The sequence below is a fragment of the Pseudophryne corroboree genome, chromosome 7, assembly GCF_028390025.1.
Source record: "Pseudophryne corroboree isolate aPseCor3 chromosome 7, aPseCor3.hap2, whole genome shotgun sequence".
Classification (NCBI taxonomy): domain Eukaryota; kingdom Metazoa; phylum Chordata; class Amphibia; order Anura; family Myobatrachidae; genus Pseudophryne; species Pseudophryne corroboree.
This window is the reverse complement of record NC_086450.1, coordinates 279397758-279469846: the sequence shown is the minus strand read 5'-3', so window position 1 is coordinate 279469846 and position 72089 is coordinate 279397758.

Sequence of the window (72089 nt, the reverse complement as noted above, 5' to 3'; positions counted from 1 at the left end):
ACCTCTTTTGCCCCATTTGGTGTGTATACTGGGTACTTGGGTTACTCCCTTCTCGGTATCCACTGTCCTCTCTCTAAAAAAGAACGGTTGGATTTTGGAGTGGAAACATGGCCTGATCTTACCCTCCCCATATCTCTGTCTCTTTGCATGTATCCGGAGCCAATATGTGAGTCATAGCCTCTCTGGGGAATGGTTTCAAACCTATTAGGATGGTTCCTTCCATTTTCCCAAGATGAGGCTTCAGGTCTGTCTCCATATCTTGTCTTTGGGGTCTTCCCATATTGCTCTATTTTGCCCCGTTTTGATCTTTCTATATTCTCTCTATCCTGGAACTTGGGTTGGTTCCCAGTTCTTTCCTGGGTATGTCTCCTTTCTTCATATCTACCCCTCCCCATTTGCCCCAAATGGGGTTTAATTGGTCTTTTTCGCCATGTGGGAGTGGATTTACCTCCTCCCCCGTTTTTAGATGGGCCAAACTTTTTAACATTGTAGGCTGGGGGTTGGGGTTCTGGTATTTCTAGGGGTTCTTCCGAATCTCTCACTAATTTTCTTCTCTTTCTTAATTTAAGTTCCTTAGTTTCCCTTTCAAGTTTTTGTACTATTGATTTTTCCTTTTCCTTGACCTCTTCTGAATCCAAAACTGGATCCACTAAAGTTTTTAGGGATTCAATATCCTTATTTACTTCTACCAAATTATTCTTCCTTTCTTTTATTATCAGTTCCATCAAAGAGAAACTGCAATGGGCCAAAATTTTCTCCCATTCTGAAATGAACACCTCATTTTCATTAGTAAAAGAGGATTTTTTGATGATTTTCAGGCCTTTAGGAATTAAGTGGCGTGTCAGGTAATGTTCTAACGTGGTTACCTCCCACCAGATCCTATTTTCCTTAATCATCAGTTTCTCCAATTTATTCAATATAGTAGTAAGATCCTCATCCTCTATATTGGAATCTGTAGTAGGTTCATCGAAGAACCCTTTAGATATATTCCTCCTTATTTCCCTAAAAGAAAACATCCCTGCTGCAGACTGATGTGTATAGGTGTTTAAAGTGCAATTGATCAAATGGGGAAGAGATATACAGACTCAGAATTGCGCAGTAAAACAGATACAGCTGCCCAGATACTAGGTTCAAATTGGGGGAAAAAACACCAATTCCCAACAAATGTAAACAAAAGAAAAAATGGTGAACCAGGTACCACTGGCGCTTAATCCGTAAAGATGTATATATAATGGACCCTGGCATGGGCTACCACAAGCACAATAGTAGGGGATACTACCCCTTGCTGGGGGTTAGTACCCTGGATAGATGTGCAAACCAACAGAATAAAAACTGGGTATAAAATCACAAATAAACATTTATTGATAAAAACATACAATACATTTGGGCTGCCAGTGCAATGGGACTCCAAAGGTGACTAGTGCAATTATGATGTCGACAAAGAAGCTCTCACCCTCTTTCTGTATTGCGGTGGGCTAGCTCAAACAAGAGCTGGTGTGGTCCTGGGCTGATATAGCCAAGCACCACCGCAAAAAACTTATCAGCAATAGGTCACCTCCAGTCCAAAAGTGTAGATCCTCAATCCAAAGCAACGCGTTTCGGTTCTCAGGGAACCTTTCTCAAGAAATGGATGAGGGTTCTTGTTCTGAAGTCGCCTTTTATACCCAGTAAATGAGACTCAATTGATTGATCATGTTGTCACTTCCGGTTTCTGAGACCGGAAGTGACATGAATGCATTCTAATCTTAAAACGTTCACTCTTGCTCAGAGCTTATAAAAATCCATCTTATTTATTGCCCACTCTCTTTTCCTGATGTGCAACCTTTGTGCCTATCGCGTCCTGGATCCAAAAGTACCTTATCCTCCGCTATCCGCCGGCCGGAAGTTGCGTGTGCGGAATCCCGTGTCTACTTCCGGTAGTGTGTATGTTTGCGTTCCACCTGTTCATCCGCCCGGAAGTGACAACGCTGTGTTCCACATGCTTTGCATTCCATACATATCGTAGGACTTCCATACTGCTGACGCTTTATTCATGGAGTGTGGTCTCTTCAGCCATTTTTCTTCAGGGCAAAAGTGCTAAAGTGCCATAAAAGGAGACAGCCGGGAATACCCACTGGTTACCTACCTTTGTGGTACTTCGTATTCCCAGCCAGTCCATCCCTATTACCCCAGTGGGATCCCACACTGTCTCCATATATTCCATAGACGTGGAAATACATGTAAAAGAAATAAAAATGAAGGGGATGGTTAAAACTTTTTAAGTGCATGGTTAGGAATATACAATTAAAACAGAAGCATGGTAATACGTGAAGAAAGCAAGAATAAAACAAATATAAAATATAAAATAGGGGACTCCAGGGAATATAAATATCTGGATTGATTTAAGATGTTTTTTAATCTAAAAACCATTTAAGTTCAAAGTCTACGTTATGCCCCTTAGGTTTTAAAGTGTCTAGATTAATATGGGAAGACCCCAAAGACAAGATATGGAGACAGACCTGAAGCCTCATCTTGGGAAAATGGAAGGAACCATCCTAATAGGTTTGAAACCATTCCCCAGAGAGGCTATGACTCACATATTGGCTCCGGATACATGCAAAGAGACAGAGATATGGGGAGGGTAAGATCAGGCCATGTTTCCACTCCAAAATCCAACCGTTCTTTTTTAGAGAGAGGACAGTGGATACCGAGAAGGGAGTAACCAAAGTACCCAGTATACACACCAAACGGGGCAAAAGAGGTGGGAAGAAAAAACCCAAACCCAAACACACCAAACCAATCCAAGGGGTTTCTGAGTCTGACCCCACGGAGAATAGTGGTACATCAAGTTGTGATAATATGAAGAGTAAAATATTCAACCTGAGTACCCATGTCCTTACCTTGGAGGAACAGAGTATTTTACTTAAGGGATTAAAGTTTGCTCCGTCAAGTGATCCTAACCCTTTTGAGTTATTTGTAGATCTGCAGAAATACATCCGCAAAATCTCCCTAAAGAAATTTTTCTTGGGTAAAGGAACCAATAATGATGATGATTCCATAGAACGTCCAAAGTTTAGGAAAAAGTCACATTTTTACCCCAAGCATGTAAAAGGAGGAAGCATTGATTGTTTTAATTCGATTGTAATGAAAGAACTAAGAAAAATACCCCGGACCAAGAAGAAAAATCTATCTAGAAAAGAATACCTTGCAGTACAAAATCTGCAGAAAAATAAGGACATTGTAGTAAAACCTGCAGATAAGGGGGGGGAGTAGTAATTATGAATAAAGAAAACTACGTGAATGAAATAGAGAGACAACTGAGGGACAGCAACACGTATAAGAAGTTGAAATCAGATCCCCTTCCTGAAATCACCAAGAAATTGGAGGTCTTACTGCAAAGGGCAATTAATCAGGGGAGTATTACTGAGGATGAAAAGAACTTCATAACTATTGATGAGTCATCCACGCCCACGATTTACGTGTTGCCCAAGGTCCACAAGGATATCTCTAACCCCCCCGGACGCCCGATCATTACGGGAACAAATAGTGTCACATCCAATTTGTCTGCTGTGGTGGATTCCTTTCTACAGCCCTTGGTCGGTAACACGCTGGCGTTCCTGAAGGACACAGGAGATGTGCTCAGGAAGCTAGAACAAGTTGAATGGGGAACAGATTGAACTTTAATGAGTGCGGATGTGAGCTCATTATATACAATTATTGATTGGGATAAAGGAAAAAGAGCAGTTGAATTCTTTCTAGAAAAAAGTTCCTATAATAATTCCACTAAGGAATTCATATTGGAGTCAATTGACTTCATTTTGAAAAATAACTATTTCTACTTTCAGGGAGCCTACTACCTGCAGATCAGGGGAACCGCCATGGGCACCAGGTTCGCCCCTAGTTACGCCAACCTCTACATGGCCTACTGGGAAGCCTCCACGGTGGACCCTCTGAGAGGGCAGGGGGCGGGCCTGGTGTGCTGGTGGCGGTTCATAGATGACATCTTCGTGGTCTGGAAAGGTGGTGAGGCATCCCTTCAGGAATTCCAAACTAGGTTAAACTGCAACCAATTCAATATCAACCTCACCTATACTGTGAGCAATGAAGAACTGTCCTTTTTGGATTTGAGTATCTACATAGAGAACAACCACATCTGCACGAAAACCCACCGTAAACCAACCGATTCGAATGCCTACTTACATATCAACAGTGAGCATCATTACAGATGGCTGGAAAACATACCAGTAGGCCAGTACAAAAGATTAAAAAGAAACTGCACGGACAAGGCCACTTTAGATACACAGATGGATGAAATGACCAATCGATTTCGGGAGAAAGGTTATAAAGATGTACTTTTGGAAAAAGCTAAAGAGAAGGTGAATCAAATAGACAGAAAGGACCTCCTGAAAGAAAAAGAAAAAGAAAAAATCCAACAGGGAGAGAATCCATATCAATGGGCCTTCATCACGAGATATGGAGGATATCATAAGAGGATTGAAAGTGTATTCAAGGATAATTGGCGTATACTGAAAGATGACCCGGTGCTTGGGGAACACCTACCCCCCAAACCGGTGTTCATCTACAAAAAGGCCAAATCTTTGAAGGATCATTTGGTCCAGAGTAGTCTTAATGAAAACACGGTGATCAGAAGTTGTAACAAGGGATTTCATAGGTGTGGGGCATGTTTAATGTGCCGTACCACATACAAGAAAGACACACCACGTAAGATCACTGAATTTGAAGTTAATGGTGTCAAACATAGAATCAATGATTTCATAACCTGTCACTCTAGGAATATTGTATACCTATTAGAGTGCCAATGTGGACTAATCTATATAGGGAAAACATCTCGCCCTCTGAAGACGAGGGCTTCTGAGCATATATACAATATTCGAAAGGGTTTGGAGACCCACCCTCTATCTGATCATTTCAGGACCATACACAACAAATGTGAAGGACATCTTAAAAGGTTCATAGGATTACAACAAATCAAAGCCAATTGGAAAAACAAAAACCTGGAAAAACGACTTGCACAATGCGAAATGAAGTGGATTTTTAATCTAGACACTTTAAAACCTAAGGGGCATAACGTAGACTTTGAACTTAAATGGTTTTTAGATTAAAAAACATCTTAAGTCAAGCTAGTATTACTGAGCAGCAGGATGCAGCACAAGACAATGAGCAGTGATACTGAGCACTGATACCGAGAACCGACACTGAGAGAACGTAGCCACGTCCTCTCTGTACTCTCTACAATGCCCGAGTGAAAATGGCAGCGACGCGCGGCACTTTCTATGGAATCCGAATCTCGCGAGAATCCGACAGCGGGATGATGACGTTTTGCCCCGTTCGGGTTTGCCAAGTCAGGCGGGAATAACCGAGCCGGGCTTGGAACCGTGTTTGACACGTGGAGTTCGGGGTGGTTCGGTTCTCGGCGAACCGAATCCGCTCATCTCTAGCAGACCCAACTGAAACTGAACTCACAGTGCCTGAAGGCGGGGTAATAGAGGAGGCCCCAATGCACCCTGGGACAGCCTAAAGCTTTAGCCTGTTGGTGCCTTTGGATCAAGATCCACTCTACACCCCGATGTTTCCCTGTGGAAACCAATCTAACATGCTGCAGAAAATCAGTTGAGAGAGGTCAAGCAATGTGGAGTGACAGATGATTTAAGGTAGCAGAGTTCAAGAGCTCATCAATTGGAATAATGACTGACCCGGCGGATCAGACCGGTATATCGGGCATATCATCTAGTGTGTATCCAATAAGTCACTGACAATACTTGCTCCTGTCAGAGATATCTTCCATTGGCCCTACATGAAGGGCTGACCGAAGACATCGCTAGGGCCATGCTGCCGTATGTAGTGTGGCCGCCGCAGTAGCTCCATTGCCGCATCAGCAAGTGTGTATGTAACTTGCCAATACCAGCTCCCTGCTGAGTCACGTTGTGCACAATGTCACTGGGTACACACATTGAGTAGTGTGTACTCAGCTTAATGATGAAAGGTAAATTACCTACTTTAATCATTTTTGCTGAATATCTCAATAAGAAACATTTGACATAATGTTGCTGTGGAATAACATGAATACTCAGCACTGTGATTCATGAAAGTTTGGGAAACACTGATCTTTTATAAAAAATGTGACCATTTCAGAATTCCCCCATGATTCCATGGTAGAAGTTGTTCTCAGCACATACCGTTCACCTGACTCCTTTACTTTCCTGGCTACCTTCTCCAGGGTTTATTCTCCCTCCCACCAGCCAGAGCTCACTACAGCTCTGCCTCCCTATCACGGGTTTTTCAAAAGAGTGTGCCACCCCCCTGTAAAATGTACAGTTAAAATAGGATGGATGGAGTGCCAATTGCCAGGGCCTGGGCGCTCAGCAAAAAAAAGTATTGTCAAAGAAGCTGCACCATGCTGCAAATAGGGGTATTTGACCTCTTAAGCTGCTAATTTGGTACCCCTCTAAGCCCCTCCAAGAGGTCTGGGCCTGAGTAATCAGTGTCCCCCTCCCCCATCTCTCAGCATGCCTAACAATGCTACTGTTAGGGTAATAGGCTTACACCTCAACTATCAACGCCTTAGTAGCCCTTCTGTCTTGGAGATTCAAAGTACTGGATACAGCCGGCCGGAGAGCAAGAAGTCACACTACACAATTGTATGTATAACACTGCTCTGTCCTGTGACAGAGAGAGCTTTTATTTATACCAAAAGAGAAGTGGGCTTTTACATGCCCTCCAATCACAGTGAAGTATAAAGTTAGCTAATCATATATATATTACAAGTTTCAGTGACATAGAAGGTAATATTCAGAAGACACAGTCCCAAACTATTCCTGGAGACTGTCTTATCAAAGAATGAGGCGATTGCTGAAGATCTCTATTTCTGTCATTCTCTGTCTCCTGGCTTCGCATTCTTATCTTGTAAAGTATTTTAAGGAAACCACCTGTTGTCTCACACATACAATACAAGCAACGATGACCTTATAATATATGTAAAGGGACATATATACAGTCTTTAAAATATAGTGAAACATTAATACAGCAAAAGCATTTTAATCAATATTACTCTTACAAACCCCTCTTTTGATTAAAATCTTACTCTGATCCTGCCTTACACATATTGTTATAGTAATAACCTGAGCACTTCTGATACCTTATATCACCTCATATGTTATCATAAGAACCACATATGGATGGATGTCAACCCATACTCCGATTAAACTATGACAATACTATTCCTTCTTAAACCATTAGGGGATGTGAGCAATACATACATGTACTTCTATTTTCCATGTTAGGTCTTTTGCATTTGCTACATGTTTTCTTCCTTTATGCTCACAACAAGCGCAGTTTTTACTGGGGTCATACTTCTAGTAATCATTTTTCTGAAACTATAGGATAGATAACAGTTCCAAAGGATAAGCAGAATCAATAGTATTATTATCCCTATCACTGGATGTATCAGAATGTTTTATGCTTTAGAGAATGATGGAAATTTACCTGTAAATATATCCCACCAATGATGCTGTACGTTTCCCTTTAATTCGGCTGCTTTTTCTACTAATTTTTCTGGTTCTATAATTGTTTACATCTGAACGTGACGAGCTGAATAGTTTACTTTCTCTAGATGTAGTACATGTTTTATCATCTTGTTAATGGCATTGCTAATACCTTGAACCTCTTTTGAGAACATAATTTGCCCCCCTGGTGTCACCTGTTCTGTAATATCTCTAAACTAATTATTGTTATTAACACGTAAAAAGGATTCATGGTGACTCGATCTTCACAGCCAGCTTTACAAGGCGTGTATTCAGGTCTCTTTTAGCTCAAGCTTGACTGCTGTAGGGGTTGTTAGCAGACCATGGAATGGACCATCAAAGCGTGGTTCTAGTGCTTTCTTGACATGCCGCTTAGTATAGATCCTGTTTGTAATGAACATCCTCCTACAATGGAGACAAGATCTGGAAGAGATGGAAACACTGTATTGTGTACATTAGTCATTTGTTTGCTTAACAAGGTAACATAAGTAGTCATATCTCCATGATTACAGCACATCTGCTGGGGAAAACAACATCTTGTCTTAGGTGCTGTCTGGAATAACACTTCATATGGTGTCAGTTTGTGTTTCTTATTGGGTGTCGTTCTGAGTATAGAACTATAGGTAGACACTCTAACCATATTTTCTTTGTTTCTGCCATTATTTCCTGTATCTTTTTTAATTTAAGGCTGCTATTCAGGTGTTCTACCCTGCCACTCGCCTCTGACCTGTGGAGGGTGTGTGTGAAATGCCTAACTGATACCCAAGGCCTACATTATGTGTTGTATTATTTCTCCTATAAAATGAGTTCCTCTGTCTGATCAATTGTTTCTGGAACCCCATATCTGCAGACCACATCTTCCATCAGTTTCTTAGTTGTTTGGTTTTCCACTATTATACATGCTGTTTAAAGTGCACTTAGTTCAGCTTCTTGCGCAGAAAAGTGTGGTTGGAGTTCTTGGACCAGGACTTCATCCATTGGTGTTACTGCATAAACTGTACATGGTGACCATTCATGATAATACCTGGATCCATCCATAAACAGGGTAAGGTCTGCATTGTCCAATACCAGTTCAATAACATTATCAAGAGGAGACATCTCTGATTTCTTAAGTTCAAAACAAACATGATGAAAATTTTTTTTTAGTTGTTGTTGTGTATTTCCAGAGTTTGCTGTATCTTCTTCTGTCATCATATAGTTCATCAGATAATGTGTACTTTCTCCCCTCTTTTGAATCCTCTACTGTTAATAATGTAGCAGGATTCAATACCGTACAACGTGAAATGGTGACATTCGTAGGACTCAACAGCACTACTTCGTATTTGGTTAATCTAGCTGCTGAGAGATGTTTGGTTCTTGCTTGATTCAGAATTTCTGTAACTGCATGCGGTACCTGTATTGTTAAGGGGTGGTTAAGCATAATATCTGAAGTCTTCACTCTAAGTTTCAGGTGGACAGGTTGTACTGTCAATAATCCAACATCTGTCTTTCCTTCGGACCAGAGTTTATGGTACCTGGTCTAGCCATTCTGGAAATTGATCACCTTGTGGCTTCTGTTCTTCCATCAACATTATAGCAGCTAGTACAGCTTGTTGAAGCTTATCGCTTGTTCTTGTGGATAATGTTATTTCTTCATTTGTATGCTGTACTGTGGCTTGAATGGCTGATAACACATTGGTTCCAAATAAATTGACTTGACAGTCTTCAGAGATGAGGAACTGCACAGGTACTAAAATTACTTCTTGTCCCACACTGATTTTGCAGGATTGCTTTTTTTTAGAGGGACTGTTGTACTTGCCATTCCTGTTCCCAATATAGTTTATTTTGCTTGCAGTTTTGTTGGTACCTCCTGTTATCTTAATATAGTTCATCTTGCTCTGGTATCTATAATACAGTCCAATTGTTCCCCTCCCGGTAGGGTAAGTGTGGTTGTTACTTTGGGTCCAGGAGAGACAATTACTTGGACCGAAAGGTACAGTTCTGGAGCACCTGTTTCCTATGGGCTGGCTTCAGAGGCCGCCCTGTTCTGAGCCCATGTCTTGTATTTGGAACATTCCTTCCTCATATGTCCTTGTTCATTGCTGAATAAACACAAACCCTTCATCTTAGATTCTTTTAAAGAGACTTTCCTTTGGGGCTTCTTTCCTGTGTTTCTGGACATCTGTTACTTGGATCTTGTTCCTGTTTCTTGCATTACATGGACAGTTATTCTGGGTACAGAGCTCTTTTCTTTCTGTTTTCTTTTCTTCTCTTCTTGTCTTTCTTCTATGGCCTCTAAGACTTGTAGGAGTGATTCCATGGTTAAGGTAGAGGCTTCTGGTCTAACCTGGAACAATTCTCCTCTCAGGGCTTCTGTGAGACCATTTAAGAAATGTGTTTCCAAAAGCCTTTCATGTTGGGCATTGGCCACATCAAATCCTCCATCTATATGTCCTTGATGCACCATATCATGGTACTGTCTGACAGTCTGACCACTCTTCTGTTTAACATCTGGAAATGCAGGCACTCTGTCTCTTTGCTGGTTACACCAGTGTTCTAATCTGTGCATGTACTGTTCCCCGCTTATCTTTGTCCTTTGTGCATCTTCTGCTAGTGGAGTTACTATGTTTGCAGCTGCTCCTGCTGGATATCCTCTTACTTCAGCTTCAGCTGATGAACCCAATAACACTGAGTTTAGTTCTTGAAGATCTATCCAAGATCCTGTCCAAACAAGATTATTCTCTTCATATAATTCAAATATGCAATTGGATGCTTGCGTGGGTCTGGAGCTTTGGAAATAATGTCATTCATATCTGATGCAGACCATGGTCTGTATTGTTCCTGTTGTCTAACAAAATTTCCTGCTAGTCGCGCGGCATTAAGGTCTCTAGTGATTTGTACAGATACTGGGTATGCCGTGATAGTCTTTTCAGGATATGGTGGTGGCTGCATCTGATAAAACATCTGGACATGTGGTGCACAGGTATTACATGAACATGGTGTACTAAGGTCCCCTGATTACATTTTCTTACACTGGTCTCTATGTATTATCCTTGTCCCAATGGTCTGGGGACCATTTGCCAGAAACGGGTTGTTTTTAGAGATTATGGGTGTGTTCTGGCTATTGTCACAGTGTGGTTCGTTGGGGGGTACCCAATTGTCACAAAAGGGGCAATGTTCATATCCTTCAGGTATACATTGGTGACATTGTGGACACTTTCTCTGTCTCAATTCCTTTTGCAGATCTGGATATATTGGATTGTATGGTTCTGAAGAAACTGTATACCACTTGCCATCTCTTTTCTTCAGTACCACATTAGGTTCTCGTGAGTGAAAGGGTGCTTCAGCTGTAGTCAGGGTTGGTGCTGTGTTAGGTACAAATGGTGGTGGTACCTGAATCAATGGTGTCACTTGTGGTGGTGGGTTTACTACTGGTGTTGGTACTGGTATCTGTATGTCCCATGCTATGTCTTCTAAAATTCTTGTTCTTTTTTGGGCAGATATTCTGCAGCTACTTTCTGCCACATTTCTATTTGATGTTTCTTTTCTTTCTTTTCTATCCAAACATTCTGTTCCCTTAAAAATATTTCCCATCTCTTGAAATCTAGAGTTCTCTGAGAGGGAAATCCTGCCCTTTTGAATACTTTTTGTATTCCCTTAATGGCTTCAGGACCTTCCTTTTGTCTGACTATATGGGGAAGAGATATACAGACTCAGAATTGCGCAGTAAAACAGATACAGCTGCCCAGATACTAGGTTCAAATTGGGGGAAAAAACACCAATTCCCAACAAATGTAAACAAAAGAAAAAATGGTGAACCAGGTACCACTGGCGCTTAATCCGTAAAGATGTATATATAATGGACCCTGGCATGGGCTACCACAAGCACAATAGTAGGGGATACTACCCCTTGCTGGGGGTTAGTACCCTGGATAGATGTGCAAACCAACAGAATAAAAACTGGGTATAAAATCACAAATAAACATTTATTGATAAAAACATACAATACATTTGGGCTGCCAGTGCAATGGGACTCCAAAGGTGACTAGTGCAATTATGATGTCGACAAAGAAGCTCTCACCCTCTTTCTGTATTGCGGTGGGCTAGCTCAAACAAGAGCTGGTGTGGTCCTGGGCTGATATAGCCAAGCACCACCGCAAAAAACTTATCAGCAATAGGTCACCTCCAGTCCAAAAGTGTAGATCCTCAATCCAAAGCAACGCGTTTCGGTTCTCAGGGAACCTTTCTCAAGAAATGGATGAGGGTTCTTGTTCTGAAGTCGCCTTTTATACCCAGTAAATGAGACTCAATTGATTGATCATGTTGTCACTTCCGGTTTCTGAGACCGGAAGTGACATGAATGCATTCTAATCTTAGAACGTTCACTCTTGCTCAGAGCTTATAAAAATCCATCTTATTTATTGCCCACTCTCTTTTCCTGATGTGCAACCTTTGTGCCTATCGCGTCCTGGATCCAAAAGTACCTTATCCTCCGCTATCCGCCGGCCGGAAGTTGCGTGTGCGGAATCCCGTGTCTACTTCCGGTAGTGTGTATGTTTGCGTTCCACCTGTTCATCCGCCCGGAAGTGACAACGCTGTGTTCCACATGCTTTGCATTCCATACATATCGTAGGACTTCCATACTGCAGACGCTTTATTCATGGAGTGTGGTCTCTTCAGCCATTTTTCTTCAGGGCAAAAGTGCTAAAGTGCCATAACAGGAGACAGCCGGGAATACCCACTGGTTACCTTCCTTTGTGGTACTTCGTATTCCCAGCCAGTCCATCCCTATTACCCCAGTGGGATCCCACACTGTCTCCATATATTCCATAGACGTGGAAATACATGTAAAAGAAATAAAAATGAAGGGGATGGTTAAAACTTTTTAAGTGCATGGTTAGGAATATACAATTAAAACAGAAGCATGGTAATACGTGAAGAAAGCAAGAATAAAACAAATATAAAATATAAAATAGGGGACTCCAGGGAATATAAATATCTGGATTGACTTAAGATGTTTTTTAATCTAAAAACCATTTAAGTTCAAAGTCTACGTTATGCCCCTTAGGTTTTAAAGTGTCTAGATTAAAAATCCACTTCATTTCGCATTGTGCAAGTCGTTTTTCCAGGTTTTTGTTTTTCCAATTGGCTTTGATTTGTTGTAATCCTATGAACCTTTTAAGATGTCCTTCACATTTGTTGTGTATGGTCCTGAAATGATCATATAGAGGGTGGGTCTCCAAACCCTTTCGAATATTGTATATATGCTCAGAAGCCCTCGTCTTCAGAGGGCGAGATGTTTTCCCTATATAGATTAGTCCACATTGGCACTCTAATAGGTATACAATATTCCTAGAGTGACAGGTTATGAAATCATTGATTCTATGTTTGACACCATTAACTTCAAATTCAGTGATCTTACGTGGTGTGTCTTTCTTGTATGTGGTACGGCACATTAAACATGCCCCACACCTATGAAATCCCTTGTTACAACTTCTGATCACCGTGTTTTCATTAAGACTACTCTGGACCAAATGATCCTTCAAAGATTTGGCCTTTTTGTAGATGAACACCGGTTTGGGGGGTAGGTGTTCCCCAAGCACCGGGTCATCTTTCAGTATACGCCAATTATCCTTGAATACATTTTCAATCCTCTTATGATATCCTCCATATCTCGTGATGAAGGCCCATTGATATGGATTCTCTCCCTGTTGGATTTTTTCTTTTTCTTTTTCTTTCAGGAGGTCCTTTCTGTCTATTTGATTCACCTTCTCTTTAGCTTTTTCCAAAAGTACATCTTTATAACCTTTCTCCCGAAATCGATTGGTCATTTCATCCATCTGTGTATCTAAAGTGGCCTTGTCCGTGCAGTTTCTTTTTAATCTTTTGTACTGGCCTACTGGTATGTTTTCCAGCCATCTGTAATGATGCTCACTGTTGATATGTAAGTAGGCATTCGAATCGGTTGGTTTACGGTGGGTTTTCGTGCAGATGTGGTTGTTCTCTATGTAGATACTCAAATCCAAAAAGGACAGTTCTTCATTGCTCACAGTATAGGTGAGGTTGATATTGAATTGGTTGCAGTTTAACCTAGTTTGGAATTCCTGAAGGGATGCCTCACCACCTTTCCAGACCACGAAGATGTCATCTATGAACCGCCACCAGCACACCAGGCCCGCCCCCTGCCCTCTCAGAGGGTCCACCGTGGAGGCTTCCCAGTAGGCCATGTAGAGGTTGGCGTAACTAGGGGCGAACCTGGTGCCCATGGCGGTTCCCCTGATCTGCAGGTAGTAGGCTCCCTGAAAGTAGAAATAGTAATTTTTCAAAATGAAGTCAATTGACTCCAATATGAATTCCTTAGTGGAATTATTATAGGAACTTTTTTCTAGAAAGAATTCAACTGCTCTTTTTCCTTTATCCCAATCAATAATTGTATATAATGAGCTCACATCCGCACTCATTAAAGTTCAATCTGTTCCCCATTCAACTTGTTCTAGCTTCCTGAGCACATCTCCTGTGTCCTTCAGGAACGCCAGCGTGTTACCGACCAAGGGCTGTAGAAAGGAATCCACCACAGCAGACAAATTGGATGTGACACTATTTGTTCCCGTAATGATCGGGCGTCCGGGGGGGTTAGAGATATCCTTGTGGACCTTGGGCAACACGTAAATCGTGGGCGTGGATGACTCATCAATAGTGATGAAGTTCTTTTCATCCTCAGTAATACTCCCCTGATTAATTGCCCTTTGCAGTAAGACCTCCAATTTCTTGGTGATTTCAGGAAGGGGATCTGATTTCAACTTCTTATACGTGTTGCTGTCCCTCAGTTGTCTCTCTATTTCATTCACGTAGTTTTCTTTATTCATAATTACTACTCCCCCCCCCTTATCTGCAGGTTTTACTACAATGTCCTTATTTTTCTGCAGATTTTGTAATGCAAGGTATTCTTTTCTAGATAGATTTTTCTTCTTGGTCCGGGGTATTTTTCTTAGTTCTTTCGTTACAATCGAATTAAAACAATCAATGCTTCCTCCTTTTACATGCTTGGGGTAAAAATGTGACTTTTTCCTAAACTTTGGACGTTCTATGGAATCATCATCATTATTGGTTCCTTTACCCAAGAAAAATTTCTTTAGGGAGATTTTGCGGATGTATTTCTGCAGATCTACAAATAACTCAAAAGGGTTAGGATCACTTGACGGAGCAAACTTTAATCCCTTAAGTAAAACACTCTGTTCCTCCAAGGTAAGGACATGGGTACTCAGGTTGAATATTTTACTCTTCATATTATCACAACTTGATGTACCACTATTCTCCGTGGGGTCAGACTCAGAAACCCCTTGGATTGGTTTGGTGTGTTTGGGTTTTTTCTTCCCACCTCTTTTGCCCCATTTGGTGTGTATACTGGGTACTTGGGTTACTCCCTTCTCGGTATCCACTGTCCTCTCTCTAAAAAAGAACGGTTGGATTTTGGAGTGGAAACATGGCCTGATCTTACCCTCCCCATATCTCTGTCTCTTTGCATGTATCCGGAGCCAATATGTGAGTCATAGCCTCTCTGGGGAATGGTTTCAAACCTATTAGGATGGTTCCTTCCATTTTCCCAAGATGAGGCTTCAGGTCTGTCTCCATATCTTGTCTTTGGGGTCTTCCCATATTGCTCTATTTTGCCCCGTTTTGATCTTTCTATATTCTCTCTATCCTGGAACTTGGGTTGGTTCCCAGTTCTTTCCTGGGTATGTCTCCTTTCTTCATATCTACCCCTCCCCATTTGCCCCAAATGGGGTTTAATTGGTCTTTTTCGCCATGTGGGAGTGGATTTACCTCCTCCCCCGTTTTTAGATGGGCCAAACTTTTTAACATTGTAGGCTGGGGGTTGGGGTTCTGGTATTTCTAGGGGTTCTTCCGAATCTCTCACTAATTTTCTTCTCTTTCTTAATTTAAGTTCCTTAGTTTCCCTTTCAAGTTTTTGTACTATTGATTTTTCCTTTTCCTTGACCTCTTCTGAATCCAAAACTGGATCCACTAAAGTTTTTAGGGATTCAATATCCTTATTTACTTCTACCAAATTATTCTTCCTTTCTTTTATTATCAGTTCCATCAAAGAGAAACTGCAATGGGCCAAAATTTTCTCCCATTCTGAAATGAACACCTCATTTTCATTAGTAAAAGAGGATTTTTTGATGATTTTCAGGCCTTTAGGAATTAAGTGGCGTGTCAGGTAATGTTCTAACGTGGTTACCTCCCACCAGATCCTATTTTCCTTAATCATCAGTTTCTCCAATTTATTCAATATAGTAGTAAGATCCTCATCCTCTATATTGGAATCTGTAGTAGGTTCATCGAAGAACCCTTTAGATATATTCCTCCTTGTTTCCCTAAAAGAAAACATCCCTGCTGCAGACTGATGTGTATAGGTGTTTAAAGTGCAATTGATCAAATGGGGAAGAGATATACAGACTCAGAATTGCGCAGTAAAACAGATACAGCTGCCCAGATACTAGGTTCAAATTGGGGGAAAAAACACCAATTCCCAACAAATGTAAACAAAAGAAAAAATGGTGAACCAGGTACCACTGGCGCTTAATCCGTAAAGATGTATATATAATGGACCCTGGCATGGGCTACCACAAGCACAATAGTAGGGGATACTACCCCTTGCTGGGGGTTAGTACCCTGGATAGATGTGCAAACCAACAGAATAAAAACTGGGTATAAAATCACAAATAAACATTTATTGATAAAAACATACAATACATTTGGGCTGCCAGTGCAATGGGACTCCAAAGGTGACCAGTGCAATTATGATGTCGACAAAGAAGCTCTCACCCTCTTTCTGTATTGCGGTGGGCTAGCTCAAACAAGAGCTGGTGTGGTCCTGGGCTGATATAGCCAAGCACCACCGCAAAAAACTTATCAGCAATAGGTCACCTCCAGTCCAAAAGTGTAGATCCTCAATCCAAAGCAACGCGTTTCGGTTCTCAGGGAACCTTTCTCAAGAAATGGATGAGGGTTCTTGTTCTGAAGTCGCCTTTTATACCCAGTAAATGAGACTCAATTGATTGATCATGTTGTCACTTCCGGTTTCTGAGACCGGAAGTGACATGAATGCATTCTAATCTTAAAACGTTCACTCTTGCTCAGAGCTTATAAAAATCCATCTTATTTATTGCCCACTCTCTTTTCCTGATGTGCAACCTTTGTGCCTATCGCGTCCTGGATCCAAAAGTACCTTATCCTCCGCTATCCGCCGGCCGGAAGTTGCGTGTGCGGAATCCCGTGTCTACTTCCGGTAGTGTGTATGTTTGCGTTCCACCTGTTCATCCGCCCGGAAGTGACAACGCTGTGTTCCACATGCTTTGCATTCCATACATATCGTAGGACTTCCATACTGCAGACGCTTTATTCATGGAGTGTGGTCTCTTCAGCCATTTTTCTTCAGGGCAAAAGTGCTAAAGTGCCATAACAGGAGACAGCCGGGAATACCCACTGGTTACCTTCCTTTGTGGTACTTCGTATTCCCAGCCAGTCCATCCCTATTACCCCAGTGGGATCCCACACTGTCTCCATATATTCCATAGACGTGGAAATACATGTAAAAGAAATAAAAATGAAGGGGATGGTTAAAACTTTTTAAGTGCATGGTTAGGAATATACAATTAAAACAGAAGCATGGTAATACGTGAAGAAAGCAAGAATAAAACAAATATAAAATATAAAATAGGGGACTCCAGGGAATATAAATATCTGGATTGATTTAAGATGTTTTTTAATCTAAAAACCATTTAAGTTCAAAGTCTACGTTATGCCCCTTAGGTTTTAAAGTGTCTAGATTAATATTGGAAGACCCCAAAGACAAGATATGGAGACAGACCTGAAGCCTCATCTTGGGAAAATGGAAGGAACCATCCTAATAGGTTTGAAACCATTCCCCAGAGAGGCTATGACTCACATATTGGCTCCGGATACATGCAAAGAGACAGAGATATGGGGAGGGTAAGATCAGGCCATGTTTCCACTCCAAAATCCAACCGTTCTTTTTTAGAGAGAGGACAGTGGATACCGAGAAGGGAGTAACCCAAGTACCCAGTATACACACCAAACGGGGCAAAAGAGGTGGGAAGAAAAAACCCAAACCCAAACACACCAAACCAATCCAAGGGGTTTCTGAGTCTGACCCCACGGAGAATAGTGGTACATCAAGTTGTGATAATATGAAGAGTAAAATATTCAACCTGAGTACCCATGTCCTTACCTTGGAGGAACAGAGTGTTTTACTTAAGGGATTAAAGTTTGCTCCGTCAAGTGATCCTAACCCTTTTGAGTTATTTGTAGATCTGCAGAAATACATCCGCAAAATCTCCCTAAAGAAATTTTTCTTGGGTAAAGGAACCAATAATGATGATGATTCCATAGAACGTCCAAAGTTTAGGAAAAAGTCACATTTTTACCCCAAGCATGTAAAAGGAGGAAGCATTGATTGTTTTAATTCGATTGTAACGAAAGAACTAAGAAAAATACCCCGGACCAAGAAGAAAAATCTATCTAGAAAAGAATACCTTGCAGTACAAAATCTGCAGAAAAATAAGGACATTGTAGTAAAACCTGCAGATAAGGGGGGGGAGTAGTAATTATGAATAAAGAAAACTACGTGAATGAAATAGAGAGACAACTGAGGGACAGCAACACGTATAAGAAGTTGAAATCAGATCCCCTTCCTGAAATCACCAAGAAATTGGAGGTCTTACTGCAAAGGGCAATTAATCAGGGGAGTATTACTGAGGATGAAAAGAACTTCATCACTATTGATGAGTCATCCACGCCCACGATTTACGTGTTGCCCAAGGTCCACAAGGATATCTCTAACCCCCCCGGACGCCCGATCATTACGGGAACAAATAGTGTCACATCCAATTTGTCTGCTGTGGTGGATTCCTTTCTACAGCCCTTGGTCGGTAACACGCTGGCGTTCCTGAAGGACACAGGAGATGTGCTCAGGAAGCTAGAACAAGTTGAATGGGGAACAGATTGCACTTTAATGAGTGCGGATGTGAGCTCATTATATACAATTATTGATTGGGATAAAGGAAAAAGAGCAGTTGAATTCTTTCTAGAAAAAAGTTCCTATAATAATTCCACTAAGGAATTCATATTGGAGTCAATTGACTTCATTTTGAAAAATAACTATTTCTACTTTCAGGGAGCCTACTACCTGCAGATCAGGGGAACCGCCATGGGCACCAGGTTCGCCCCTAGTTACGCCAACCTCTACATGGCCTACTGGGAAGCCTCCACGGTGGACCCTCTGAGAGGGCAGGGGGCGGGCCTGGTGTGCTGGTGGCGGTTCATAGATGACATCTTCGTGGTCTGGAAAGGTGGTGAGGCATCCCTTCAGGAATTCCAAACTAGGTTAAACTGCAACCAATTCAATATCAACCTCACCTATACTGTGAGCAATGAAGAACTGTCCTTTTTGGATTTGAGTATCTACATAGAGAACAACCACATCTGCACGAAAACCCACCGTAAACCAACCGATTCGAATGCCTACTTACATATCAACAGTGAGCATCATTACAGATGGCTGGAAAACATACCAGTAGGCCAGTACAAAAGATTAAAAAGAAACTGCACGGACAAGGCCACTTTAGATACACAGATGGATGAAATGACCAATCGATTTCGGGAGAAAGGTTATAAAGATGTACTTTTGGAAAAAGCTAAAGAGAAGGTGAATCAAATAGACAGAAAGGACCTCCTGAAAGAAAAAGAAAAAGAAAAAATCCAACAGGGAGAGAATCCATATCAATGGGCCTTCATCACGAGATATGGAGGATATCATAAGAGGATTGAAAGTGTATTCAAGGATAATTGGCGTATACTGAAAGATGACCCGGTGCTTGGGGAACACCTACCCCCCAAACCGGTGTTCATCTACAAAAAGGCCAAATCTTTGAAGGATCATTTGGTCCAGAGTAGTCTTAATGAAAACACGGTGATCAGAAGTTGTAACAAGGGATTTCATAGGTGTGGGGCATGTTTAATGTGCCGTACCACATACAAGAAAGACACACCACGTAAGATCACTGAATTTGAAGTTAATGGTGTCAAACATAGAATCAATGATTTCATAACCTGTCACTCTAGGAATATTGTATACCTATTAGAGTGCCAATGTGGACTAATCTATATAGGGAAAACATCTCGCCCTCTGAAGACGAGGGCTTCTGAGCATATATACAATATTCGAAAGGGTTTGGAGACCCACCCTCTATCTGATCATTTCAGGACCATACACAACAAATGTGAAGGACATCTTAAAAGGTTCATAGGATTACAACAAATCAAAGCCAATTGGAAAAACAAAAACCTGGAAAAACGACTTGCACAATGCGAAATGAAGTGGATTTTTAATCTAGACACTTTAAAACCTAAGGGGCATAACGTAGACTTTGAACTTAAATGGTTTTTAGATTAAAAAACATCTTAAGTCAATCCAGATATTTATATTCCCTGGAGTCCCCTATTTTATATTTTATATTTGTTTTATTCTTGCTTTCTTCACGTATTACCATGCTTCTGTTTTAATTGTATATTCCTAACCATGCACTTAAAAAGTTTTAACCATCCCCTTCATTTTTATTTCTTTTACATGTATTTCCACGTCTATGGAATATATGGAGACAGTGTGGGATCCCACTGGGGTAATAGGGATGGACTGGCTGGGAATACGAAGTACCACAAAGGAAGGTAACCAGTGGGTATTCCCGGCTGTCTCCTGTTATGGCACTTTAGCACTTTTGCCCTGAAGAAAAATGGCTGAAGAGACCACACTCCATGAATAAAGCGTCTGCAGTATGGAAGTCCTACGATATGTATGGAATGCAAAGCATGTGGAACACAGCGTTGTCACTTCCGGGCGGATGAACAGGTGGAACGCAAACATACACACTACCGGAAGTAGACACGGGATTCCGCACACGCAACTTCCGGCCGGCGGATAGCGGAGGATAAGGTACTTTTGGATCCAGGACGCGATAGGCACAAAGGTTGCACATCAGGAAAAGAGAGTGGGCAATAAATAAGATGGATTTTTATAAGCTCTGAGCAAGAGTGAACGTTTTAAGATTAGAATGCATTCATGTCACTTCCGGTCTCAGAAACCAGAAGTGACAACATGATCAATCAATTGAGTCTCATTTACTGGGTATAAAAGGCGACTTCAGAACAAGAACCCTCATCCATTTCTTGAGAAAGGTTCCCTGAGAACCGAAACGCGTTGCTTTGGATTGAGGATCTACACTTTTGGACTGGAGGTGACCTATTGCTGATAAGTTTTTTGCGGTGGTGCTTGGCTATATCAGCCCAGGACCACACCAGCTCTTGTTTGAGCTAGCCCACCGCAATACAGAAAGAGGGTGAGAGCTTCTTTGTCGACATCATAATTGCACTAGTCACCTTTGGAGTCCCATTGCACTGGCAGCCCAAATGTATTGTATGTTTTTATCAATAAATGTTTATTTGTGATTTTATACCCAGTTTTTATTCTGTTGGTTTGCACATCTATCCAGGGTACTAACCCCCAGCAAGGGGTAGTATCCTCTACTATTGTGCTTGTGGTAGCCCATGCCAGGGTCCATTATATATACATCTTTACGGATTAAGCGCCAGTGGTACCTGGTTCACCATTTTGTCTGACTATCTCAATGGGAGTCTTGGGCGCTAGGTCCGCCATACCCTTGCTCCCCTGTGCCCCCATATGGGTTACTGGTCACAGTTACCTTATTGCCCCAGTATGAGTTCCCGGTCACAGATACTTTATGTATAGTCTGACCCTTTCAAGGTCCTTATATTCCCCTCTCTCTAGATTCAATTATCTTATATATAATGCAACTCCTATTACCTTCTGTATTATTTTGTAAAGACAAAAATATTTGCCCTGCTTTTGCTCCTGTACCTCTTTTATTTATGGGCAAATTTAACGCCAGTGATACCCAAATAATGCCTTGTTATTTCTTTAGATAATTGTGGTCTGATGCGTGTGTTCCCTGACTAATATGGTCAGTGCGTGTTGTGCCTTTATGTGATTCTCTAATGTACACCCCTGGAGTTGTTCCTAGAAGCAGGATCCCCCGTAAGTGTGGGTATGGGATCTCCCTCTACACACAACTAAGATCACTAGACCCTTATTCCACCATTCAGTATTTTTCTAACACCTTGTACCCCCTGCCTAAGTTATCAAAGACAGTATAATATGACTAACAGCGCTTAAAGACACACTAAATTAATTATCCCAATTTCTGTACCCTCATCCATCTAGAATCATAAAAAGAATGGGGAAAATGGAAACACTCTGCACCAGCTAACAATTCCTTTTATCATATCTATGAAAAGACCCTGACTAATATCCGTCAATAAGTTATGAATCTACTACTGGATATTCAGAGACAAAATGAGTTGATCAGTAGAAGAGAAAAGAATGTCTCTTTGTTGGTGCACGTATAATAATTAAAAATTAACTTTTAATATATTCATTAAAAAATGTCCGATAACGAAATAAAAATAATATAACAAGAATATATTTATCATACATACTTTTCAGTGAATAAAGTGCTTAATAAAGTGAAATTTAAAAAAATCAAGGCTCGCTACCTGTATCATGTATTTATTTATCAAATAGTTTGAATATATTACTGTAGATCAGAGTCCAAATATCAATCTCTGATTGAACCGTTATGTGTGGAGAAAGAGGGTATTAACAACCATCACCTAAGTGTTCCATAATCACACCAAGAATAATTATTCAATGTTCACATATAATGTGTCAATATATATTGTAGTCTGCCTGGTGATTATTTACCTCCATTATGCTGAGCATATTATACATACATACATACATTTATACATACATACATACATACATACATACATATAGATTGTTCATACTATATAGATCACATTCATGTTATCTCTAAGTGAGAGCCTGCTATGACAGTTATATCTTTATAGACTTCTTAAAGTACCATCTATTCAATAGTGTTTACAGTTGTCACAAATTAATACAAGTGTAATTATGCCATCTGTTCAGTAATAGCTGAAGTTGTTACAGATTGATACAAATATGACTATTTATCAGAATCACTGAGTACTCCCTCCAGTTACATTTTCATAAGCTCGCTTAATTACTTATGAATTAAGTTTTTTATTCATAATCCAAACTTTTAAAATGCAAAAGAAAATTAAGATTATCACTGGTAGATGAACCTTTATATGCTCCTTAATGTGTCATCCATTCAGTAGTGGTTATACTCATAACCTATGGATATGAATGTGACTATTGGAAGAGATAGCTGAGTGTATTCACTACAGCTATCTTACAGTATATTCACTAAGCTGCTTATGAATTGTAATAAATTCCCATAACTTCAGTATATAATACCCCAGTAGATCTCATAATATGTCTGATGGTTTTATTATAAGGTATTTGACAGCTTCCCTCATTAATATAGTGAGAAAAACCTTTCAATAGTGCAGCCTTATAAGTTCTCTACTGAATTCATACACATAAGTCATTCATGTTCAAAGAGTCTGTGCGTCTACTATTTCTGATACTCTGAACCTCAGGGTATCCTCTTAAAAAAATAATGATTCCTACATACAGAAATAAAACTTACTGAATAGTATGTGATCCCCTTACACCAATCTTATCCTACAACTTGTGACAGATATTTTCTACTGAGATGTGTTCCTACAATTTTTGATGCTGCAAAGACTGAACATTTAAGCAAAAACAAACAAATGCAGTTCTAACATAAATCTGGCAATCTAGACATATAACACAAATGTCATACAAGACACCCTCCAGCCTTAGGAGCCCCGTAGGGTCACCTAGAAGAAACGTGAAGGACCCTGACCTGGAATCGCGGGTACGTATCCGGACACCTTACATAAGAATGTCCACGTATCACTTCTTTCTCATGAGAGCCAAGGTCTATATGCAGAAAAGATCTTTGGACCCTGAAGCACCTATTCCCAAGAAGACAGGACAAGCCTTTAGGTTGCATTCAGGAAGGGGTAGTATTTGGTCCTCTGATCAATTTCGCCAGCCTTTTATGAACATCTCATGTACCGCTCATACAACACACTCATATCATACAGTCATACACTGATAACGAGACAACTTATACTTTAAAGACAGAAGGTTACAGGATTCTTGGATCCCGCTAACCCGTCCCCACTGAGCCCCACCATACCTCAGGAAGAGCTGAAAGAGAGTAAGAAGGTGCCAAAGCACTTGTCTTTGCTTACCCCACTGTACAGATTTATTTCAGCTGGTTCCTGGGCATCAGCGGTTGGTCTGGTCAGTGACGGCAGGAATGTAGGGGAATCCCGGACGAGCCCCCAGGAAATGTTAGGGTAATAGGCTTACACCTCAACTATCAACGCCTTAGTAGCCCTTCTGTCTTGGAGATTTAAAGTACTGGATACAGAAGTCACACTACACAGTTGTATGTATAACACTGCTCTGTCCTGTGACAGAGAGAGCTTTTATTTATACCAAAAGAGAAGTGGGCTTTTACATGCCCTCCAATCACAGTGAAGTATAAAGTAAGCTAATCATATAAATATATTACAAGTTTCAGTGACATAGAAGGTAATATTCAGAAGACACAGTCCCAAACTATTCCTGGAGTCTGTCTTATCATAGAATGAGGCGATTGCTGAAGATCTCTATTTCTGTCATTCTCTGTCTCCTGGATTCGCATTTTTATCTTGTAAAGTATTTTAAGGAAACCACCTGTTGTCTCACACATACAATACAAGCAATGATGACCTTATAATATATGTAAAAGGACATATATACAGTCTTTAGAATATAGTGAAACATTAATACAGCAAAAGCATTTTAATCAATATTACTCTTACACTACACAATACTGTACTTGGAAGCACTTCACAATAATACAAAAGGCAAACTATTTTTTATTTACAAACTAGTCCATAGAATTCTGACAGATGAATAACCATGAATTTTGTACATTTGACAAAGACTGTATGGAGTCTAATCCTGTAAAGTGTCTTGTGTGCATCACAATATCACACATAAGTAAATGCCATGTACAGTACTTATTCTGTGTCACAACTGAGGGCCTGAGCTGACGGGAGGCAGCCTCAGTTGTAGGGGCTGAGATGTACCGGAACCTGGGAGGTTGTATCAGACCCCTGGACATGTAAGTAACATGAATAATAACTGCCCGAAGGCGTGACCACGACAACTTAGATAAAAGTCAATGATGTTTATTATGACAACTCCGCATCACAGCAGCAATAAAAGAAAATGTAAAAGTCAGCAAAGAATAAATACAGTTCCTGAGTACTACAGCATGGCAGGAGCCACAGGGCACTGGTAGTGTGAGATAGTTCTTATGATCTTCTAGATGGAAAGTCCTTACCAGGCCCGGCTGTAGCAATGGAGATAACCCAGGATTGTACCAGCTGGTGTTCCAGGAAGAGCTGGGTTGCTGAAGGTAAAACAGCTGCTGTGGATACTGGCTGGAACCAGACTGTTGTTAGCACGGAGTGGATACTGGCTGGAACCAGTTAAATAATAAATGAACTTTGGGAGCGATGAAATGTGAACTGAAATGTAGAACTTGAGAGCGGAGAAATAATAATTCCGGTGGAGAGTGGTAAAGTGTAGAAAGGACACCGGCCCTTTAAGGGAAGCTGTACTCTGCTGGAAGCTGAGGCTGGAAGCAGGTAGTGTTGTAGCTGGAAACAGATGAATCCACAATGGATTGGAGAGTCAGGCTACACCGCAGGTGGAATGCTGGTGCGGGTCTCTATGGTGGAAGTCTTGAGACAGGAGCTGGAACCTGGAAGACAATCATAGAAGAGAGACAAACAGGAACTAGGTTTGACAACCAAAGCACTGACGTCTTCCTTGCTCAGGTACAGCTTACTTATACCTGCAGCAAGGAAGGGGTTGGCTAGGCAATTATGCAAATCAACAACACAGACAGCAGATTGGTGGAAATGATCAGATGACAGAATCCAAGATGGCTGCGCCCATGCAGACACTTGGAGGGAAGTTTGGTTTGTAATCCATGTGGTCTGGGAAACAGTAATGGCGGCGCCGGCCACCGGAGACAGGAGACGCCAGGCTGATAGATGCACATTTAACCACGCGGGCACAGCGGAGGCCGCGGCTGATGAAAAGACCACTCTGCATGTGGAAACTCAGGAACAGCGGAATCCGGTCCTGGAACGCTGAGCCCGCCTTAGGAGGCATCTGAAGGGTAAGTAATGGCGACCAGATACCCGGATCGTGACAGCACCCCCCCCTTTAGGAGTGGCCCCAGGACACTTCTTAGGCTTTAAAGGAAACTTTGCGTGGAAATTTCGGACCAAGGCAGGAGCATGGACGTCAGAGGCATTGGTCCAAGAGCGTTCTTCAGGACCATAGCCCTTCCAGTCAATGAGATACTGAAGTTGACCGTAACGGTGACGTGAGTCCAGGATCTTGGCCACTTCATACTCAACGCCTCGTTGAGTTTGGACTTTCGGAGTTGGTGGAAGTGAGGAATGAAACCGATTCAAGATTAGCGGTTTCAACAGGGAAACATGGAATGTCCTGGGTATTTTTAAGAAGGGAGGTAACTGGAGTCTGTAAGCAACAGGATTGATGACTTGATCAATTTTAAAAGGACCGATGTAGCGAGGTGCAAACTTCATACTGGGAACTCTTAACCTCAAGTTCTTCGTGGATAACCATACCCGATCACCCACCTTGAGAGCAGGAACTGCTCGACGCTTCTTATCCGCAAACTTCTTGTACCTGAACGATGCTTTGAGCAGAGCTGATCGTACGCTCTTCCAGATATTGGCAAACTGATGCAAGGTGATATCCACTGCGGGAACAGAAGTTGCTGGAAGCGGTTGGAACTCAGGGACTTTAGGGTGGAATCCAAAGTTGGTGAAGAATGGTGTTGAGGAAGATGAAGAATGATACTGGTTGTTATGACAGAACTCGGCCCAGGGAAGTAATTGAACCCAGTCATCTTGAGAGGAGGACACATAGATGCGGAGGAAGGCCTCCAAGTCCTGATTCACCCTCTCAGTTTGACCATTGGTCTGAGGATGGTAAGCCGTGGAAAACTTTAGCTTGACTTGGAGGACTTGACATAAACTTCGCCAGAATTTGGCTGTGAATTGAACTCCTCGATCTGAGATAATTTCTTCTGGAAGACCGTGGAGTCGGAAGATCTCTTGTATGAATACTTGAGCCAACTTGGAAGCTGACGGAAGACCGGTGAGAGGAATGAAATGTGCCATCTTGGTGAACCGGTCAACTACCACCCAGATGGTATTGAACTTGTTGCACATGGGCAAATCTGTAATAAAATCCATCGACAAATGGGTCCATGGTCGACGGGGAACAGATAGTGGAACCAGTTGCCCCGCAGGCGACTGGCGGGATACTTTATGTTGAGCACACTTTGGGCAAGATGCAATAAACTCCAAAACGTCCTTTTTCAGAGTTGGCCACCAATAGGACCTAGAGATAAACTCCAGGGTTTTTTGGATACCTGTATGTCCGGCAAAACGGGAAGCATGGGCCCAATGCATGAGCTTCTTCCTTAGTGTCGGCTTCACAAAACTTTTCCCTGATGGGGGCGTAGAGTCCATCCCTACCGTGGAGAATGCCAACGGATTTATAATAGGATGCTTGTCTGAAGACTCTAACTCATTTTCTTGCTCCCATGAGCGGGAAAGGGCATCGGCCTTGCGATTCTGAGAGCCCGGACAGAACTGGAGTTTAAAGTCGAACCTGGAAAAGAAAAGTGCCCATCTGGCCTGACGAGGGTTGAGACATTGTGCGCCTTTTAGATATAGAAGGTTCTTGTGGTCTGTAAGGATGGTGATTGAATGAGAAGCTCCCTCCAACAGATATCTCCACTCCTCTAGAGCGAGCTTGATGGCTAGCAACTCCTGGTCGCCAATGGCATAGTTGCGCTCCGCTGGGGAGAACTTCCGTGAGAAGAAACTGCAAGGATGTAAATGACCATCTTTAGCCCTCTGAGATAACACCGCTCCTACTCCAACGGAGGAGGCATCCACCTCTAAGATGAAAGGAGAGTCGATGTCAGGCTGTTTCAGGACAGGTGCAGAGATGAACCTCTGTTTTAAAAGATGAAAAGCTTGCATGGCTTCTTCAGACCACTTGGACGGGTTAGCACTAGAGATGAGCGGGTTCGGTTTCTCTGAAACCGAACCCGCACGAACTTCATGTTTTTTTCACGGGTCCGAGCAGACTCGGATCCTCCCGCCTTGCTCGGTTAACCCGAGCGCGCCCGAACGTCATCATGACGCTGTCGGATTCTCGCGAGACTCGGATTCTATATAAGGAGCCGCGCGTCGCCGCCATTTTCACACGTGCATTGAGATTGATAGGGAGAGGACGTGGCTGGCGTCCTCTCCATTAGAAATTAGATTAGAAGAGAGAGAGAGATTGTGCAGAGTCAGACAGAGTTTACCACAGTGACCAGTGCAGTTGTTGTTAGTTAACTTTTATTTATTTTAATATAATATATCCGTTCTCTGCTATATCCGTTCTCTGCCTGAAAAAAAACGATACACAGCAGCAGCCAGTCACACAGTGTGACTCAGTCTGTGTGCACTCAGCTCAGCCCAGTGTGCTGCACATCAATGTATAAAAGGCAAAGCTTATAATAATTGTGGGGGAGACTGGGGAGCACTGCAGGTTGTTATAGCAGGAGCCCCCAGGAGTACATAATATTATATTAATTTAAAATTAAACAGTGCACACTTTTGCTGCAGGAGTGCCACTGCCAGTGTGACTAGTGGTGACCAGTGCCTGACCACCAGTATAGTAGTATATTGTTGTATGTATTGTATACTATCTCTTTATCAACCAGTCTATATTAGCAGCAGACACAGTACAGTGCGGTAGTTCACGGCTGTGGCTACCTCTGTGTCGGCAGTCGGAACTCGGCAGGCAGTCCGTCCATCCATAATTGTATTACAATATATACCACCTAACCGTGGTATTTTTTTTTCTTTCTTTATACCGTCGTCATAGTGTCATACTTGTTACGAGTATACTACTATCTCTTTATCAACCAGTGTACAGTGCGGTAGTTCACGGCTGTGGCTACCTCTGTGTCGGCAGTCGGCAGGCAGTCCGTCCATCCATAATTGTATTATTATTATAATATATACCACCTAACCGTGGTTTTTTTTTCATTCTTTATACCGTCATAGTGTCATACTAGTTGTTACGAGTATACTACTATCTCTTTATCAACCAGTGTACAGTGCGGTAGTTCACGGCTGTGGCTACCTCTGTGTCGGCAGTCGGCAGGCAGTCCGTCCATCCATAATTGTATTATTATTATAATATATACCACCTAACTGTGGTATTTTTTTTTCTTTCTTTATACCGTCGTCATAGTGTCATACTAGTTGTTACGAGTATACTACTATCTCTTTATCAACCAGTGTACAGTGCGGTAGTTCACGGCTGTGGCTACCTCTGTGTCGGCAGTCGGCAGGCAGTCCGTCCATCCATAATTGTATTATTATTATAATATATACCACCTAACCGTGGTTTTTTTTTCATTCTTTATACCGTCGTCATAGTGTCATACTAGTTGTTACGAGTATACTACTATCTCTTTATCAACCAGTGTACAGTGCGGTAGTTCACGGCTGTGGCTACCTCTGTGTCGGCAGTCGGCAGGCAGTCCGTCCATCCATAATTGTATTATTATTATAATATATACCACCTAACTGTGGTATTTTTTTTTCTTTCTTTATACCGTCGTCATAGTGTCATACTAGTTGTTACGAGTATACTACTATCTCTTTATCAACCAGTGTACAGTGCGGTAGTTCACGGCTGTGGCTACCTCTGTGTCGGCAGTCGGCAGGCAGTCCGTCCATCCATAATTGTATTATTATTATAATATATACCACCTAACCGTGGTTTTTTTTTCATTCTTTATACCGTCGTCATAGTGTCATACTAGTTGTTACGAGTATACTACTATCTCTTTATCAACCAGTGTACAGTGCGGTAGTTCACGGCTGTGGCTACCTCTGTGTCGGCAGTCGGCAGGCAGTCCGTCCATCCATAATTGTATTATTATTATAATATATACCACCTAACCGTGGTTTTTTTTTCATTCTTTATACCGTCGTCATAGTGTCATACTAGTTGTTACGAGTATACTACTATCTCTTTATCAACCAGTGTACAGTGCGGTAGTTCACGGCTGTGGCTACCTCTGTGTCGGCAGTCGGCAGGCAGTCCATCCATCCATAATTGTATTATTATTATTATATATACCACCTAACCGTGGTTTTTTTTTCATTCTTTATACCGTCGTCATAGTGTCATACTAGTTGTTACGAGTATACTACTATCTCTTTATCAACCAGTGTACAGTGCGGTAGTTCACGGCTGTGGCTACCTCTGTGTCGGAACTCGGCAGGCAGTCCGTCCATCCATAATTGTATTATATACCACCTAACCGTGGTTTTTTTATACCACCTAACCGTGGCAGTCCGTCCATAATTGTATACTAGTATCCAATCCATCCATCTCCATTGTTTACCTGAGGTGCCTTTTAGTTCTGCCTATAAAATATGGAGAACAAAAAAGTTGAGGTTCCAAAATTAGGGAAAGATCAAGATCCACTTCCACCTCGTGCTGAAGCTGCTGCCACTAGTCATGGCCGAGACGATGAAATGCCAGCAACGTCGTCTGCCAAGGCCGATGCCCAATGTCATAGTACAGAGCATGTCAAATCCAAAACACCAAATATCAGAAAAAAAAGGACTCCAAAACCTAAAATAAAATTGTCGGAGGAGAAGCGTAAACTTGCCAATATGCCATTTACCACACGGAGTGGCAAGGAACGGCTGAGGCCCTGGCCTATGTTCATGGCTAGTGGTTCAGCTTCACATGAGGATGGAAGCACTCAGCCTCTCGCTAGAAAAATGAAAAGACTCAAGCTGGCAAAAGCAGCACAGCAAAGAACTGTGCATTCTTCGAAATCCCAAATCCGAATTCCGAGCCCACCCGCTGGCGGTGATGCAGGGCAGTCTGGAGCGACTGCTGATGCTGACATCTGGTCCGGACTGAAGGACCTGACAACCATTACGGACATGTCGTCTACTGTCACTGCATATGATTCTCTCACCATTGATAGAATGGTGGAGGATTATATGAGTGACCGCATCCAAGTAGGCACGTCACACAGTCCGTACTTATACTGGCAGGAAAAAGAGGCAATTTGGAGGCCCTTGCACAAACTGGCTTTATTCTACCTAAGTTGCCCTCCCACAAGTGTGTACTCCGAAAGAGTGTTTAGTGCCGCCGCTCACCTTGTCAGCAATCGGCGTACGAGGTTACATCCAGAAAATGTGGAGAAGATGATGTTCATTAAAATGAATTATAATCAATTCCTCCGCGGAGACATTGACCAGCAGCAATTGCCTCCACAAAGTACACAGGGAGCTGACATGGTGGATTCCAGTGGGGACGAATTGATAATCTGTGAGGAGGGGGATGTACACGGTGATATATCGGAGGATGATGATGAGGTGGACATCTTGCCTCTGTAGAGCCAGTTTGTGCAAGGAGAGATTAATTGCTTCTTTTTTGGTGGGGGTCCAAACCAACCCGTCATTTCAGTCACAGTCGTGTGGCAGACCCTGTCACTGAAATGATGGGTTGGTTAAAGTGTGCATGTCCTGTTTTGTTTATACAACATAAGGGTGGGTGGGAAGGGCCCAAGGACAATTCCATCTTGCACCTCTTTTTTCTTTTATTTTTCTTTGCGTCATGTGCTGTTTGGGGAGGGTTTTTTGGAAGGGACATCCTGCGTGACACTGCAGTGCCACTCCTAGATGGGCCCGGTGTTTGTGTCGGCCACTAGGGTCGCTTATCTTTCTCACACAGTCAGCTACCTCATTGCGCCTCTTTTTTTCTTTGCGTCATGTGCTGTTTGGGGAGGGTTTTTTGGAAGGGACATCCTGCGTGACACTGCAGTGCCACTCCTAGATGGGCCCGGTGTTTGTGTCGGCCACTAGGGTCGCTTATCTTTCTCACACAGTCAGCTACCTCATTGCGCCTCTTTTTTTCTTTGCGTCATGTGCTGTTTGGGGAGGGTTTTTTGGAAGGGACATCCTGCGTGACACTGCAGTGCCACTCCTAGATGGGCCAGGTGTTTGTGTCGGCCACTAGGGTCGCTAATCTTACTCACACAGCTACCTCATTGCGCCTCTTTTTTTCTTTGCGTCATGTGCTGTTTGGGGAGGTTTTTTTGGAAGGGACATCCTGCGTGACACTGCAGTGCCACTCCTAGATGGGCCCGGTGTTTGTGTCGGCCACTAGGGTCGCTTATCTTTCTCACACAGTCAGCTACCTCATTGCGCCTCTTTTTTTCTTTGCGTCATGTGCTGTTTGGGGAGGGTTTTTTGGAAGGGACATCCTGCGTGACACTGCAGTGCCACTCCTAGATGGGCCCGGTGTTTGTGTCGGCCACTAGGGTCGCTAATCTTACTCACACAGCTACCTCATTGCGCCTCTTTTTTTCTTTGCGTCATGTGCTGTTTGGGGAGGGTTTTTTGGAAGGGACATCCTGCGTGACACTGCAGTGCCACTCCTAGATGGGCCCGGTGTTTGTGTCGGCCACTAGGGTCGCTGAGCTTAGTCATCCAGCGACCTCGGTGCAAATTTTAGGACTAAAAATAATATTGTGAGGTGTAAGGTGTTCAGAATAGACTGAAAATGAGTGTTAATTATGGTTATTGAGGTTAATAATACTATGGGATCAAAATGACCCCCAAATTCAATGTTTTAAGATGTTTTTTAGGGTTTTTTGAAAAAACCACCCGAATCCAAAACACACCCGAATCCGACAAAAAAAATTCGGTGAGGTTTTGCCAAAACGCGGTCGAACCCAAAACACGGCCGCGGAACCGAACCCAAAACCAAAACACAAAACCCGAAAAATTTCAGGCGCTCATCTCTAGTTAGCACCCTTCTTGGTGAAAGCAGTAATAGGCGCCACAATGGTGGAAAAGTCTCGTATAAACTTTCGGTAATAATTGGCGAACCCTAAGAACCTCTGGACCCCTTTGAGGGTTAAGGGTACCGGCCAATTCTGGATTGCTTGTAGTTTCTCAGGATCCATCTCTAGTCCGGAACCGGACACAATGTACCCTAGAAACGGAATGGACTTGACTTCAAAGACGCATTTCTCTAATTTGCAGTAGAGATGATTGACACGGAGACGGGACAGAACCTCCTTTACCCAGAAACGATGTTCCTCTAAATCGTTGGCAAAAATGAGGATATCATCTAGATAGACCACGACATGACGGTATAGAATGTCTCTGAAGATCTCATTGACGAAATGCTGGAAGACAGCTGGAGCATTGCTCAATCCGAAGGGCATGACGAGGTACTCATAATGTCCGTCACGGGTGTTAAATGCGGTCTTCCACTCGTCACCCTCACGGATCCGGATGAGATTGTATGCACCTCTCAGGTCCAGCTTTGTAAAGATGGTAGCTCCGCTAACTCTGTCAAAGAGCTCAGTAATCAGGGGTAAAGGATAGCGGTTCTTGATGGTAATGTCGTTCAAACCTCTGTAGTCGATGCACGGCCGCAGACCACCATCTTTCTTCTTTACAAAAAAGAAGCCTGCGCCGGCTGGAGAAGAAGAAGGTCGAATGAACCCCTTTGCTAGGTTCTCTTTAATGTATTCCTCCATAGAATGTGTCTCGGGGAGAGACAACGGATAAGTTCGGCCTCGAGGGGGAACCTTCCCTGGAACGAGATCAATCGGGCAGTCCCATTCTCTATGAGGAGGAAGAATATCAGCAGAAGCTTTACTGAACACATCCGTGAAATCTTGATATGGAGGAGGTGGAACATCAGACGACCTGGGGGAGGAAGAACAGACAGGCAACACTTTAAACAAACATGTCTTAGTACAGGAGGAACCCCATGCCAGGATTTGCGTAGTCGTCCAATCAATTGTAGGATTGTGAAGACGGAGCCATGGAAGGCCCAGGACCACAGGATGTGTGGCTCTTGGAATCACTAAAAATGAAATAAGTTCGGAATGAAGAACTCCCACTCTCAGACGAACTGGTAGAGTCCTTAGAGAAATAACTGTATCAAAAATTTTACTGCCATCCACAGCAGTTAAGGAAAAGGACGAAGGAAGTCTCTCGGTGGGTAGGGACCACCGTTTAACATAGGCTTCAGTAATAAAGTTCCCAGCTGCTCCGGAATCCAGGAGGGCAATGACGTTCTGATAACGTTGAGCAACTTGAAGCGAGACTGGGAGGTTACAATCTTGAGGAGATGGAGAGGAGATCATTACTCCTAGCCGGCCCTCTCCTTGGCGAGCTAGGATTTGGAGTTTCCCGGACGTTTGGGACAGGCATTAATGGTGTGAGACGGAGCTGCACAATACAGACAGAGAAACTCGGAGAGACGTCTTCGGCGCTCAGCAGGAGTTAAACGGGAACGGCCAATTTGCATGGGTTCATCTGTAGTTGGTGACAGTTGGCGAGGAGGAGGAGTAGAAGATTTTGGAGCAGATGATCTTCCACGCTCAGTTGCTCTCTCTCTGAAACGTAAGTCCACTTTCGTACAAAGTGAGATTAGCTCAGCTAACTTGGAGGGTAAGTCTCTGGTAGCTAACTCATCTTTAATACGCTCGGATAAACCATGCCAGAATGCAGCATACAGGGCCTCGTCGTTCCATGCCAGTTCGGATGCCAGGATCTGGAACTGTATAAGATATTGTCCTACAGTACGTGATTCCTGGCGTAAACGGAGAATCTCAGACGAAGCTGAAGTTACCCGGCCTGGCTCGTCGAAGATGCGCCTGAATGTTGACACAAATGCAGTGTAAGAAGATAGCAGGGTGTCGGACCTCTCCCATAACGGTGATGCCCAATCAAGGGCTGAGCCACTGAGAAGAGAAATAATGTAGGCAATTTTTGTACGGTCACTGGGAAAATTGCCAGGTTGTAGCTCAAACTGAATCTCACACTGGTTGAGAAATCCCCTGCAGAATCTTGGAGATCCGTCAAATTTTGCTGGCGTTGGAAGATGAAGACGTGGAGCAGAAATGGGTAAGGTGGGTGGGGTTATAGCTGGAGTCACTGTGGTTGACGCACCAGACGCGCCTGATCCACGGAGAGTTGTCTGAATCCCATCCAGCCGAGTAGAGAGATCCTGGAGACAGCGGATGATGTGGCCCTGTGCAGCCTCCTGATGTTCTAGTCGGGCTGCCAGTTCTTGCATCGGCCTGGCCGCTTGATCCTGGTCTCCGGCTGGATTCATTAGGTCAGTGCTTACTGTCACAACTGAGGGCCTGAGCTGACGGGAGGCAGCCTCAGTTGTAGGGGCTGAGATGTACCGGAACCTGGGAGGTTGTATCAGACCCCTGGACATGTAAGTAACATGAATAATAACTGCCCGAAGGCGTGACCACGACAACTTAGATAAAAGTCAATGATGTTTATTATGACAACTCCGCATCACAGCAGCAATAAAAGAAAACGTAAAAGTCAGCAAAGAATAAATACAGTTCCTGAGTACTACAGCATGGCAGGAGCCACAGGGCACTGGTAGTGTGAGATAGTTCTTATGATCTTCTAGATGGAAAGTCCTTACCAGGCCCGGCTGTAGCAATGGAGATAACCCAGGATTGTACCAGCTGGTGTTCCAGGAAGAGCTGGGTTGCTGAAGGTAAAACAGCTGCTGTGGATACTGGCTGGAACCAGACTGTTGTTAGCACGGAGTGGATACTGGCTGGAACCAGTTAAATAATAAATGAACTTTGGGAGCGATGAAATGTGAACTGAAATGTAGAACTTGAGAGCGGAGAAATAATAATTCCGGTGGAGAGTGGTAAAGTGTAGAAAGGACACCGGCCCTTTAAGGGAAGCTGTACTCTGCTGGAAGCTGAGGCTGGAAGCAGGTAGTGTTGTAGCTGGAAACAGATGAATCCACAATGGATTGGAGAGTCAGGCTACACCGCAGGTGGAATGCTGGTGCGGGTCTCTATGGTGGAAGTCTTGAGACAGGAGCTGGAACCTGGAAGACAATCATAGAAGAGAGACAAACAGGAACTAGGTTTGACAACCAAAGCACTGACGTCTTCCTTGCTCAGGTACAGCTTACTTATACCTGCAGCAAGGAAGGGGTTGGTTAGGCAATTATGCAAATCAACAACACAGACAGCAGATTGGTGGAAATGATCAGATGACAGAATCCAAGATGGCTGCGCCCATGCAGACACTTGGAGGGAAGTTTGGTTTGTAATCCATGTGGTCTGGGAAACAGTAATGGCGGCGCCGGCCACCGGAGACAGGAGACGCCAGGCTGATAGATGCACATTTAACCACGCGGGCACAGCGGAGGCCGCGGCTGATGAAAAGACCACTCTGCATGTGGAAACTCAGGAACAGCGGAATCCGGTCCTGGAACGCTGAGCCCGCCTTAGGAGGCATCTGAAGGGTAAGTAATGGCGACCAGATACCCGGATCGTGACATTCTGCTGTATAGCGGGCTCACTTTACAAAGTCCACTTGCAGCATTGTGTAGAGCTGTACAGTTTTTATTACTTTGTCACAAAAATGTGACTGTCCCAATTGCGCACGCTGGAGGATGTTCTTCCACCAACTGCCATACTCAGCACACACTGCTGCACACACCCTCTGCTATCTGCTCCCTTGGTACAAGCTGTATATGTAGCACGGCAGCTACTTTGGAACGCCCATCAAATACTACCAAATCTCTGACTGTAGTGACAATGCAATGCTCTCTGTGTGAAATTCTTAGCCTTGGTGTCAATGGGGAATGGCAGTCTTAGAATAATACAACCCATACAGTACACACATATAAAATGTGACTAATACACCTACAGTACCAATGAACAAACATGCATACAGTATATTCAACACAGAGTATTTTGTGCTTTGTATTTAGGGCCTGATTGTGGTCCCGATGCTCTTGATAGCAGGAGAAATAAGCTATATACAGTAAATAAAATGATTACTATTATCCTCCAACATGACCCATTCCATTAGGTACAACATGCCCTGTTCTTTTCCGGTGACAGTTGCAGAGGTGGGAGTGAAGGGCAGTCCAAAATTCAAATAGTCCCAGACAACGATGTTTGGCAGTGTTTGGGGTGGCAGTTGCTGTGGCTCCTCTATCTGAATTTTGGACTGTGGTGCAGCCCCACCTCTGGAACTGCCACTGACAAGGGAGTCCATGAACAGAGCATTTTGTAACTAACGGAATGGGTCATGTTGATGGGTATGTCTAGTGTGATCACATAATCATATTGCTTTACCACAGCCCCATTGATACAGTAGCTATACTTTTAGGGGGAGATTCAGAGATAGATTCAGTTCACACAGCTGCTACGTCTTTGGACACAGCAGCAATATGAAAATATCCTAAAACAGCTGAAGGCGTCTAGTGTACAAAAACGCCTCTTGACAGTTTCTGTGTTCCGCTGCTGCTTCCAAAAGTGCAGCCGTTGGATTACTTGTGTGAACATCTGCCATTTGAGTAACCCTCAGGTTACTCATTGTGGCCAGGCTGTTCAGGCTTGAAGGCCAGGAAATATGAATCGGAAGGCGCAGACCCTGGCCTCGATATTCCCCTGTGTTGTACAGCCGTCCTTGTCATTGCCCCACAAATAGGCAAAGCATGTCAATCATGCTGCCGCTTGGGGGCACGGCAAGCGGTAACACGGAACCTGTTCTGCACATGCGCAGTCCATCCACCATTGAAACAGTATGCAAACCATCGGGTTTGCGTACTACTCTGAATCAGGCCCTTATTCCTGCTGGACTCAATTTTCCTACTACCTGTTCCATGACTTGGTTGCTATTTAAAAATGACTTTGGTCCTATGACTGTACTACTGCTATATTGAAATGCTGTTAATTAGAGTTCACTATAGTCTCTAATGAGCTTCAATTGGCTAGAGTTCACAGTAGGAACTGCACATGTATCTAGAGAAAAGGTTACTTTCTAAGTAGCAATCAGATCCAGAAAAATAAGAATTTACTCACCGGTAATTCTATTTCTCGTAGTCCGTAGTGGATGCTGGGTACTCCGTAAGGACCATGGGGTATAGACGGGCTCCGCAGGAGACTGGGCACTCTTAAAAGAAATATTAGGTACTATATCTGGTGTGCACTGGCTCCTCCCTCTATGCCCCTCCTCCAGACCTCAGTTAGGGAAACTGTGCCCGGAAGAGCTGACATTACTAGGAAAGGATTTGGAATCCAGGGTAAGACTCATACCAGCCACACCAATCACACCGTACAACTCGTGATAACTATACCCAGTTAACAGTATGAACAATAACTGAGCCTATCTCAACAGATGGCTCATACAATAACCCTTTAGTTAAGCAATAACTATATACATGTATTGCAGAGAGTCCGCACTTGGGACGGGCTCCCAGCATCCACTACGGACTACGAGAAATAGAATTACCAGTGTGTAAATTCTTATTTTCTCTGACGTCCTAGTGGATGCTGGGTACTCCGTAAGGACCATGGGGATTATACCAAAGCTCCCAAACGGGCGGGAGAGTGCGGATGACTCTGCAGCACCGAATGAGCAAACTCAAGGTCCTCCTCAGCCAGGGTATCAAACTTGTAGAATTTTGCAAAAGTGTTTGAACCCGACCAAGTAGCAGCTCGGCAAAGTTGTAAAGCCGAGACCCCTCGGGCAGCCGCCCAAGAAGAGCCCACCTTCTTTGTGGAATGGGCTTTTACTAATTTAGGATGCGGCAGTCCAGCCGCAGAATGTGCAAGCTGAATCGTGCTACAGATCCAGCGAGCAATAGTCTGCTTTGGAGCAGGAGCACCCAGCTTGTTGGGTGCATGCAGGATAAATAGCGAGTCAGTTTTTCTGACTCTAGCCGTCCTGGAAACATAAAGTTTCAGGGCCCGGACTACGTCAAGGAACTTGGAATCCTCCAAGTCCCTAGTAGCCGAAGGCACCACAATAGGTTGGTTCAAATGAAACGATGATACCACCTTAGGGAGAAATTGGGGACGAGTCCTCCATTCTGCCCTTTCCATATGGAAGATCAGATATGGGCTTTTACATGACAAAGCCGCCAATTCTGACACACGCCTAGTCCAAGCTAAGGCCAAAAGCATGACCACTTTCCACGTGAGATATTTTAGCTCCACGGTCTTAAGTGGCTCAAACCAGTGGGATTTTAGGAATCCAACACACGTTAAGATCCCAAGGTGCCACTGGAGGCACAAAAGGGGCTGAATATGCAGCACCCCTGTAACAACGTCCGAACTTCAGGCAGTGAAGCCAGTTCTTTTTGATAGAAAAAGGGATAGGGCCGAAATCTTGGCCTTTATGGATCCTAATTTTAGGCCCATAGTCACTCCTGACTGTAGGAAGTGCAGGAATCGACCCCCCTGGAATTCCTCTGTAGGGCCTTCCCGGCCACACACCAAGCAACCTATTTTCGCCATATACAGTGAAAAAGTCTTGCTGTCACGTCTTTCCTAGCCTTTATCAGCGTAGGAATAACTGCATCCAGAATGCCCTTTTCCGCTAGGATACGGCGTTCAACCGCCATGCCGTCCAACGCAGCCGCGGTAAGTCTTAGATCAGACAGGGTCCCTGTTGCAACATGTCCTGACTGAGAGGCAGAGGCCATGGGTCCTCTGAGAGCATTTCTTGCAGTTACGGGTACCGAGTCCTTCTTGGCCAATCCGGAGCAAAGAATATTGTTCACACTCCTCCGTTTATTACAATTCTCAGCCCTTGCGTCTGAGAGGAAGAGGAGGGAATATATAGACCGACTGGAACACCCACGGTGTTACTAGTGCGACCACAGCTATCGCCTGAGAGTCCCTTGACCCAGCGTAAAACCTTTTTTATCTTTTTATTGAGGTGTGACGCCATGTAGTCCACCTGAGGCAGTTTCCATCAATTTGCAAAACTGCGTTAAGACTTCCTGATAAAGTCACCACTTTCCCGGGTGGAGGTCGTGTCCACTCCCGGAATGAACACTGCTGAAAGTGCGCTTACTTGATTCTCCGCCCAGCAAAGAATTCTGGTGGCTTCTACCCTCGCCACCCTGCTCCTTGTGCCGCCCTGGCGGTTTACATGAGCCCCTGCGGTCTGACTGGATCAGAACCGGTTGGTCGCGAAGCAGGAACTCCGCTTGACTTAGGGCGTTGTATATGGCCCTTAGTTCAAGGATATTGATGTGAAGGCAAGTCTGTTGGCTTGACCACAAACCTTGGAATTTTCTTCCCTGTGTTTCTGCCCCCCACCCTCGGAGGCTTGCATCCGTGGTCACCAGGACCCAGTCCTGAATGCCGAATTTGCGGCCCTCGAGAAGGTGAGCACTCCGCAGCCACCACAGGAGAGACACCTTGGCCCTGGGGGATAGGGTGATTAACCGATGCATCTGAAGATGTGATCCGGACCACTTGTCCAGTAAGTTCCATTGTCCTTGCATGGAACCAGCCGAAGGGGATGGCCTCGTATGATGCCATCATCCTTCCCAGGACTCGAGTGCAGTGATGCACTGACACCTGTTTTGGTTTTCAATGGATTCCTGACCAGTGTCATGAGCTCCTGAGCTCTCTCTATCGGGAGATAAACCCTCTTCTGGTCTGTGTCTAGGATCATGCCTAGGCGAGGCAGATGAGCTGTAGGAACCAACTGCGACTTCGGAATATATAGAATCCAGTCGTGTTGCCGTTTCACTTCCAGAGAAGGTGATACGCTGTCCAGCAACTGCTCTCTTGATCTCGCTTTTATGAGGAGATCATCCAAGTATGTGATAATAGTGACACCTTGCTTCCGCAGGAGCACCATCATATCCACCATTACCTTGGTGAAATTGGTAATGACAATCCCGTACCGCAATTCTGAGGTACGCCTGATGAGGTGGATAAATGGGGACACGAAGGTATGCATCCCTTATGTCCCGATTCATTTCAGGCTTGCAATGACCGCTCTTAGCGATTCCATCTTGAACCTGAACCTTTTCAGGTATATGTTCAGGGATTTTAATACAATATGGGTCTAACCGAACCGTCTGGTTTTGGGATTATAACATGGTCGAATAATAACACCCTCTTGTTGAAGGAGGGGACCCTTGACCACCACCTGTTGAAGATACAATTTACGAATTGCAGTTAACACTGGCTCCCTCTCTTGGGGGGAAGCCCGCCGGGTCCTCGGTGAGGGGGCATCTTCTCACAGTCCAGCCTGTATCCCTGCGATACAATTTCTATTGCCCAGGGATCTAACAGGGAGTGAACCCACTTGTGGCTGAACTTACGAAGGCGTATCCCCACCGGCAGTGCCAGATTAAGGTCCACATGGGCCTGGAGCTGACATTTGTGAAGGGCCTATTGTGTGCCGCAACAGATGATGTGACTATTGCCATGGGGGTGTGACTAGTTATGTGTGGGGTGTGTGGCCTTTGCCATGGAGTGTGACTAGCGCCTACCTCGAAAACCTCAGTCTCATTTCTCTGGCTACAAGACACAGACTGCCTATCCCTGAATAGCAGCAGCCAGCAGGTCGTCCCTGATTATTATTATTATTATTATCCTTTATTTATATGGTGCAACAAGGGTTCCGCAGCGCCCAATTACAGAGTACATAAACAAATAGGCAAAACAAGAAAACAGTGACTTTCAGTTGAAGACAATATATTGTAGGTCAAGTACAGGGTATATAAACATAGCTTCATCAGCAGACGACACTGAAATAAATATCAAGGTGGCAGAGAACTGAGGGATTTAGTGCCGTCGAAGGGAGTATGAAGTAGAAGGTGGTTTAAGTTAGAGAGGAAAAAGCACATGAGGGAAGAGGGCCCTGCTCGTGAGAGCTTACATTCTAAGGGGAGGAAAAGACAGACAGGGGTCACACAGACGGGGTACATAGAGAGCGTGGAACAGAGGGTTAAGATGAGATTTGGCTGGGTTTGGTGAAGAAGTGGGTCTTAGGAGCCCGTTTGAAGTTTTGTAGAGAGGTGGAGAGTCTGAGGGGGGGAGGTAAAGAATTCCAGAGACAGGGAGCAGCACGGTGAGAAATCTTGGAGGTAGGAGTGGGAGGAAATAACCAGCAGGTAGGAGAGGGGGCGTGCATTATACTAAGCTTTCATTCCCACATATTATACACAGATACCTCTCCACCTACAGAGCACTCACTACCTAACACATGTATCACACAGATACTGGGCGCTTGTCCGCAGATCTCACAATCTTACACACATATCATATGCTGATGCCGGAATACAACATTGGTCAGAATGCTGGTGCGGGATCCCCACATAGATAAAAATGCCGGCACTGGAATCCCGACTGCTGGCTCCCGAATGTAAGTGTGCTGTGGTAGGAGATGGAGGGGAAAGGTTTAGGCTGTGGGAGGGTTAGTATAAGGCTGCGGGAAGAGGGTTAGTTGTGGGGAGGGGGGGTTAGGCACCACCGGGAAGGGTTAGGCTGCGGGGGAGGAAAGGTTAGCTTTAGGCTACAGGTGTGTGTGTGTGTGTGTGGGGGGGGGGGGGGGGGGGGTTAGGTTTAGGCATCACAGAGTAAAGTTAGGGTCAGGCTGCAGGAAGGGAGGGTTAGGTGGAGGAGTAGATGAGGGTTAGTATGCTTATCTTCCAGGTGTCAGGATTTGGCATGTAAGGGTGATGTTGTCTGTATTCTGACTGCTGCCATCACAAAGATCCTGATACCATCCCTGCATGCATATATAGCGTATAGTATATATATATATAAAGCACACACATACAATACACATGCATAAAGCACACTCATACAATACACATACATAAAATACATATATATGCAGAGTACATGTTGTATACATAGTGTAGCTAACTATACATACAGCAAAAGAGCAGGAGGGTGTTACAGGAGGTGCTGGATAGAGATGGAACTTGTAGGTTTTGGTGAGGGGAAATCAAGCTTATAAAAGTAATTATCCTGTACAGTACTATAGACATATATAGTGTGTGTGACACACTGACAGGTGACTAACCGTCTCTCCTGTGTTGAGTTCCTGGCTGCAATATCATCCTTCAGCCTGCTGCCCGGGTAGTTGCTGGTGTGTGTGTGGGTGGGGGTGTCTGTGCTCTGATTGGCTGAGTGACTGTGTGTGATGTCTCACTCAGCCAATCGGAGCACAGCAGATGCTGCTGAGGAGTTCCTGCACTGATCAGGAATCTCCTCAGTGTTACAGCAGGGCGCACCACAGCGTCAGCAGCTGATAGTGAGTACCTACCGTATACAGCTCGTCACCAGCCTGACCCTGCCTTGGCCACGCCCCTGGTGATAGTGGGAGGAGTTACAGAGCAGGGGGCACACCTGGGATTAACCAACAGCCCAGCCCGACTCTGATTGTGAGGATAGGCCAGGGGGCGGGACTATGGACAGATTCGGGGGCAGAGCCTCAGAGGTATTCAGGACTGACCCGGGCCAGCAGAGTTTCAGACCTCTGTGGTCGGAACTTTGGCCAGCCGGTTTGGGGTCTTGTGGGCCTATTTTCAATGGGAGGCCTGGAGCTGCAGCTCCACCCGCCCCTTTGTTAATCCGGCCATGCCCACCGGGCCTAGCTCCGCCTGTGGAGCCCCAGCGACATGCGGTGGATTTTTGTAGAGGCCGGGGAGGACTTCTGTTCCTGGGGACTAGCTGTGTTGTACAGCTTCTTTCCTCTGCCCCCGGCTCTGACAAGAAAGGACGCACCTCAGACTTTCTTGTTTCTTTATTCGAAAAGCTGCATTTAATAATGTCGTGCTTTCCTAGGCTGTGCAGTAATATAAGGCAAAATATCAGAATTACCAGCTATAGCTGTGGAGACCAGGCCCGAGAACCTTTCTCCACACAATCCTCAGCCTTCCATATGACTCTTAAGTCGGCATCATCTGTCCAATGTATATTCTACAGGACACGTCAAGCAGAAATCGACATAGCTTTTGTCTCTAGGACCCAGTATACTCATGTCCCTTTTGGCATGCTTCATAATTATATATCTATCACTTAAGACAGCATCTTAAAATATTTATATGCATACTAGGGTCTCAATCTCTGCTGATAAGGTACCTGTCCACGCTGCCACAGCGCTATAAACCCATGCCGACACAATCGCCGGTCTGGGTAGTATACTAGAATGTGCACACTATCTGCAGGATACCTGAGAATAGCTAGTGCAAACAGGACACCCAAGGGGAAGATTCTCAACACATCCTGGCCCTAGTGGGGAAAGGATACAGCCTGAGAATTCTCTTGTGGGAAGCTGCCGTCTCTTGTCTGGAGATTCCCGCTCTTTTTCCTCATGAGAGGAGGGAAATTTACCTCAGCATTCTTCCCCTTAACATGTGTACTCTCGTGTCAGGGACAGATGAGTCATCAGTGATATGCAAATCATCTTTTATTCCAATAATCATATATTGAATATCTTTTAGCCCTCTTGGCTGTAACTTTGCATTATCGTAGTCGACAGTGGAGTTAAACTCCGTGTCGATACTTTGTTATTTTGGATAGTGAACATAGAGAGACTCTGAAGGACTCTGTGACATAGGAACAGACCAGGGTAGATTTCCTTTCTGTTCCCTAACCTTTTGTGCAATAATTTTACCTAAGCACTTAAGGGGGGTACTCACGGAGCGATATTCTAAGCAATCTGACTAGATTGCTTAGAATATCAGCCTGATCGCTCCGTGTGTAGCCCCCTCAGCGATAGCGATGCGCGGCCCCGCACATCGCTATCGCTGCTGCTAGATTGGCCTGCATGCAGGCCAATCTAGCGGGTCGCTCACTTCACCCGCTGGGTGAAATGAGCGGCCCCCCCGTCTCCCCCCGCACGCTCAGCACAGATCGCGCTGTGCTGAGCGGCGGGAGAGATGTGTGCTGAGCGGTTCGCTCAGCACACATCTCTCGTGCATCGGCCCGTCTATATGGGCCTTAACACATATCCAAACAGGTGTCGGCGTTGTCGACGGAGACACCCTCCCACACACATATCTGCTCTATCACCTCCTTAGAGGAGCCTTTTACCTCAGACATGTCGACACACGCGTACCGACACACCACACACACAGGGGATGCTCTATTTGAAGACAGTTCCCCCACCAGGCCCTTTGGAGAGACAGAGAGAGAGAGTATGCCAGCACACACCACAGCGCTATATAATACAGGGATGTACACTATACTGAGTGATTTTTCCCCTATAGCAGCTTATATACACAGTTTTGCGCCTAAATTTATGTGCCCCCCTCTCTTTTTTACCCTTTGTGTACCAGGATACTGCAGGGGAGAGCCTGGGAAGCTTCCTTCCAGCTGAGCTGTGAAGAGAAAATGGCGCCGGTGTGCTGAGGAAGAAGGCCCGTCCCCCTCAGCAGCGGGCTTCTGTCCTTTTATGTACTTTAATGGCGGGGGTTAATGCACATATACAGTTTATCAGACTGTATTATGTGCTTTTCGCCAAGTAAGGTAATCTAATTGCTGCCCAGGGCGCCCCCCCCAGCGCCCTGCACCCATCAGTGACCGGAGTGTGTGGTGTGCTAAGGGAGCAATGGCGCACAGCTGTAGTGCTGTGCGCTACCTTAATGAAGACCGGAGTCTTCAGCCGCCGATTTTCAACTTCTCTTCGTTCTTCTGGCTCTGCAAGGGGGACGGCGGCGCGGCTCCGGGACCGGACGACCGAGGACTGGGCCTGTGTTCGATCCCTCTGGAGCTAATGGTGTCGAGTAGCCTTAGAAGCCCAAGCTAGCTGCAAGCAGGTAGGTTCGCTTCTCTCCCCTCAGTCCCACGTAGCAGTGAGTCTGTTGCCAGCAGATCTCACTGAAAATAAAAAACCTAACAAATACTTTTTTTTCTAGGAAGCTCAGGAGAGCCCCTAGGGTGCATCCAGCTCTGGCAGGGCACAGATACTAACTGAGGTCTGGAGGAGGGGCATAGAGGGAGGAGCCAGTGCACACCAGATATAGTACCTAATCTTTCTTTTAAGAGTGCCCAGTCTCCTGCGGAGCCCGTCTATACCCCATGGTCCTTACGGAGTACCCAGCATCCACTAGGACGTCAGAGAAAAGGGAATAGCATATTGTAATTTGAGAAAGAGCATACGACTTGTAAGTGTGCAGGTCTGCTGAATTGCTAAGGGAGCCCAGCGCAAGCATGGTTTCAGCAGATACCTAAACTTCAGAAGGTGAGAATTGGGTATGCCTGGGTTCTCAGGAGGACCAATTAGTTCTTCTTTCTATTATGTCTGTAATTTCAGTCTTTTTACACAGGTCCAACCATAGTTTTCGGATATCTTCAAAGTCCTGAAGATGTAAACTTGCAGTAAGAGATAATAGTAAGATACATGCTGCTAGAGAGTGTATCTATACAATAACTCGAGCTACAGTATTTGCTAGATTTAGAAAATGCACCTTATGGACCATGGGGGTAATTCAAAGTTGATCGCAGCAGTAAATTTTTTAGCAGTTGGACAAAACCATGTGCACTGCAGGGGAGGCAGATATAACATTTGCAGAGAGAGTTAGATTTGGGTGGGTTATATTGTTTATAGATTGTAAGCTTGCGAGCAGGGCCTTCCTACCTCTGTCTGTCTGTTTTTACCCAGTTTTGTTCTATTACTGTTGTTCTAATTGTAAAGCGCAACGGAATATGCTGCGCTATATAAGAAACTGTTAATAAATAAATAAATAATAAATAAATAATTCTGTACAGGGTAAATATTGGCTGCTTTATTTTTACACTGCAATTTAGATTGCAGATTGAACTCACCACACCCAAATCTAACTCTCTCTGCACATGTTATATCTGCCTCCCCTGCAGTGCACATGGTTTTGCCCAACTGCTAAAAAATTTCCTGCTGCGATCAACTTGGAATTACCCCCCATATGTAATAGAAGGATTTTGAAACTGCAGAGATTATGGCAAGTTAGCATCTTAATTTAAAGTGGCAATGGGGGTCATTCCGAGTTGGTCGCTCGCTAGCCAGTTTTTAGCAGCCCTGCAAACGCTATGCTGTCGTCCACTGGGGAGTGTATTTTAGCTTAGCAGAAGTGTGAACGCATGTGCAGCCAAGCTCTGCAAAAACAGTTTGTGCAGTTTCAGAGTAGCTCTGAACCTACTCAGAGCTTGCGATGACTTCAGCCTATTCGTGTCCGGATTTGACGTCATACACTCGCCCAGTGAACGGCCAGCCACGCCTGCGTTTTTTCAGTCACGCCTGCATTTTTGCAAACACTCCCTGAAAATGATCAGTTGATAACCAGAAACGTCCCTTTCCTGTCAATCTTCTTGTGGCCGCCAGTGCGAATGAATGGTTCACTAGAACCTGTGCACAACCACAACGGCCTTTGTACCCGTACGTCGCGCGTGCGCATTGCGGTGCATACGCATGCGCAGAAATGCCGATTTTTGTGCCTCATCGCTGTGCTGCGAAAATCCGTAGCGAGCGCACAACTCGGAATGACCCCCAATGTGTAGTAAGGCAAAAATCAACCTGATTTTGCCTTACTAAACATTTCTGCTTTAAATTGAACTGCTGATTTACTAAAATCTCGTCAGTTTTCGAATCCCACAGAAAACTACTGTAAATTGGGAATATGATTCTCCCCTAATGGCGCTGATCTTGAGAACCAAGCTAGATTTAAAGCAGTGAACATGAGTGGTTTTTAACAGGGACATGCGGTGAGCTAAATGGCTCAGGAGGCACTGGCTTGTACTAGAGCTAGATTTACATGAAATATATGAGCCAAAGGGTACATCTTGGCATTATACAGAGGTGCAGAGGTATAAATTCCTGGAAATTTGCTGAGTTTTGTTCAGAGATGTGTGGAAAAGATAGACAGGTGAGGCACTGCCTCACCTGCCATAGACTTCTTCTTACTACAGAGTATTGGCTATAAAAATGGTTAGAATAATGCAAAGATATTTCTAACATATTCTTTGTAGTTTTCAAATACTTTATACAGTCAAAACTCTGGCACAAACGTTAGTATGACAGGAAAGGCTCTGCCTTACCCCACCGCACGTCACTGGTAATACACTTAGCAACACAATGGTTGTCAAAGAAAAAGAACAGAGATTTATTTCAAAACATAAACAAAGTATATTCATGAGATAAAAACAATGATGCAAAATAAAAGGCTAAAAGCCCAATGGGGAAATGTTCCTACTGGGCAAAGTGTGGTGTAGCTAGAAATTTTTCTTCCCCAAGCCAAAAAAAATTCTGCCGCCCCCCCCTCCCCCCCATAATTGCCACTAGTAAAGTGGTGAATTTGCGCACACGAAAAAGGGGCATGGCCTCGCTAAAATGCGGCTTCACTGAAAGGGGCGTGGCATTGCGTGAAAATTCTACCTTATACCCCAGTTTTGTAACCTGCACGCGGAGACATGGGCCATGACAGGAAAAAAAATAATTCTGATTCATGCCCCTTACATAATTTGTCATTTTTCCTCCTAATATTAATGCCCCTTACACATTATGCCACACACTGCAATGGCCCTTAGACATGACACACACCATAATGCCCATTACACAAAATATGCCACACACTGTAATGCCCCTGACACAGTATGCCACACACTGTCAGGGCCGGATTAAGGCTCCACGGGGCCCGGGGTACTTAAGACAAAGGGGCCCCCTGAGGGCTAATTGTAGTATATATATATGGGGGGAAGGGGGGGATTCCATTCACTATATATATGAATGCTGTTATAGTACATATTATTGAACAGAAAAATAGAAAGCCAATGAGTCCAAAGTAGCAAAACAAAACAATATCACATTGTGGTACTCAGCTGGACTCAGAGAATCAAATGTTGAAGCTGGTCTGCAAGGTACAAGGCCACCCCAAACCTGTCACACGGTAGGTGGTGTTAGTATGGTGTGGGGGTACCCTCTGCAAGTGTCTAAGGGCACACAAGCTGCTAGTTACAATAGCTTCAAGAAGAAAACTGTTACTACACATACAGCATACTTACACACACACACACACACACACACACACACACACACACACACACACACACACACACCATATATACTGTACATACATGACACACACACACGCACACACACACACACACACACACACACACACACACACACACAGCAAACCTGTAGACACACACACAGCATACATGCACACAACATACATACTGTACATACACAACACACACACAGCATACATACACGTCACTAACCAAGAGAGAAGAGGAGGAGATTGTCACTGCCCGAGTCCATGTGAGCGGAGCTGCTGCTGCACATACTCAGTAGCTCCCTCTGCTGTCTGCAAATGTATCCAGTGCTGCAGATAGCTCTGCTGATCAGAGCTCTCTGTGAGGAGCAGCCGTCCATCATGCTTGTGCGGCTGCATGTGAGCGGAGCTGCTGCTGCACATACTCAGTAGCTCCCTCTGCTGTCTGCAAATGTATCCAGTGCTGCAGATAGCTCTGCTGATCAGAGCTCTCTGTGAGGAGCAGCCGTCCATCATGCTTGTGCGGCTGCTCTGATAGTCAGTGACTGCAGGTGTGCCCGGCCGGTGCAGAGATGGAGACAGGGCTGTCTCCATCTCTTGAAAACAAATTTGGCCCACGCGGGAGGAGTAGTTCTGCGCCACTGCCACCAATGGCAGAACGTTATATATGTATAAATAAATCAGTGTAAATGTCCAGTGCTTGATGGCAGACAGGGGGGACCCAATATAAGGGGGGCCTGGGGTAATGTGTCCCCTGGGCACCCCCTTTAATCCGGCACTGCACACTGTAATGCCAGTGACACAGTCCAAACTGCCTATGTGTTGAAAGAGGCACAGCAGGGTGATCCAAAGCGTTTCGGGACTTGCCTGTCCCTTTATCAAGGCAGTAGGAACATTTACCCATTGAGCTTTTTAGCCTTTTATTTTGCGTCATTGTTTTTAACTCATGAATATACTTTACGTTTTTAAATAAATCTCTGTTCTTTTTCTATGACAACCATTGTGTTAAGTATATTACCAATCATGTTCACTGCTATATATTAAATCTAGCTTGGTGGTTCTAAGGATCAGCGCCATTAGGCGAGGATCACATTCTTATTGTTACTATTTTACCCTGGGAGTTCATTAGGGGTACTCCAGCATTCTCCCCGGGCTTGCTCCAATCCTATTACAGCGCATTGACACACCCCGAACCCATTTTTCACACGTTACTGTACATTGGGGGTAATTCCAAGTTGATCGCAGCAGGACATTTTTTAGCAGTTGGGCAAAACCATGTGCACTGCAGGGGGGCAGATATAACACGTGCAGACAGAGATAGATGTGGGTGTGGTGAGTTCAATCTGCAATCTAAATTGCAGTGTAAAAATAAAGCAGCCAGTATTTACCCTGCACAGAAACAAAATAACCCACCCAAATCTAACTCTCTCTGCAGATGTTATATCTTCCCCCCCCCCCCCCCTGCAGTGCACATGGGGGGTAATTCCAAGTTGATCGCAGCAGGAAATTTTTTAGCAGTTGGGCAAAACCAGAGGTTCTCAAACTCGGTCCTCGGGGGCACACACAGTGCATGTTTTGCAGGTAACCCAGCAGGTGCACAGGTGTATTAATTACTCACTGACACATTTTAAAAGGTCCACAGGTGGAGCTAATTATTTCACTTGCGATTCTGTGAGGAGACCTGCAAAACATGCACTGTGTGTGCCCCCGAGGACCGAGTTTGAGAACCTCTGGGCAAAACCATGTGCACTGCAGGTGTGGCAGATATAACATTTGCAGAGAGAGTTAGATTTGGGTGGGTTATTTTATTTCTGTGCAGGGTAATACTGGCTGCTTTATTTTTACACTGCAAATTAGATTGCAGATTGAACTCACCACACCCAAATCTAACTCTCTCTGCACATGTTATATCTGCCTCCCCTGCAGTGCACATGGTTTTGCCCAGTTGCTAACAGAGGGGGTAATTCCAAGTTGATCGCAACAGGACATTTTTTAGCAGTTGGGCAAAACCATGTGCACTGCAGGGGAGGCAGATATAACATGTGCAGAGAGAGTTAGATTTGGGTGTGGTGAGTTAAATCTGCAATCTAAATTGCAGTGTAAAAATAAAGCAGCCAGTATTTAGCCTGCACAGAAACAAAATAACCCACCCAAATCTAACTCTCTCTGCACATGTTATATCTGCCTCCCCTGCAGTGCACATGGTTTTGCCCAACTGCTAAAATATTTCCTACTGCGATCAACTTGGAATTACCCCCAGAATTCCTGCTGCGATCAACTTGGAATTACCCCCCATTGGGCCCTATTGTATGTGTCTATTTTGCACATTTAGCTATAAAGCTGTACCTTTATCATTTCTAGGGACTAGGGTAAGGGTTAGAATCTGACATGATAAAATCTGACAGCAGGGCCGGTGCCAGGGTGTTCGGCACCCTCCTGCAAAAATAGGATTTTAATACCTACCGGTAAATCCTTTTCTCCTAGTCCGTAGAGGATGCTGGGGAAGCTTCAAAAACCATGGGGTATTGACCGGATCCGCAGGAGACATGGACACTTTAAGACTTTGAATGGGTGTGAACTGGCTCCTCCCTCTATGCCCCTCCTCCAGACTCCAGTTATAGGAACTGTGCCCAGGGAGACAGATATTACGAGGAAAAGGATTTATTGTTAAACTAAGGGTGAGATACGTATCAGCTCACACCACCAAACACGCCGTACAACCTGGCATTAAACAGAATTCCAGTCAACGGCATGAACAAAATCAGCAACAGGCTGACCATAACCAAAACACAATTTTTGTGTAACACAAGCAATAACTATTAAACAAGTACTGCAGATAGAGTCCGCACTGGGACGGGCGCCCAGCATCCTCTACGGACTAGGAGAAAAGGATTTACCGGTAGGTATTAAAATCCTATTTTCTCATACGTCCTAGAGGATGCTGGGGACGCTTCAAGAACCATGGGGTTTATACCAAAGCTCCAGAACGGGCGGGAGAGTGCAGATGACTCTGCAGCACCGATTGACCAAACAGGAGGTCCTCCTCAGCCAGGGTATCAAACGTGTAGAACTTAGCAAAAGTGTTTGAACCCGACCAAGTAGCCGCTCGGCAAAGCTGTAACGCCGAGACCCCTCGGGCAGCCGCCCAAGATGAGCCCACCTTTCTCGTAGAATGGGACTTCACCGATTTCGGTAACGGCAATCCCGCCGTAGAATGTGCATGCTGAATCGTATTACAGATCCAGCGTGCAATAGTCTGCTTAGAAGCAGGAGCCCCAATCTTGTTGGGTGCATACAGGACAAACAGAGCCTCAGTTTTCCTAATCTGAGCCGTTCTGTCGACATAGATTTTCAAAGCTCTGACCGCATCGAGAGACTTCGATTCCGCCAAGGCTTCAGTAGCCAATGGCACCACAATGGGTTGGTTCATGTGAAACGATGAAACCACCTTTGGTAGAAATTGCTGACGAGTTCTCAACTCCGCTCTATCTACTGTACATGGAAGATCAAATAGGGGCTCTTGTGAGACAAAGCCGCTAATTCAGACACCCGCCTTGCGGACGCCAATGCCAACAGCATGACCACTTTCCAAGTGAGGAATTTGAGCTCAACCTTATGCAAAGGTTCAAACTAATGAGATTGCAGGAACCGCAACACCACGTTAAGATCCCACGGTGCCACTGGGGGCACAAAGGGAGGTTGAATGCGCAGCACTCCTTTCACGAAGGTCTGAACTTCTGGAAGGGAGGCCAATTCTTTCTGAAAGAAAATTGATAAGGCCGAAATTTGTACTTTAATGGAGCCTAACTTTAGGCCTGCATTCACACCTGCTTGCAAAAATATGGAGAAAACGCCCCAGCTGAAATTCTTCCGTAGGAGCCTTCTTGGATTCACACCAAGACACATATTTTCTCCAAATACGGTGGTAATGCCTCGCCGTTACTTCTTTTCTAGCCTGAAGTAGTGTGGGAATTACTTCACTGGGAATACCCTTTCGGGCTAGAATTTGGAGTTCAACCGCCATGCCGTCAAACGCAGCCGCGGTAAGTCTTGATACACGCACGGTCCTTGCTGTAATAGGTCCTCTTGTAGAGGAAGAGGCCAGGGATCTTCTATGAGTAATTCCTGAAGATCCGGATACCAGGCCCTCCTTGGCCAGTCTGGAATAATGAGTATCGCCTGAACCCTTGTTCTTCTTATGATCTTTATCACCTTTGGAATGAGTGGAAGCGGAGGGAACACATAGACCGACTGAAACACCCACGGTGTCACTAGGGCGTCCACCTCTATTGCTTGTGGGTCCCTCGACCTGGAACAATATCTCTGAAGTTTCTTGTTGAGGCGAGACGCCATCATGTCTATCTGAGGCATTCCCCAATGACTTGTCACTTCTGCAAACACCTCTTGATGAAGACCCCACTCTCCTGGATGGAGATCGTGTCTGCTGAGGAAGTCTGCTTCCCAGTTGTCCACGCCTGGAATGAAGACTGCTGACAGAGCGCTTGCATGTTTTTCCGCCCAGCGAAGAACTTTTGTGGCCTCCGCCATTGCCGCTCTGCTCTTTGTTCTGCCCTGGCGGTTTATGTACGCCACTGCTGTTATGTTGTCCGACTGAATCAAGATGGGCAGACCGCGAAGAAGATGTTCCGCATGCAGAAGGCCGTTGTAAATGGCCTTTAATTCCAGAATGTTTATGTGCAGACAAGCTTCATGGCTTGACCATTTTCCCTGGAAATTTTCCCCCTGTGTGACTGCTCCCCAGCCTCGGAGACTTGCATCCGTGGTCATCAGGATCCAATCCTAAATCCCGAACCTGCGTCCCTCTAGGAGGTGAGAACTGTGCAGCCACCACAGGAGAGAGATTCTGGTCCTGGAAGATAGGATTATTTTCCGGTGCATGTGCAGGTGAGACCCGGACCACTTGTCCAACAGGTCCCACTGAAACACCCTGGCATGGAACCTGCCAAACTGAATGGCCTCATAGGCCGCTACCATCTTCCCCAGCAACCGAGTGCATTGATGAATCGACACTCTTGCCGGTTTCAGAATCTGTTTGACCATGTTCTGGATTTCCAGAGCCATTTCCACTGGAAGAAAGACTCTCTGTAATTCTGTGTCCAGAATCATACCCAAGAATGACAGCCGTGTTGTCGGAACCAACTGTGATTTTGGCAAGTTTAGGAGCCAACCATGTTGTTGCAGGAATGCCAGGGAGAGTGTAACGTTTTTCAGTAATTGTTCCTTAGATCTTGCTTTTATCAGGAGATCGTCCAAGTACGGGATAATTGTGATTCCTTGCTTGTGCAGGAGAACCATCATTTTCACCATTACTTTGGTGAAAATCCTCGGAGCCGTGGACAGACCAAATGGCAACGTCTGAAAATTGGTAATGACAATCCTGAACAACAAACCTCAGGTAAGCCTGATGCAGAGGATATATGGGGACGTGTAAGTAGGCATCCTTTATGTCGACCGACACCATAAAATACCCCTCCTCCAGACTGGAGATCACTGCTCGGAGAGATTCCATCTTGAATTTGAATTTTTTTAGATAGAAATTGAGGGATTTTAGGTTCAGAATTGGTGTGACCGAGCCGTCCGGCTTCGGGACGACGAACAGGCTCGAATAAAAGCCTTCTCCCTGCTGTGACGGGGGTACCGTGACAATGACTCGATTTTGACACAGCTTTTGTATTGCAGTGCATACTACCTCCCTTTCCGGAAGAGAAGCTGGCAAGGCCGATTTGAAAAATCGGTGAGGGGGCACGTCTTGAAACTCCAATTTGTACCCTTGGGCTACTATTTCTAATACCCAAGGATCCAGGGCCGAGTGAAACCAGACCTGACTGAAGAGTTGGAGACGTGCCCCCACCGTTGCGGACTCCCGCAGAGGAGCCCCAGTGTCATGAGGTAGATTTGGCAGGAGCCGGGGAGGACTTCTACTCCTGGAAACCTGCCACAAGGACCCTTGTCCTTTTTTGTATTTATTGGTCCGAAAGGACTGCATCTGATAGTGGGGCGTTTTCTTTTGTGGTGCAGGGACATAAGGTAGAAATGATGACTTACCCACGGTAGCCGTAGATACCAGGTCAGCGAGGCCGTCACCAAACAATACACCACCTTTATACGGTAGAGTCTCCATAGCCTTCTTAGAGTCAGCATCAGCATTCCATTGATGAATCCACAATGCCCTCCTAGCCGAGACTGCCATGGCATTGGCCCTTGATCCCAAAAGGCCAATATCCCTCGCAGCTTCCTTTAGGTAGGCTGCAGCGTCCCTGATATAACCCAGTGTCAAAATAATGCTATCCCTATCCAGGGAATCTATATCAGATGACAAGTTATCTGCCCACTTTTCAATAGCGCTACTCACCCATGCCGATGCAACGGCAGGTCTGAGTAACGTACCCGTAGTGACATAAATGGATTTCAATGTATTTTCCTGCTTACGATCCACAGGATCCTTCAGGGCTGCCGTGTCAGGAGATGGAAGCGCCACCTTTTTGGACAGACGCGATAGAGCTTTGTCCACATTGGGGGTTGACTCCCACCTTTCCCTGTCCCCAGAGGGGAACGGATATGCCACTGCAATTCTCTTGGGAATCTGTAACTTTTTGTCAGGATTTTCCCAAGCCTTTTCAAAAAGCGCGTTCAGTTCATGAGAGAGAGGGAACATTACCTCAGGTTTCTTTCCTTTAAACATACAGACCCTTGTGTCAGGGATAGCAGGGTCTTCCGTGATATGTAAAACGTCTTTTATCGCCACAATCATGTACTAAATGCTCTTAGCCAGTTTAGGATTCAATCTGGCATCACTATAGTCGACACTGGAGTCAGAGTCCGTGTCGGTATCTGTATCCGCTATCTGGGTAAATTAATGCTTCTGTGACCCCGAGGGGGTCTGTACTGGTGATAATGCATCCTCCATGGATTTTCTCCATGCCTGTTTCTGAGACTCTGATTTATCTAATCTCTTATTCAATAGAGCCACATTTGCATTCAAACCACTCAACACATTCACCCAATCAGCAGTCGGCGGTGCCAATAGGGTCACTCCCACAGTCTTTTCTGTCCCCACTCCAGCCTCCTCCTGGGAAGAGCACTCAGCCTCAGACATGTCGACACACGCGTACCGACACCCACAACCACACTGGGGCTGTAGGGGACAGACCCATAGCAAAGCCTGTTAGAGAAACACAGAGGGAGTTGTGCCAGCTCACAACCCAGCGCCTATCCCGCTACTGAAACGTTTAAAATAATGCCTCAGACCTGTTAGCGCTATTAATATTAATAAAACAGCACCTAATTACTGTGCCCCCCTGTTTTTGCACCCTGTTACTTGTACAGCCGTGTAGGAGGCCAGGACCAGCGTCTCTGCAGCTCTGTGAAGAGAAAAACGAGTTTTATGGTAAGAACTTACCTTTGTTAAAACTCTTTCTGCGAGGTACACTGGGCTCCACAAGGATAGACATAGGGGTGTAGCGTAGGATCTTGATCCGAAGCACCAACAGGCTCAAAAGCTTTGACCTTCTTCCCAAGATGCATAGCGCCGCCTCCTATATCACCCCGCCTCCGTGCACAGGAGCTCAGTTTTGTTAACCAGCCCAATGCAGTAGCAAGTAAAAGAGACGACAACTGCCAGTTGCCACAAACACCACACTCTCCCGACAGGAGAAGTGTCAGCGGCTAATGCCATACCAACCCAAAGAAGCTAAGTGCGTCAGGGTGGGCACCTTGTGGAGCCCAGTGTACCTCGCAGAAAGAGTTTTAACAAAGGTAAGTTCTTACCATAAAACTCGTTTTCTGCTGCGGGGTACACTGGGCTCCACAATGATAGACATAGGGGATGTCCTAAAGCAGTTCCTTATGGGAGGGGATGCACTGTAGCGAGCACAAGAACCCTGCGTCCAAAGAAAGCATCCTGGGAAGCGGCAGTATCGAAGGCATAGAACCTTATGAACGTGTTCACAGAGGACCACGTAGCCACCTTGCACAATTGTTCAAGGGTTGCACCACGTTGGGCCGCCCAAGAAGTGTCAACAGACCGAGTAGAATGGGCCGTAATGTGATCAGGAGCAGAGAGACCAGCCTTCACATAAGCATGTGCAATCACCATTCTAATCCATCTGGCCAAAGTTTGCTTGTGAGCAGGCCAGCCCCGTTTGTGAAACCCAAACACAACAAAAAGAGAATCAGATTTCCTAATAGGAGCAGTTCTCTTCACATAGATACGGAGAGCCCGTACCACATCCAAAGACCGCTCTTTGGGAGACAGATCAGGAGAAACAAGTGCCGGAACTACAATCTCCTGATTAAGGTGGAACGAAGAAACCACCTTAGGCAAATAACTGGGACGAGTCCTAAGAACCGCCCGGTCACGGTGAAATATCAGACATGGGGAACTACAGGACAAGGTACCCAAATCCGACACTCTTCTAGCTGAGGCAATAGCCAGCAGAAACACCACCTTAAGGGAAAGCCACTTAAGGTCAGCTGAACCAAGAGGTTTAAACGGAGACTCTTGTAACGCCTCCAAAACCACCGACAAGTCCCAAGGAGCCACAGGCGGGACATAGGGAGGTTGGATACGCAACACGCCCTGAGTAAAGGTATGCCCATCAGGTAAGGTCGCAATTTTTCTCTGAAACCACACCGACAAGGCAGATATTTGAACCTTGAGGGAGGCCAGACGCAGGCCTAAGTCCAGGCCCTGCTGAAGAAAAGCCAACAACTTGGCTATACTAAACTTGGAAGCGTCATAATCGTTAGATGCGCACCAAACAAAGTAAGAATAAGCCTTAAGCCCTTAAGACGGAAGCTTCAAGAGCAATGCCGTCAAAGACAGCCGGGCTAGGTCCTGTAGACACAGGGGCCCTGAACGAGGAGGTCTGGGTGTTGTGGAAGTAAATTTGGACGCTCTGACGATAGGCCCTGCATGTCTGAGAATTAGTGCCGTCTGGGCCACGCTGGAGCTATGAGAAGCAGCATTCCTTTTTCTTGCTTGAACTTCAGAATTACCCTGGGCAGGAGTGACACCGGAGGGAACACGTACTGCAGCCGAAACCTCCACGGTACCGCCAGTGCATCCACTAATGCTGCTTGAGGATCCCTTGTCCTTGCTCCGAAGACCGGAACCTTGTGATTGTGTCGAGACGCCATCAGACCTACTTCTGGAAGGCCCCACCTTTCCACTAGGAATTGAAACACTTCTGGATGGAGGCCCCACTCGCTGGCATGCACGTCCTGACGACTGAGAGAGTCCGCTTCCTAATTCAGGACTCCCGGAATGAATATTGCCGATATGGCCGGTAGATGGCGTTCTGCCCACTGTAGAATCCGTGAAACTTCCTTCATTGCTAGGCGGCTTCAAGTGCCGCCTTGATGATTTATGTAAGCCACTGTGGTGGCGTTGTCCGACTGTACTTGAACAGGACGGTTCTGAATTAAATGCTGGGCTAGGTTCAATGCATTGAAGACCGCCCGCAATTCCAGAATATTGATCGAGAGGAGGGACTCCTCCTTGGTCCACCGCCCCTGAAGGGAGTGTTGCTCCAGCACTGCGCCCCAACCTCTTAGACTGGCATCTGTCGTCAACAGGACCCAGTCGGATATCCAGAACAGACGGCCCCTGCACAGTTGCTGGTCTCGGAGCCACCAGAGCAGCGACAGACGGACCTCTGGAGTCAATGAGATCATTTGAGACCTGATCCGGTGAGGCAGGCCATCCCATTTGGCTAGAATCAGCCTCTGGAGAGGGCGAGAGTGAAATTGAGCATACTCCACCATGTCGAATGCTGACACCATGAGAGCCAGCACCTGCATCGCCGAATGTATCGACACTTGCGGACGAGATAGGAAGCAACGAATCCTGTCCTGAAGTTTCAGGACTTTCTCCTGAGACAGGAACAACCGCTGGTTGTGAGTGTCCAATAGTGCTCCCAGATGCACCATGCTCTGAGCAGGGATCAGGGATGACTTCTTCCAGTTGATGAGCCACCTGTGGGCTTGCAGAAACTGGACTGTCACATCTAGATGACGCACGAGAAGTTCTGGGGAATTTGCCAGGATTAGCAAGTCGTTCAAATACGGCAGTATCCTGACCCCTTGACGGCGGAGTACCACCGTCATCACCGCCATGACTTTTGTAAAGACTCGCGGAGCCTTTGTTAAACCAAAAGATAATGCCCGAAACTGGTAATGGCAGTTGCCAATCGCAAATCTCAGGTATTGCTGATGTGACACTGCTATAGGAATATGCAGGTAAGCATCCTGTATATCCAGGGAGACCATGAAGTCCCCAGGTTCCAAGGCCAGAACTATAGAGCGAAGGGTTTCCATCCGAAACTTGGAAACCTTCACAAACCTGTTCAATGCCTTGAGGTTGAGAATGGGCCGGGAGGACCCATTCGGTTTCGGGACTAGAAACAGCGGAGAATAGTACCCCCGGCCCCTCTGCACAAGAGGTACCTGTACTACGACTCCTGTATCCAGGAGGGTCTGTACCACCGAATGTAGAGTGTTTGCCTTTGTCTTGTCCAACGGGACATATGTCTGGCAAAATCGATGAGGGGGTCGGTTTTTGAAGGCTATGGCGTAACCTCGAGTGACGACTTCCCGTACCCAGGCATCTGAAGTGGTCTTCACCCATTCCTGGGTATACCCTAGATGCCGACCCCCCACCCTGGGATCCCCCAGAGGGAGGCCCGCCCCGTCATGCGGCAGGCTTATCTGTCTTGGAAGCTGGCTGACGGGCCGCCCAGGCTCTTTTGGGCTTAGGCTTACCAGTTTTGGAAGTGCAGGCCTGCTTATTGTACGCCTGACCTTTTGCTTTACCTGAAGGACGAAAGGGGCAAAAGGAAGTACCTTTAGCCTTCGACACAGAAGGAGCAGTACTTGGCAGACAGGCAGTTTTGGCAGTAGCCACATCAGCCACAATCTTATTTAAATCCTCCCCAAACAGAATATCTCCCTTAAAAGGGAGTACCTCCAGGGTTTTTCTAGAGTCCAGATCCACAGACCAGGATCTCAGCCACAATATCCGGCGAGCCAGGACTGATGTAGTAGAGGCCTTGGCTGCCAGGATACCGGCATCAGAAGCCGCCTCTTTAATACAACGAGAAGCTGTGACAATATAAGACAAGCATTGTCTAGCATGGTCAGAGGAGATTTCAGCATCTAACTCCAAGGCCCATTCCTTCAATGGCCTCTGCAGCCCAAGTAGCTGCAATAGCGGGCCTTTGTTCAGCACCCGTGAGGGTGTAAATCGCTTTCAGACAACCCTCCACACGTTTATCCATAGGCTCTTTTGGAGACGTGATGGTGGTGACCGGTAGAGCTGAGGAAACCACCATCCTAGCCACATGTGAGTCCACTGGAGGAGGCGTTTCCCAATTCTTAGACAGCTCCGGCGCGAGGGGATAGTGAGCCAGCATCTTCTTTTGAGGCACAAACTTCGTACCCGGGTTTTCCCAGGGTTCCTGACGTATATCAATTAGTGGTCAGAGTGAGGTAAAACTTGTTTAATCACCTTCTGACGCTTGAACCTATCTGGTTTCTTAGGAGGAACGGATGACTCGGGATCATCCATAATCTGTGAAATTAACTTAATAGCCTACAAAAGATCAGGAACATCCACATGTGAACCACCCTCCCCATCAGCCGTATCTGAGTCAGAACCTGTGGGGTCAGTGTAAGTGCCGTCTTCATCCGACGAGGTGTCAGTGACAGCAGTGGATTGTGAGGAGACAAGCGCTTGCTTAGAGGACCACTTGGACGTAGGCGAGCGATGGTCAGACTTTTTAGTAGTCAGGGACTGGTTCAACTTCTTTATTTGAGCAGATAAATCGTCCGCCCACGGCGGGTTAGCTGCAGGGACCACAAACGGTTGCACTGGCATTGGGGATCCCATAGGGGGTGTTTGTTTATGAACTAGCGTATGCAGAAGCGTGGAAAAAGCGGCCCATGGTGGGTCATTATTTTCCCCCGTTGCCACCGTCCCACTGGGGGGCAAGGAGCCCCCAGAACCATAGTCCAAAGCTGCTATATTCTCCTCATAGGTATCTGCAGCTTCAGCAACACCGGCAGTGTGTTCAGCCCCAGAACCGTTACCCTCAGAAGCAGACATGATATAACTTGCAGTATCAGTTAGCACAGTACAATTTGTCAGCAGCACAATACCTCTAGCCCAAACCCCTGCGCAGTGTAGTCAGCACCAGCAGAGATAAAGGAGAGATATGGTGACTAAATCACAGAGAAAAATACGTAATACAGTATATCTTTGTGAAAATCCTATATTAGATAAAACCTGACGCACCAAGCCCCCTCAGGTTATAGAATATAGGGATAGCAGGTTGAGTGAAAGACACAAAATGGACACCACTCAGCTATCAAATGCACACACAAATAGTCACAGTCTGTACAATGCAGAGGTTATTACTAACAATAATATTGCACTGGACTAGCTTACACAGCTATATAACAATATATATAACAGAACACAGTAAGAACTGGATGTATATCACAGGGTGATTGTACTAGGAAACCCTGACTAAGTGCACTCTTTCTTACTAACACTGACTAAAAAAGGCAGGTAGAATACTTAAGTGTCTTGTAAAGTCACAGCACTGACAACCAGGCAGCTTTAAATAGGAGGATTTGCCCAAGCATTCCCAGGAACAGTGAGCTGAGGGATAATGGCGTCGCAGACACTGCCAGGGAGTGAGTGAGAGACAGATATGCAGCTCCAGGGCTTTGCGGGAAATGGCGCCCTGGGGCTAGGGTAGGGGCTCCAGGTCTAAACCTTATCCCCTCTGCTGGCAAAACCACCGGGTACTGCGGGCTACTTGTAAAAAAAGGTTTAGAGAGAAAACCTGACCTGCACCCATGCCCTGGTGATCTAGTGGTATCGCATGTACTGCCACAGTGTCCACCGCCAGCACGCGCGGCCCGCCTCCCACCGGCCGCGCCGGATCGTGATAAAGTGCGGGTCCCGCGAGCTGGACCCACTTACCTCCTCCTGAAGTGCGGCCACGCGATCCCGGAGAGCCCCAGCTGTGTGTGACTAACTTGGAAGAAAACCGGAGGCTCCTGCTGTAGGTACCCGGCAACCAGGGCACGGGAGTGTACAGCGCCGCTGGGGGAGAGATGGAGCTGCAGCAGGCAATGTCTACTGACCAGAGGCGTATCTAGCACGGGGCGAGCAGGGCACGTGCCCTGGGCGCCATGGCAGCCCCAACAGAGGGGGGCGCCACCGGCACGGCCCACTCGCCCCATGCGTCAGGGATTCCGCCGGCGCTACCCGCGGCGGTTTCCCTGTCTCCCCGGCTGCTGTGCCTGTCACAATAGACAGGCAGCGGCAGCCAGGAGCCTCCCCCTACTCCCCCCTGCAAAGTGTACGCGTGCGCGATCGCGACCGCGGAGGTGCGCGCATGCGCGTGCGCGACCTCGGGGGGCGCGCGGCCCCTGAACAGCAGTGAGTGCAGGTGGGTGAGCGGGGTAATCTTCTTTATACTTCCCAGTCGGGACAGGGGGTGCGGGACATTTTGTGTGTGTGTGTTAAGTGTGTGTGTGGGACAGTGTTCTTGTGGGACAGTGTGTGTGTGTTAATTGTGTGTGTGTCGGACAGTGTGCGTGTGTGTTGTGTGTGGGACAGTGCGTGTGTGTTAATTGTGTGTGTGTGTGTGTGTGTGGGACAGTGTGAGTGTGTTAATTGTGTGTGTGGGACAGTTTGAGTGTGTGTAAATTGTGTGTGTGTGTGTGTGTGTGTGTGGGACAGTGTGAGTGTGTATTAATTGTGTGTGTGTGTGTGTGTGGGACAGTGTGCGTGTGTTAATTGTGTGTGTGTGGGACAGTGTGTGTGTGGGACAGTGTGAGTGTGTTAATTGTGTGTGTGGGACAGTTTTGCGTGTTTGTTAATTGTGTGTGTGTGTGGGACAGTGTGAGTGTGTTAATTGTGTGTGTGGGACAGTTTTGAGTGCGTGCTAATTGTGCGTGTGTGTTAATTGTGTGTGTGTGGGACAGTGTGAGTGTGTTAATTGTGTGTGTGTGTGTGTGTGGGACAGTTTGAGTGTGTGTTAATTGTGTGTGTGTGGGACAGTTTGAGTGTGTGTTAATTGTGTGTGTGTGTGTGTGGGACAGTGTGCATGTGTATTAATTGTGTGTGTGTGGGACAGTGTGCGTGTGTGTTAATTGTGTGTGTGTGGGACAGTGTGCGTGTGTTAATTGTGTGTGTGTGTGTGGGACAGTGTGAGTGTGTTAATTGTGTGTGTGGGACAGTGCGTGTTTGTTAATTGTGTGTGTGGGACAGTGTGCGTGTGTGTTATTTGTGTGTGTGGGACAGTGTGCGTGCGTGTGTGGGACAGTGTGCGTGTGTTAATTGTGTGTGTGTGTGTTAATTGTCCCGGCGGTTATTGGCGTCTGTAGTGTGCGCCCCGTCCTCCTCCGCTGCCGCTGACAGGAGCGGCGGTGTGCGGCTCTCCCCCTCCTCCGCCGGCTCCGTCCTCCCGTCGTGGCCCTGCAGTGTGTGCCGGTCTCCCCAGCAGCAGGTTGGTCTCTCTCTCCCCCCCCCCTCTCTTTCTCTCTCTCTCTCTCTCTCTCTCCTCCTGTGGATTGAAGTTTGTAAGTATCATTTTAATTTTTACAGGTACCCCTATTGGATTCTACTGGACAAGTGGACGTGACCGGCGTGGGATGTAGGTAAGTAATCTGTCTCTCATTTTTACAGGTACCCCTATTGGATTCTACTGGACAAGTGGACGTGACCAGCGTGGGATGTAGGTAAGTAATCTGTCTCTCATTTTTACAGATTCCCCTACTGGATTCTACTGACAAGTGGACGTGATCGGCGTGGGATGTTGGTAAGTAATCTGTCTCTCATTTTTACAGGTACCCCTATTGAATTCTACTGGACAAGTGGACGTGACCGGCGTGGGATGTAGGTAAGTAATCTGTCTCTCATTTTTACAGGTACCCCTATTGAATTCTACTGGACAAGTGGACGTGACCAGCGTGGGATGTAGGTAAGTAATCTGTCTCTCTATTTTACAGGTACCCCTATTGGATTCTACTGGACAAGTGGACGTGACCGGCGTGGGATGTAGGTAAGTAATCTGTCTCTCATTTTTACAGATTCCCCTACTGGATTCTACTGGACAAGTGGACGTGACCAGCGTGGGATGTAGGTAAGTAATCTGTCTCTCATTTTTACAGATTCCCCTACTGAATTCTACTGACAAGTGGACGTGATCGGCGTGGGATGTAGGTAAGTAATCTGTCTCTCATTTTTACAGATTCCCCTACTGAATTCTACTGACAAGTGGACGTGACCGGCGTGGGATGTAGGTAAGTAATCTGTCTCTCATTTTTACAGATTCCCCTACTGAATTCTACTGACAAGTGGACGTGATCGGCGTGGGATGTAGGTAAGTAATCTGTCTCTCATTTTTACAGGTACCCCTATTGGATTCTACTGGACAAGTGGACGTGACCGGCGTGGGATGTAGGTAAGTAATCTGTCTCTCATTTTTACACATTCCCCTACTGGATTCTACTGGACAAGTGGACGTGACCGGCGTGGGATGTAGGTAAGTAATCTGTCTCTCATTTTTACAGATTCCCCTACTGGATTCTACTGGACAAGTGGACGTGACTAGCGTGGGATGTAGGTAAGTAATCTGTCTCTCATTTTTACAGATTCCCCTACTGGATTCTACTGGACAAGTGGACGTGACCGGCGTGGGATGTAGGTAAGTAATGTGTCTCTCATTTTTACAGCTACCCCTATTGGATTCTACTGGACAAGTGGACGTGACCGGCGTGGGATATAGGTAAGTATGTGTGAGTGTGTCTGTGTGCTTTAATAAATTTTTACTGTCACGGTGTGTGAGTTGTGTTTTTATTTGGGTATTTTTTCTGTTGTAGAACTACAGGTAACGGCGGGCCCGTTATTTCCCTGCATGTTGGTACTTGAGGTTCTCCAAGTACCAGCAAGCGGGGGAGGCTTTCTGGGCCTTGTTGTTCCAAAACAAAAAACAATATTCTTTTTTTACTTACATCGTTATCAGCCTCCCATCCACAGCCCATGGATGGGGGGGACAGCCTCGGGCTTCACCCCTGGCCCTTGGGTGCCTGGAGGGGGGGTGACCCCTTGATTTAAGGGGTCCCCACTCCTCCAGGGAACCCCGGCCAGTGGTGACTAGTTGGGGGGATAATGCCACGGCCGCAGGGACCTACATAAATGTGTCCCCCGGCTGTGGCATTATGTCCCTGGCTAGTGGAGCCCGGTGCTGGTTTTAAAAATACGGGGGGACCCCTACATCTTTTGTCCCCCGTATTTTTGGAACCAGGACCGGACTAAGAGCCCGATGCTGGTTGTCTAAATACGGGGAACCCCTGTCCAATTTTTTCCCAGTATTTAAACAACCAGGACCGGCTCAAAGAGCCCGAGGCTGGTTATACTTAGGAGGGGGACCTCACACAGTTTTTTTTTTTTAAATTTTTAACCCATTCAGACCCTTCTCCATTAAGTTAATGGAAACCCTGGACAACAAAATTGCATTCATGTCCTCCTCCCACTCCCTTCCCAGTCCCAAACACTAATTATTAATTTTTTCTATAAAAATGTACAATATATCACAAGTATGATGAGCAGGCATGCAGCGGGCATTGGCGGCTTCGGACTGAGTTGCAAATTAGTGGCGGAGGGCTGGGTCAGTTGATGGTGGGCGAGTTTGTAAGCCATTGGTGGTGGCAGCGGGCATCGGCTCAGAGGCAGTGGCGGGCATTGGCTCGGTGGCGGTAGGGGTCATCGGCAGGATTCGGTAGACATTATGGCTGTAGTGCCTCACCGCACGCCACTGACCTCACCGCATGCCACTGGTGTGTGGGACAGTGTGCGTGTGTGTTAATTGTGTGTGTGGGACAGTGTGAGTGTGTGTTAATTGTGTGTGTGTGTGGAACAGTGTCAGTGTGTGTAAATTTTTGCAGTCCAGTGTGTGTGTGGGGGAGAGGAAAGTATGAGAATGTGTGTGTGTAGTCTGAGTGGGTGTGTGTAGGATTTGGGGGTGGCAAGTCTGTGTGTGTGTAATCAGTGTGTGTGGGATGTACTAATGGCCATTTACCGAAGACAGATATGTATTAAACCACGGGCACTGAGATGCCCTTCTCACTCACCATCCAGCTGGGTGGGCGAGCCGGGCGGGTGGAAAGCCAGCAGCAGGGGCAGCATGCCGGATATCAGCAGCCGAGGGTGGGGGCTGTAATGCACGTGCGGAGCCCAAAGCCGGAGATCAGCAGCATGCTGACCGGCAATAAGCAGCTTCTGCTTCCGCGTTCAACATGCTGCTGATCTCCGGCTTTGGGCTACGCAGGGTTCGGTGGATGGGTGTCCTCTGCCGGTGTACTGCAGCTCCGGGGGTGCGGGCTCCGGAGGCTTTCAGCACTGTTGAATATCCAGCTGCCTCAAGTATGTACAGCCCGCACCCTCTGCTGCTGATATCCGGCATGCTGCTGCTGGCTGTCCCCCCGCCCGGCTCGGCCACACAGCTATATGGTGAGAAGGGCATCTCAGTTCCTGAGGTTTAACACACATGCCTCAGAAAATGGCCTCTGCGGTAAACGATACTAATGCTTACCATGACAGTAACAGCGGGGAGGAAGGCGCACATCGGGATCCTGCAGCATGAAACAAGAACCCCTTCGGAGCGCAGCAGACCACACTGAAAAGGGTGCATACCCGGTGCGGTGCTCTGCATCCCGGGTGGTGCCGAAGATGTGGAGTGTCGGAGGTGGCAGAAGCGCCGCAGCTTGGGGTGAGAAACTGCTGCAGCCCTCCTGATGCTAAACTCTGCAATTAGTCTATTAAGGGGGTGGGCTCCCCTCATCATAGTGCCCCACAGGCCATGTTAATTCTGGGGGTAGGATTTCCTAACTCTATAATGGGAATTTTGGCTCATATCATGTGCTGTAACGTGAATTTTGGCTCATACCGTGTGCTATAATGTGAATTTTGGCTCATACTATGTGGGGTAATGTGAATTTTGGCTCATTCCGTGTGCTGTAATGTGAATTTCGGCTCATACCGTGTGCTGTAATGTGAATTTCGGCTCATACCGTGTGGGGTAATGTGAATTTCGGCTCATACCATGTGGGGTAATGTGAATTTTGGCTCATACCGTGTGCTCTAATGTGAATTTCGGCTCATACCGTGTGGGGTAATGTGAATTTCCGCTCATACTGTGTGCTATAATGTGAATTTCGGCTCATACCGTGTGCTATAATGTGAATTTCAGCTCATACCGTGTGCTATAATGTGAATTTCGGCTCATACCATGTGGGGCAATGTGAATTTCGGCTCATACTGTGTGCTATAATGTGAATTTTGGCTCATACCGTGTGCTATAATGTCAAAGGGGCACCAGTACTAGATAGTATAAGGGGTCCTACTACACTGAAGGACACGCCCCTTTTGAGTGACCACGCCCCTTTTCCGGAGCGAGCGCGCCTTCGGCGCGCGCATAATTGCTATCTGCACTCTTTCATTCCACCTTCAAAAATTCAACTTCGACCACTGCACCTACATACACATACATACACACCCTGACATCTTTATATGCAGTGACACCGGTGGCGTCTGCACATACTTTCCTTTTGTATTTTTTTTTTTATTATCATTTTATTAATTTATTATTTTTTATTAAATTTTTTTTTTTTTGGGGGGGGGGGGGGGGGCTGGCGCCATTATTGATCTTGCCCTGGGCTCCAAAAACCCTAGTTACGCCTCTGCTACTGACATCCAGCACAATCTGTGCCTCTGCTGCAGCCCTCAGTCTTCTTTTTTCCTCAGGAAAAGCTTTTTCTAGAGCTGCTGTGAGCAGCTCTTCCTGTTACATGCTTGCACTGCAAGCACCAACTACAAACTGAGCTCCTGTGCACGGAGGCGGGGTGATATAGGAGGCGGCGCTATGCATCTTGGGAAGAAGGTCAAAGCTTTTGAGCCTGTTGGTGCTTCGGATCAAGATTACTCTACACCCCTATGTCTATCCTTGTGGAGCCCAGTGTACCCCGCAGCAGAAAATGGCGCTGATTAGAGCTGTGAGGGCTAAGCCACGCCCCCTTTATGGCGCGCTTCAGTCCCGCTATTTTTAACATATTTATACTGGCAGGGGTCTGGTTTTAGTGCCCAGGCACTGTACACCTCTCCTGCCAGTCCATTTAGTGAGGTTTTATGCTGCCCAGGGTGCCCCCCCTGCACCCTGTACCCTGTAGTGCCGCTGTGTGTGTGGGAGCATGGCGCGCAGCGCGCCCGCTACGCGGTACCTCAAAGCCGTCACTGAAGTCTTCTGATCTTCTTCTACTCAACCATCTTCTGACTTCTGGCTCTACAAGGGGGTGACGGCGCAGCTCCGGGGACGAGCATCTAGACGTATCTAGCGATCAGACCCTCTGGAGCTAATGGTGTCCAGTAGCCTAAGAAGCAGAGCCTTGAAACTCACAGAAGTAGGTCTGCTTCTCTCCCCTCAGTCCCATGAAGCAGGGAGCCTGTTGCCAGCAGGTCTCCCTGAAAATAAAAAACCTAACATAAAGTCTTTTTCTGAGAAACTCTGGAGAGCTCCTCAGTGTGCATCCAGTCTCACTGGGCACAGAATCTAACTGGAGTCTGGAGGAGGGGCATAGAGGGAGGAGCCAGTTCACACCCATTCAAAGTCTTAAAGTGCCCATGTCTCCTGCGGATCCCGTCTATACCCCATGGTTTTTGAAGCGTCCCCAGCATCCTCTAGGACGTATGAGAAATATAAATTTGCATCCTCTCTCCCTTACTTCACAAAGGGACAGTGTCAAAGAAAGGGGTGTGGTCTCATAAGGAAGGGGAGTGGCCACACAGTACCACCAAGTCAAATTATGCCATAGTAATGCCCCTTATACACATTCTTATACACATTATGCCATACAGTAATGCCCCTTTGAACACCTTAAGTCACACAGAAATACCCCTCACATACAGTAAAGCCCCTTACACATTCTGCTTCACTCAGTAATGCCCCTTACACATTATGCAACACATAGTAATGCCCCTTACACATTATACCACACACAGTAATGCCCTTTACACACTATGGCCCTCATTCCGAGTTGATCGGTCGCAAGGCGAATTTAGCAGAGTTACACACGCTAAGCCGCCGCCTACTGGGAGTGAATCTTAGCTTCTTAAAATTGCGACCGATGTATTCGCAATATTGCGATTACTAACTACTTAGCAGTTTCAGAGTAGCTCCAGACTTACTCTGCCTGTGCGATCAGTTCAGTGCTTGTCATTCCTGGTTGACGTCACAAACACACCCAGCGTTCGCCCAGGCACTCCCACCGTTTCTCCGGCCACTCCTGCGTTTTTTCCGGAAACGGTAGCGTTTTCAGCCACACGCCCCTGAAACGCCGTGTTTCCGCCCAGTAACACCCATTTCCTGTCAATCACATTACGATCGCCGGAGCGAAGAAAAAGCCGTGAGTAAAAATACTTTCTTCATAGTAAAGTTACTTGGCGCAGTCGCAGTGCGAACTTTGCGCATGCGTACTAAGCGGATTTTCACTGCGATGCGATGAAAAAGAACGAGCGAACAACTCGGAATGAGGGCCTATGCCACATCTTGCGAAGGTTGTGAGCCACTGCAGCCACACCTGATTAGCTGCTGGTGCACGATCTCCAAGAAAGCTTGTGGGAGGTGATACAGTGACTGGGACAAAACAAATAGGGTGTGTGAGTGTGAGACAGTGACTGGTATAGAACACATTGGGGGCAACCCAGTGACAGAACACAGAGGGGGGGGGTGGTGACACAGTGACTGGGACTGAACACAAGGGTAATGACAAGATGGCTGGAATAGAACACACAGGGATGACACAGTCACTGGGACAAAACAAGGGGGGGGGAGACACAGTGACTGGGACAGAACATAGGAGGGTTGGCACAGTGTCTGGGACAGAACACAGGGGGGTTGACACAGTGACAGAACACAGAGAATAGATGACAATGGCTGGGACAGAACACAGTGGAGGTGACAATGGCTGGGACAGAACACAGGGCGGCGGTGACCAGAGCCGGAATAAGAGGGGGGGGGGGGGGCAGGGAGTCAGTACCTGGCCCCCCCTGTCATAAGCCCCCCCCCCCCCGATCAGAGCTGCTCTGCCTCACTCTGGTCTGCTGTCTGCTCTCCAGCCTCTACCACCAGCAGCAGCTATCCTGGCAGCAGCGGAGGCTGGAGATTGCTATGTGGATCAGTCCTCGACCCATGCTGCCCGAGAGGAGGGGGAGGGAGCTGCACACTCAGCCGCATGCGGGACCACACTAGAGATGAGCGCCTGAAATTTTTCGGGTTTTGTGTTTTGGTTTTGGGTTCGGTTCCGCGGCCGTGTTTTGGGTTCGAACGCGTTTTGGCAAAACCTCACCGAATTATTTTTGTCGGATTCGGGTGTGTTTTGGATTCGGGTGTTTTTTTCAAAAAACCCTAAAAAACAGCTTAAATCATAGAATTTGGGGGTAATTTTGATCCCAAAGTATTATTAACCTCAAAAAACATAATTTACACTCATTTTCAGCCTATTCTGAACACATCACACCTCACAATATTATTTTTAGTCCTAAAATTTGCACCGAGGTCGCTGTGTGAGTAAGATAAGCGACCCTAGTGGCCGACACAAACACCGGGCCCATCTAGGAGTGGCACTGCAGTGTCACGCAGGATGTCCCTTCCAAAAAACCCTCCCCAAACAGCACATGACGCAAAGAAAAAAAGAGGCGCAATGAGGTAGCTGTGTGAGTAAGATTAGCGACCCTAGTGGCCGACACAAACACCGGGCCCATCTAGGAGTGGCACTGCAGTGTCACGCAGGATGGCCCTTCCAAAAAACCCTCCCCAAACAGCACATGACGCAAAGAAAAAAAGAGGCGCAATGAGGTAGCTGTGTGAGTAAGATTAGCGACCCTAGTGGCCGACACAAACACCGGGCCCATCTAGGAGTGGCACTGCAGTGTCACGCAGGATGGCCCTTCCAAAAAACCCTCCCCAAACAGCACATGACGCAAAGAAAAAAAGAGGCGCAATGAGGTAGCTGACTGTGTGAGTAAGATTAGCGACCCTAGTGGCCGACACAAACACCGGGCACATCTAGGAGTGGCACTGCAGTGTCACGCAGGATGTCCCTTCCAAAAAACCCTCCCCAAACAGCACATGACGCAAAGAAAAAAAGAGGCGCAATGAGGTAGCTGTGTGAGTAAGATTAGCGACCCTAGTGGCCGACACAAACACCGGGCCCATCTAGGAGTGGCACTGCAGTGTCACGCAGGATGTCCCTTCCAAAAAACCCTCCCCAATCAGCACATGATGCAAAGAAAAAGAAAAGAAAAAAGAGGTGCAAGATGGAATTATCCTTGGGCCCTCCCACCCACCCTTATGTTGTATAAACAAAACAGGACATGCACACTTTAACCAACCCATCATTTCAGTGACAGGGTCTGCCACACGACTGTGACTGATATGACGGGTTGGTTTGGACCCCCCCCAAAAAAGAAGCAATTAATCTCTCCTTGCACAAACTGGCTCTACAGAGGCAAGATGTCCACCTCATCTTCACCCTCCGATATATCACCGTGTACATCCCCCTCCTCACAGATTATCAATTCGTCCCCACTGGAATCCACCATCTCAGCTCCCTGTGTACTTTGTGGAGGCAATTGCTGCTGGTCAATGTCTCCGCGGAGGAATTGATTATAATTCATTTTAATGAACATCATCTTCTCCACATTTTCTGGATGTAACCTCGTACGCCGATTGCTGACAAGGTGAGCGGCGGCACTAAACACTCTTTCGGAGTACACACTTGTGGGAGGGCAACTTAGGTAGAATAAAGCCAGTTTGTGCAAGGGCCTCCAAATTGCCTCTTTTTCCTGCCAGTATAAGTACGGACTGTGTGACGTGCCTACTTGGATGCGGTCACTCATATAATCCTCCACCATTCTATCAATGTTGAGAGAATCATATGCAGTGACAGTAGACGACATGTCCGTAATCGTTGTCAGGTCCTTCAGTCCGGACCAGATGTCAGCATCAGCAGTCGCTCCAGACTGCCCTGCATCACCGCCAGCGGGTGGGCTCGGAATTCTGAGCCTTTTCCTCGCACCCCCAGTTGCGGGAGAATGTGAAGGAGGAGATGTTGACAGGTCGCGTTCCGCTTGACTTGACAATTTTGTCACCAGCAGGTCTTTCAACCCCAGCAGACCTGTGTCTGCCGGAAAGAGAGATCCAAGGTAGGCTTTAAATCTAGGATCGAGCACGGTGGCCAAAATGTAGTGCTCTGATTTCAACAGATTGACCACCCGTGAATCCTTGTTAAGCGAATTAAGGGCTGCATCCACAAGTCCCACATGCCTAGCGGAATCGCTCCGTGTTAGCTCCTTCTTCAATGCCTCCAGCTTCTTCTGCAAAAGCCTGATGAGGGGAATGACCTGACTCAGGCTGGCAGTG